This window comes from Eretmochelys imbricata, chromosome 7 (assembly GCF_965152235.1).
Source record: "Eretmochelys imbricata isolate rEreImb1 chromosome 7, rEreImb1.hap1, whole genome shotgun sequence".
Classification (NCBI taxonomy): domain Eukaryota; kingdom Metazoa; phylum Chordata; order Testudines; family Cheloniidae; genus Eretmochelys; species Eretmochelys imbricata.
Genome location: NC_135578.1, coordinates 48,686,433 through 48,756,922, shown reverse-complemented (window position 1 = coordinate 48,756,922; position 70,490 = coordinate 48,686,433). Strand labels below are relative to the sequence as shown.

Below are 70,490 nucleotides of genomic sequence, written 5' to 3'. Positions count from 1 at the left end.
AGCCTCTAGTCTGCCTTGAATCCAGGCATCGCAACGATGGCTTACAGCCACCTTCACTTCCCTTTGCCTGGTCTCCTAGGGGTACATCTCAGAATTAAACCCCAGGCACAGAGTCCATGGGGGATCTGAGGGTAGTTGTGGGGCATGTATGTGGAAACCCAGGCTTCTCTACGCCTAAATGTAGTTGGTCTCATAAACCCAGATTCTGGCTGCTTTACATTGCCCCCCTAACGCAAAGGCACCCTAAACCCCAAGGCAAACCAGCTGAAGCATACTAGTGATTGTGGCCCAAAGCCTCAGGGAGGGGCTGGGAGGGGAGCAGCAGTGGGAATGGAGGGCAGGCCAGGGAGCAGTGCAGAAATGACACTTCCCTGTCGATAACGTATTGCTGATGCTGTTTACCTTGTTTGATCTGAGAAGAAAATGTGGCCACAGCCTTTGCTAGTCTATTTTAGTGTGGTTATCCTGGAAATAAACCCCAAACCCAAAAGGATTGCTGGGGGTTTGTTCAGAGGGATGGCCCACGCTCCTACTGAAGTCAAAGGGAATTCTGTCTGAGTGAAGACCATAGGATTTGTCCCTAGGTTTTTTAATTGAGGCAATGTGGCCTAGTGAACAGAGCACAGACTAGGACTCAGGACAGCTGAGTTCTACTCCCAGCTCCATTGCTGGTGTGCTGAATGACCCTGGGCAAGTCACTGCCCCTCTTTGTGCCTCAGTTTCTCCACCTGTGAAACAGGGATCATGACACTGACCTTTGTAAAGTGCTTTGAGATCTACTGCTGAAAAGTGCCAGGCATCAACTACGGCATATTATAATTTAAAAGGGCACTGAAATGCTTCATCCTCTCCTTTACTCATCATACCCAATAACTTCATGCCAGTGGTATGTTAAACGATACTTCCTTCCCCAAACAACCGCACTAAACCCCCAACTCTGACTCTGTGCAATGTAGCCAGGTTTATGATTTAAAACTCTGCATGATGCATGACACTGGAAACTATTTTAATTCTTCTCTACCATGTTGGGTAGAAGTTTTGGATCAGTACATGGGGACATTGCCAGTTGTCCATTGCTCCCATAGACCCCTCTCCCCCTCCCCAGCAGATCTCTTAGCCCTATGCCTTATCGATGATCTCCGATCAGGCCTTAAGGTTAGGCCTAGGACCCTGGTCTCTGCACTTAGCTGGAAAGAGAACTGCTTTGGCACATGGTCCGTTACAATGATAGCACTTCCAGCTACCAGGAGTTCACTACATCCTCGACGTGGAAAATGTCTTTTGTCAAGAGCAAGCTCAAGTTCCCCATAAACTACAGCCTTGTTTATTCACTGCAGCTGTAAAAAATACCAATTGCGACCGCAAAACCAAATATTGTGCTTTTTAGTCCAAGCAGGTATTAGCGGGAAGGACTGGGCTGACTTCACCCCCAGAACAATCCCAGATTGTATGTTTTCATCACCAGCTCTAAATATTTTGGTCTTCAACTACTTTCTTTCTTTTTTATTTCTTTTTGTCATCCCTTTTCCAAACTGCATTACCTCAAGCACACTGCAATAAGCAAAGTATCACTCAAAGCAGCAGCAGAAGAGGGTAAAGACCTGGGAGTGAGGCTCTGCAAAGAGAAACATGCACACAGTGCTCATACAAAGCGCCCACTAAAAAAGAGGCAGATTGGCCCAGTGGTTAGGGCACTAACGTGAGCATTGGAAGACCTGGGCTCAGTTCCCTACTCTACCACAGACTTCTTGGGTGACCTCAGGCAAGTCACTTAGGTGTGTCTGCACTTCAATTAAAGACCCCTGGCTAGCACATGCCAACTGACTCACATGGCTCACTGTTTAATTGCAGTGAAGAGGCTTGGGCTGCAGCCTACGCTCTAGGACCCTGCATGATGGGCGAGACCCAGCAATTGAACAGACCCTCTTAACCCAAGGCAGCTGGCACGGGACCAGTAGCAGATGTTTAAGTGCGATATAGACACACTTTCAGGGTATGTGTCTAGTGCAATCCTGGGATGTGACTGTAGCTCCTGTAGAGACATCCAAACAAGCTTTAATCTAGCTCGCTCGGGTACCGGAGCAGGCAGGGCAGCATGGGTTAGCCACCTCGGTCATTCCCCAGGGTTCTGGGCCTGACAGCAGTGCTGCCAGACCTTCACTGCTTCAGGATCCGAGCACGCTAGATTAAAGCCAACTTGGGTATGTCTCCATGAGCTTCAGTCACACATTGAGTTTACAGTGGAGACACCACCTTAGTCTCTCCATGCCTCAGTTTCCCCATCTGTGAACTGGTAATAATGAACTTGACTTCCTTTTACAGCAACTGAGAGATCTACTGACAAAGAGCGCAATGTAAGAGCTGGGTGTTAGCTATTGTTATCTGTCCAATAGGGCTAACAGCACAGCCCTACATCATGGCTGGCATGAGGGGAAATATTTTAAAGATGGAGAGGCGCTGAGATGCTACAGTAGTTGGATCAGAAGACAGAAAACAATGGCTCAGGGCGTGTTGCACCACTCAGGTTTTGGCTGAGCGTATTTACAGCAATTAAAAATAGCTAGGGTTGGTTCAGGATGGCAATGCACCAAGTCTGATTCCTCACCCCAGAAGAAGGGGTTTCTCTCAATAGTTCCAACTATTTTTGCCTTCAGGCAAAGCTGGTTTTGTTCCCTGACTGGACATTCAACACCAGAGGACCGACAAGTCCACTAGAACCAAGCGGGGTTCTGAATGTTGAATGCGCCCAGCGAAGGCGCTCCAGATGAAGTGCTAGCCACAGAGGACTCCACTCCCCATGGTGCTTGAGTTCCGCCAGGGTGCAGTGGTACGGGGTGTTGACAAGCACTGGTTGCAGCTCCCTGGTTCGCAGCTGGGCATCCCCTGGACCTCGTGCCAGTAGACATCTGGTGTGATGGAGCCTGTGACAGGGTGCTAAGCAGGAAACTGCTCAGCCAACCCTCTGTCACTCCAGCTCCAATTAAGGGAGGTGAATTGGAGCTGGGTAGATCACTTGGCCCTGATTGGGAAAGCTGGAACAGCTGCTGCCTCATCAGGCTGGGGCTGGATAAAAGTCCCAGGGGAAGGAAGCCAGGGGAGGAGCTGGACAGGCTGTAAGCTGCACTAGGGGGAAGGCAGTGAGGGGGAGCAGTGAGAGATACCTTGTCCCCTCTCTCCTGCTGGTGGACTGTAAGAAGGGGACTATGTGTATGGTGTAGAGGTGGTGGGAACACAACCTGTAAATAAAAGCACCAGGTGAGCATTGCACCAAGGTCTCTGTGTGACTTTCTCAGCCCAGTGGGAGCTAGGAGGGCCCTACAGAGGCCCTGTTACAAGCTGTTTTGCCACACCCTCTCTCTCTCTCTGCCACACAGATAAACTGTCTCCCTCGGGTGGGGGTTCTGGCACACAACCTGCCTCAGCCAATGCCCATTCCCCCTCCATAGTGGGAAATTGCCACTGTGTGCCACGTAACTTGGTGGACTAGAGACGTTCAGTGAAGAACAACGAATAGGTCCAAGGGAAGCAAGATCCAATTGTGGACAAGCTGCAAACCCAAAGAGAAGCAAACGTGCCAGTTAATTCAATCCTTATGAATTATTCCCTCTGCTCTAATTTGAAGCCACCATGCCCTGCCCCTGGCTCGCAGCCAGTGCCTTTGGCTACTAGGTTCCAGTGCTCCAGCTCCTGCTGGCTCATTCCTGGACCTAAAGGCCATTTCTTAGGAGCCGAGTCCTGTTCAGAAATGCTGCCTTCTGAAAGGCCTTGGAGCAATTGCTCCACTGTGTCAGTGAGTAAAACTCCTCTCCCTGAGCACGTACCAAGAGATAACCCATAAATCAGATTGGGACAGGCTAGCTGTGGAGGTATGCACAGTCCATTTGTTATCTGCATGCAGCCCAGCCTTCCTGGCAGCCTTAGCCCTTCTCCTTCCCCCATAGCATCCACTTCCTCTCTCCCCCTCTCCTTTCCCTTTTACACACCAGCTGCATTCAGCTTACTGGGCCTTGAGGCAACTGCAAGGCAGTGGAAACTGCACCCTCTTGCACACTCAGCAGAGCCTGGGGTGACCAGATGTCCTAATATTATCGGGACCATCCCAATATTAGGGGCTTTGTCTTATATATGCAACTATTCCTCCCTCTTCCCCCCCACCCCACAAAAAAAAAGGATCCCTATTTTACACAGTTGCTGTCTGGTCACCCTAGCAGAGGAATTCTTTCCCCCACCCTGCAAGAGAGAAGACAGTTGTTAGCTTTCCACCAGCAGGAGCATTATGGGTCAGAATCAGGGAATTCTCTAGTCTCACAGGCAAACTGGCCAGTAGGTGTTGTAATACCTGGCACCTGACTTTCCCCAATCAATCTTTCTCCGGCTAGAGGCCTTAGACTTGTACTCCAGCAGAAACCAACAAATCCGGGGGCCGAATCAAACCCATCTCATAACAGGGGCATCTCGTAGCAGGAGCTTTTAAATAAGTGTACATTTACGTGCTTTGCTGAATGTGGGGTCTTATTTATTGGTGTGGATTTTCTTTTAAAAAAACTAGGAAATTCACCCACAAAAACTTAGTTAAACAGCAGTTTCGGTTGCCCATCAACGCGAGCTCTCAAAAAATATATAAAAACCAACAATTCCCAAGGGCCTGCCAGTCTTTCCCCACTTATGCTCACCCCCCCGCCACTCACAGCACCTTCACTTTCCCCTAACATTTGCCATAATATGTGCAAGTGTAAAAAAATAAAGTCTAATATCCTGTGTGCTATTCGTAGGAGAGGCTAGAACACTGACACGCACGGTCTGAGATTCTGTGTTGTGCCAGGTGCAGCACAGAACTTGCAGCCCCTGTGGAAGGGGATTAAGGGTTTGCTCTCTTGTGCTCCTGGGCTGCTCCAGCATAACCTGGCGGCCTGCCGAAGTTACAGCAACCTGGCCCGAGCTGCCTCTAGGTCACAGCGCTGACAGGAATCTCTGCATCCCTGCTCCCAAAATGGCCCTCCTGCCCCCAGCATGGCCCCCTACTCCAGCGCATGCGAGGAGGTCCTCTGAAAGCAACCCAACTTTCTCAATAACTGCACCAGAGTCGTCCTCCCATAGCTGGAGCCAGGACTTTCAGAGTGCCTTGACACTGCTCCAGTCCTTTCACTGGCATAAAGGGGCCAGAGAAGGGACAAGGATCTTGCTCACTCTGTTAGTCATTTAAAAGAAAAGAAAAAGAAAGTTACTTACTACAGCACTGAGATTCTATATTTAAAAATAAAAGATGTGTGGACTGAATAAACTTCAAAAACCACTGGAGGATCAATGCATTTCAGCACAGAGAGATGGCGTAGACTGTAAGGCGTCTTTTTGGGCTGTGTTTGTGCACCACCTAACACAATGGGCTCCTGGACCGTGACCGGGGCTCATAGGTACTACTGCGATGCAAATAAAGCAGTCACTAGTTCCAGTCCTCTGTGTGAAATAGTCTCCTCCTGTGCTGATAAATCATACTAGGAAAACTTGCAGAAATCTGACGTATCTTCTAGTCTGCTTGGGTCTATGGGGTTTTGTTTTTCAAAAAATCTTCACTACACATGTACTAAACCCCCTCCAGCCCTTCCTCTGGCCTTTGTCTCTTTCCCCGGCCAGGAGGCCACCTGATCTCTTTGTTCTCCAACACCTTCAGCTCACACCCTGCAGGGGAGGGGCCCAGGCCATCAGTTGCCAAGAGACAGGGTGTCTCTGTGCAGACAGATCACACTGGCCCTCTGCTCTGCAACAATCACACACCCTTATCCCAGCCCCTAGATACTTAAGAAAGGCATAGGGGAAACTGAGGGGAAACAGAGACACCCACACAGCATTCAGAGAAAACGTTAAGAACATTCCCACTTCATCACCGGAAGCACCTGGTAGGGCTCAGGGCTTAAGCAGGAGTGGGGCTCAAGCCCCGGGCCCTGGCAGGCACATCCTGGCTCTTGCACTTCTGAAGATTGTTGTATGCAGCTCGGGGTGCTAGAGCAGGGGTGGGCAAACTTTTTGGCCCTAGAGCCACATCGGGTACAGAAATTGTATGGAGGGCCAAGTAGGGAAGGCTAGGGGAGGCTATGTCTCCCAAAACAGCGAGGCATGGCCTGGCCCCCACCTCCATTCCAGCCCGCCGGAACTCCCACCTCCATCCAACCCCCCCTGCTCCCCACCCCAACTGCCCCCTGGGACTCCTGCATCCTATCCAAATACCCCTGCTCTCTGCCCCCTGACCATCCCCCGGGGATGCCCGTCCCCTATCCAATCTTCCCTGCTCCCCACCCCCTGACCACCCCTCTGGGCACCCCCCACCCCCATCCAACCCTCCCTGCTCTCCCCACCCCATGTTTCTTGTGGGGTGGGGGAAAGAGGGGCTCAGTCCTTTCCCTGTGCATTTCCCCTGCTCATTTGGCTGCTCTCCCTGGCAGTTGAACAGGGCTCACTCCCTCTCTGGGGTTGGCTGCTGGGGATAGAGGCCAAGCATGCTGGGGGTGGAGGGGAGCCTTGGCTTGCTCTGCCCCTGTCCCGGGCAGCAGGACCCAGGCCCCTTGACCACCCCCCCACAGCCGCCCCAGCTCCTCGCCTTCCCCCCACCCTGATCTCCCCCTGACCAAGGTGTCCTGGAGCTGAGCCATGCTGCCCAGGTGCTGGGGGAACTGTGACTGCAAGGGAGGGAGGGGAGTAGAAGGTGAGGGGCCAGGGTCTAGCCTCCGCCCCGCTTACCGCACTGCTGGGGAGTTGGGCTGGCTCCTCTTCAAGCCTGTCCTGACCCCACTCCTTGGCAGGAGCTCAGGGGCCAGAGGGAAGGGTCCTGTGGGCCGGATGTGGCCTGCGGGCCGTAGTTTGCCCCCCTAGACTGTGCTAGAGTATCAGAGAGAAGTTTCCTGAAGGCTCTCTCCCCCTGAGTACGCTTGGGAGCTGAGCAGAACGGTCCCTGAGATTGCAGCTCTAGGCCCCCATGGGGCGAGGCAGCAGAGCAGAGCATCCCTCTTTCCTGTGCTCCCAATGTCCCCCAGCTGTACAGCATGGAGGAGAAATCCTCCTGAGTCCTAACCTGAATGCAGAGGGGACCAAGAGCCAGAGCCAGACCCAGTGGGAGAAGACTAATACAAAGCAACAGGGTGGAGTGGGAGACTGGAGAGGGAGGAAATGGGGGCTGGGAGTTGGGGGAAGCTATAACCCTAACTGCTGTTGGATCAGACACGAGAGCCAGACACATTGACATGACTGAAAGAATACTGTGGGAGTTCCTGGCTATGACGCTGGCAGTCCGGTGCCAGCTCAGACAATGTGCCCCTTTTTCTCCCTTGACCTCTGTTAAACAGAGAGCCTGGCCTGGCTCACCTGTGTGCTGGCACTGTTAACATAGGCAGTAGGTTTATAAGAACATGTTTAGACTCTGTGAAAGGCTTGTAAATTGCTGAGTGCATTAATCTTGCCTATGACATCTGCACCCATGTTATAAAGGTTATACTAAGGCCATGTCTACACTGCCACTCATGTCAGCAAAACTTCTGTCACTCAGGAGTGTGAAAAAAACCACCCCTCTGAGCAACATAGTGGCAGTGTGCACAGCACTATGTTGGCGGGAGAGCTTCTCCCACTATCAGAGCTATGGCCGCTCATTGAGCTGGTTTTATTATGTAGACTGGAGAGCTCTCTCCCAATCAGCATAGGGTGGCTACGAGTGCTCTTAGAGCGGTGTGGCTGCATCAGGACAGCTGTGCTCCTGTAAGCTCACCGTTGTAGACACAGCCTAAGTGTTGGCATGGTCCATGTCTTTCGTTGTGCAGGCCAGCAAGCAGGAAAGAAACACTGGCTGGTGTAAATAGTGGCTTCCAGCAGAAGGTGTCAAGTACAGCCTGTAACGATGCTGCCTTTGGCGGGACACAACTGAGAGTACCAATTCAGGACAAATTGCTTAGAGCAAGGCAGTTACAGCCCATGGCTGGGTTTCCTTTACTATTAAGGCACATCAAACCAGCCAAACAGAGAGGACTTTGGTCTCACCCCACTGGCTAACCATAAGTCATACAAGCAATTCCCTCAGACACTCCAGTTTCCCTGATTCACCACCAGTGCCACTCGTTATGGGAACGAATGGTGATGAAAACCAATCCCCAGTAAAAGAAAAAAAGTTCTCCCAATCCCAAAGGACCAAGCCCCAGATCCAGGTCAATATACCAGTCAGATCTTACCCACAAATCACGCTGTTGCCAGTCCTTTAGAATCTAAAATCTAAAGGTTTATTCATAAAACAAAGAAATATAGATGAGAGCTAGAACTGGTTAAATGGAATCAATTACATTCAGTAATGGCAAAGTTCTTGGTTCAGGCTTGTAGCAGTGATGGAATAAACTGCAGGTTCAAACCAAGTCTCTGGAGTACATCCACAGCTTGGATGGGTCATTCAGTCCTTTGTTCAGAGCTTCAGTTTGTAGCAAAGTTCCTCCAGAGGTAAGAAGCAGGGCTGAAGACAAAATGGAGGGGTTTCCAGGGCCTTTTATATCCTCTGCCATGTGGAAGGACATCCCTTTGTTCTTACTGTGGAAAATCACAGCAGCAAGATGGCATTTGGAGTCACATGGGCAAATCACATGTCCATGCATAACTCCGTTCTTTACAAGGAGAACAGCCATTGCTCACATGCTACCTTGAACATTCCCAGGAAGACTTCTCATGTGGATTGGAGTCTCCCAAGGTCCATTGTCAATTAAGTGTTTCTTGATTGGGCACTTGATCTGAAGAGTCTCTTCACAATAAACTGGCCAAATGCTTCTCTGGTGCTACTTAAAATCAAACACATTGAGATACAAGTACATAGTCAATATTCATAACTTCAAATACAAAAATGATACACACATACAGACAACATAATTATAATCAGCAAATTACAACGTTTTCATAGATACCTTATTGGACCTCCTTTGTACAACATTTGGTGCAACTACAGGACCTTGGTTGCAAAAATGATCTATAGGGTCACAGTTCATGTTAATAATGTCACACTGCCCATCAGGGAGAGCTATTTAAACCAAATGAGCCATTGTTCCCTGTCACCATGCCTCCATGGGTCACAGCTGAGAATACCAAATTCAGGATAAACTGCTGAGAAATAGGCCAGACACACCCCAAAACTGGTGGTTATTCTCCCATAGGATATATCAAACTAGCAACAAAAGTAAACTTCTGTTTACCACACTGGCTAACAAGAATTCAGAAAAGCAGCCTCCTTAGGTATTCCAGTCCTGGATTCAAAACCCAGACACTAGACTTAAAGATGAGTGGTTCTTTAAAACCAATTTCATCAAACAAAAGGGTTCTTCTGATGCCAAAGGACCAGCCGCATACCTAGGTCAATATATAACTCAGATCTTACCCAGTAATCAGGCTGTTGCCAATCCTTTAGTATCTAAAATCTAAAGGTTTATTTATAAAAAGAAAGGTGAGAGTTAAAGTTGGTTAAATGAATCAAATACATACAACAATTGTGAAGTTCTTGGATCAGGCTTGTAGCAGTGACAGAATAAACTCCTGGCTTAAGTCTCTGGTTGTTTCCAAATCATTAGAAGGTCCTCAGTCCTTTGGTTAGAATGCTCTCATTAGTATAAATTAGTATAAATTCACAGTCCAGAGGTCTGAGCAGGAAAGAGGCCAAATGGAGGGGTTTCCAAGGCCTTTTATAGCTTCTGCCATTGTTCTCACAGTGGAAAATTACAGGTGACAAGATGGTGTTTGGGGTCACATGGGCAAGTCACATGTCCATGCATAATTTCGCTTAGGCATAGCAGAAGCCATTATCCATACTCCAGTAAGAATGTTCACAGGAAAGTCCATTAAGTGTGGATAGGCATCTTCCATGGTCCATTATGAGTTAAGTGTTCTTTGATGGGCCAGTCAACTTGAATTGTCCCTTCAAGGTGTGGGCTAAATACCTTGTTGGTGTTTCACAGGAGCAAACATTTGAAGCACAGGTACATAGTTCATATTCATAATTTCAGATACAAAAATGATTCATGCACACAAATAGCCTAATCATATTCAGCAAATCATAACCTTTCCATAGACACCTTACTTGACATACTTTATACAAGATTTGTTGCTATTATATAATAGTGGTAGCAACACTAATCTACACGGTCTTATTTTAATCAGATAATGTCACATTCCATCAAAGGATAAAGATGGCCATTGGTTTCTTACCCATCCTCAGCAAGAGATATGTGGCAAAACTCATGGCTCAACGGTTGGGAACTCTGTGAAGATGATAAAATCACTCAATAAAAGACTAATTTATCTCTATGTTGTTTGAACTCGGAAGAGCAAAGATTTCGAAGCCTAAAGAAGAGATCCCCAAGCCATGAGGCTTGGGTTAGCCCTAAAGGACAGATACAGCTTCCTTAGTATATAAGCTTCTATTACCTTTCAGAACCTAAGGCTGTAACTCATGTGTGTGTGCGCTTACCTGCTTTAGCCTTGTGAATAACTCCTTTCTTAGCCAATGAATTATTAGTCAATGTATTATAGGATTGGCTACAGGCGTGGTCTTTGGTGTAGGGTCTAAAATGCCACTGACCTGCTGTAAGTGAGTGGGAGTGACCTGAATATTGTTGTGATTTTTGGTGTAAGAGACTATCTGTCATAAAGGCAGGATCACCCGGGTGGCAGGATAGACCGGAGTGCCCAAGGGGACTGGCTGTGACTCCATGGGAAACCTGTTGTAGTGCCTGAGGAGTTTACACTGGTTATTTGGTTGGTGAAATCTAAGGTCTGGTCTATACTACAAGGTTAGGTCGAATTTAGTCGTTACGTCAATTTTATAAGCAACGCGACTACACAACCAACCCTGCTCTGCTGACCTAAAGGGTTCTGTAAATCCACTGCTGTAATCCTCCCCGATGAGGGGAGTGGCGCTAGAATCAACCTTCCTGGATCGAATTTGGGGTAAGTGAGACAAAGCGCTGTCCAATTCGATGGTATTGGCCGCCAGGAGCTACCCCAGAGTACCCCAATGTGACAGCTCTGGACAGCACTTTCAACTCCGATGCACTAGCCAGGTACACAGGAAAAGCCCTGGGAACTTTTGAATTTCATTTCCTGTTTGTTCAGTGTGGTGAGCTCAGCAGCACAGTCCCAGAATTTGTGGGGGAGGGATAGCTCAGTGGTTTGTTTGAGCATTGGCCTGCTAAAACCCAGGGTTGTGAGTTCAATCCTTGAGGGGGCCATTTTCGGATCTGGGGCAAAAATTGGGGATTGGTCCTGCTTTAAGCAGGGGGTTGGACTAGATGACCTCCTGAGGTCCCTTCCAACCCTAATAGTCTATGATTCTATGAAAGAAGCTCCAGCATGCAGTGAACGGGAGACACTGTATCTGAATGCTGTATGGGGGGAAGAATCTGTGCAGGCAGAACTCCAAACCAGCAGAAGAAATGCTAATATATATGCCAAAATCACACAGGGCATGGTGGAGAGAGGCTACACCAGGGACACACAGCAATGCCGCGTGAAAGTCAAGGAGCTCAGGCAAGCCTACCAAAAGACAAAGGAGGAAAACAGTTGCTCCGGGTAAGAGCCCCATACATGCCACTTCTATGATCAGCTGCATGGCATTCTAGTGGGGGACCCTACCAGTACCACACCACTGTCCGTGGACACCTGCAAGGGGGGAGTCTCATGCAACACGGAGGAGGATTTTGTCGATGAGGAAGAGAAGGAAGAGGAGAATGCGAAGCAGGCAAGCGGAGAATCCATTCTCCCCAGTAGCCAGGACCTTTTCATCACCCTGGAGCCAATACCCTCCCAAGGCAGGTTCCCGGACCCTGAAGGCAGAGAAGACACCTCTGGTGAGTACACATTTGTAACTACTCTACAGGGGTTAAAAGCAAATGTGTTGAATGTTTGATTTGCCGTGAAGAATTGGGATGCATTCGCGGCCAGTACAGCTACTGGAAAAATCTGTTTATGTGTTTGGGGATGGAGCGGGAATCCTCCAGGGACATCTCCATGAAGCTCTCCCGGAGGTACGCTGAAAGCCTTTGCAGAAGGTTTCTGGGGAGGGCTGCCTTATTTCGTCCTCCACGGTAGGACACTTTACCACTCCAAGCCAGTAGCAAGTAGTCTGGAATCATTGCACCACAAAGCATGGCAGCGAATGGTCCTGGGTTTTGGTCACATTCATGCAACATTTGGTCTCTATCTTTCTGTGTCAGCCTCAGGAGAATGATATCTTTCATGGTCACCTGGTTGAAACGGGAATTTTTGTAAGGGAACAGTAAAGGACCCCCTTCATGCTGGGTTGTTTGCGCTTGGCTAAGAGGAATCATCCCAGTAAATAGCCACATGGTGTGGGGAGGGGTGTGCTGTACATCTACCCCAAAACCACAGCACCTCCTTTTAAATGGCAAACCCAACCAGCATTGCTTGCTATGGGAAAGGAGGGCGCTGCAGTTTGAAAGCATTCCCACATGATATGAAGGCAGAAGAAGCCAACCTTGCATACCCTTTGGCTTACCATGGCTGCCTGAAAACTGAATTCTGTTGCCCAGCCACGTGTGATGTGTCACCATACTGGCAGGCGCTCAATATAAAAGGCAAAATGTGATCTTGTACCTAAACCACATGTGCTGTCTGCTATGAATTGCTTGGTTCACTGTGAAAGAATCTCCCTTTTGTTTTCAGAAACGTATCTTCTTAAATTGTACTCTCCCTTTTTAGCTCCCCTGCAGGTGCAAATGTTTCTATGCTTCCCGTATCAATTCCATCCCTGAAGTTATCGCAGATTAGAAGGCGAAAAAAAAATGCACTCGCGATGACATGTTTTCCAAGCTCATGCAGTCCTCCCGCACTGATAGAGCACAGCTGAATGTATGGCGGTATTCGGTGGCAGAGGCCAGGAAAGCATACAGTGAGCATGATCAAAACATGCAGGAGGCGATGCTGAGGCTAATGGGGGAGCAAACGGACATGATCAGGCCTCTGGTGGAGCTGCAGGAAAGACAACTAGAGCACAGACCCCCGCTGCATCCATTGTATAACTGCCTGCCCTCCTTGCCAAGTTCCATATCCTCCTCACCCAGATGCCCAAGAACGCAGCGGGGAGGCTCCGGGCATCCAGCCACTCAACTCCAGAGGATGACCCAAGCAACAGAAGGCTGTCATTCAAACAGCTTTGATTTGTAGTGTGGCTACAATAAGCAATGTGGCCTTGTCCTTCCCTCCTCCCCCATCCGGGCTACCTTGTTAGTGACCTCACTTTTTTTTCTTTTTTTTTAAAATAAAGAATGAATGAATGGATTCAAAACAATAGGGATTTTATTTCTTTTGCCAGCTGTGGTCGAAGAGGGGAGGGGGACTGGGTTACAGGGAAGTACATTCAACAAAGGGGGAGGTTTTGCATCAAGAACAAACACACAACTGTCACACCGTAGCCTGGTCAGTCATGAAACTGTTTTTCAAAGCCTCTCTGATGTGCAGCGCACCTAGCTGTGCTCTTCTAATCACCCTGGTATCTGGCTGTTCAAAACTGGCTGCCAGGTGATTTGCTTCAACCTCCCACCCCGCCATAAACGTCTCCCCCTTACTCTCACAGATATTATGGAGCACACAATAACAATGGGAATATTGGTTGCACTGAGGTCTAACCTACTCAGCAAACAGCGCCAACGCCTTTTTAAAAGTCCAAAGGCACATTCTACCACCATTCTGCACTTGCTCAGCCTATAGTTGAACTGCTCCTTACTACTGTCCAGGCTTCCTGTGTACGGCTTCATGATCCATGGGAGCAAGACTAGGTCCCCCAGGATAACTATTGGCATTTCAACATCCCCAATGGTAATTTTCTGGTCTGAGAAGAAAGTCCCTTCTTTCGGAATTCTGAAAGATGTGAGCGTCATGCACCTTTCCTGACCATCCCACACTGATGTCGGTGCAATGTGCCTTGTGATCCACCAGTGCTTGCAGCACCATTGAGAAGTACCCATTGTGGTTTATGTACTGTTTGGTAAAGTGGTCCGGTGTCAAGATAGGGATATGCGTTCAGCCTATTGCCCCACCACAGTCAGGGAACCCCATTGCAGCAAAGCCATCTACTATGACCTGCACATTTCCCAGACTCACTACCCTTGTTAGCAGAAGATTATTGATTGCCTTGGCTACTTGGATCACAGCAGCCCATACTGTAGATTTGCCCTCCGAATTGACTCCCAACTGACCGGTAGCTGTCAGGCATTGCAAGCTTCCACAGGGCTATTGCCACTCACATCTCAGCTGTCAGGGCAGGTCTCATCTTGGTATTCCTGTGCTTCAGGGAGGGGGAAAGCAACTCACAAAGTTCCATGAAAGTGGCCTTATGCATGCAAAAGTTTCACAGCCACTGGGAATCATCCCATACCTGCAACACTATGTGGTCCCACGAGTCTGTGCTTGTTTCCCAGGCCCAGAATCGGTGTTCCACTGTATCAACCTGCCTCACTGCCGCCATGATGTCCCAATTGCCACATCCCGTGCTTTCAGGAATGTCTGTGTCAATGTCCTTCTCACAATCATCTTCGTGCTGGCGGCTCCTAGCCAGGCTCTGCACATACTGCAGGATAATGCGCGAGCTGTTTACAATGCTCGCAACAGCAGTGTGCAGCAGAGTGGGCTCCATGCTTGTCATGCTATGGAGTCTGCATGGATAACCCAGGAAAAAAGGTGTGAAATGATTGTTTGCCATTGCTTTCAAGGAGGGAGGGAGGGGAGACTAACGACATGTACCCAAAACCACCCGCAACAATGTTTTTTCCCCATCAGGCATTGGGAGCTTAACCCAGAACTCCAATGGGCAGCAGAGACTGTGGGATAGCTACCCACAGTGCACCACTCCATAAGTCGATGCTAGCCACGGTATTGGGGATGCACTCCGCTGACCTACTGCACTTAGTGGGGGGACACACAATTGACTGTATAAAATCTCTTTCTAAAGATCGACTTCCATAAAATTGTAGTGTAGACATGCCCTAAGTGTAGAACACACAACCAGTTTGGTGTTTGTGCCCTGGTTCCTAACAGCTTGCCCTGAGGCTGGCACCCATGGTCAGGGTGTCCAGACAGCCTGACACTGGTCTGTAACCAATGCTTTTCTCTTGGGAGAGGGAAGAATGCTCTGCTATGATCATGTGGGTCCATTCCCCCTTGCCCAGCCCTGGGGGCGGGATCTGTGGGGAATCCCCTTCCCCCAGCAGGGCCTGTTCTTGGCCTCATGGAGAGCTGAAGGAAACCAGGCTCTCCTTATCCTTGGGTCTCTTTCCCCTGTGGAGCCAGCCCTCGGGGCCAGGACAGCGTGCAGAGCCTCCCTGGCTGCCCATGCATCTAGAGGCCTCAGGGACCTGGAGATTGCTTCCAGGAGCCATGCGGAGCCAGTGCAGGCAGGGAGGTCTGCTTCAGCCCTGGGCCCCCGCTGCGTTGCCAACCGGACTTTGAATGGGCCGACTGGAGCCACCAGGGTCCCTTTTCGACCAGACATTCCAGTCGAAAACTGGACACCTGGCAACCCTAGATCTGAGAGGTCAGGCCTCAGGGCTGCTTGTTGCTATAGGCCACCTCTGCATTTTAATAAGAGCTCTTCTCTAGTGCTTTTTCATCCATAGCTCTCAAAGCACTTCACAAGGAGGTCATTCTCATTACCCCCATTTTACAGATGGGGGAACTGTGGCAGGGGCAGTGACTTGGCCAAGATCACCCCGCGGGCCAGAGCCATCACTATAACGCAGGTCTCCTGAATCCCAGCCCGGTGCTCTATCTGCCACACCACTAATCATTAGCGCAACCCCGGGTCCTTGTCTGCTGAGGTTATTCTAGTTGAGGGACAGTCCTGCAGCCTCGGTTCCAATAAAAACCCTGTGATGCCAGGGGCATTGGAACAATCTGTGTAGTGGTGGGGCTGGGAGCCATAGAACCAAATTGGAAACCCTGTGTCTGATGGAAACCAATTCAAGCCAGCAGGTGCTGCCACATCCCCAGCACCCCTAGTTCCAGCCCCCCTGTGTGATGTCTGCCCACTCAGGCTATTTCCTCCCCTGCTTCCTCTGTTCCCAAGGTGCCGCCGCTTCCCTGCCCCTTCTGCATCAGCTGCCTCCTTGCTGATCATCAGGGCAGTGCAGTGCCATGCCTGGCCGTGGAGTGCCGCAGCAGCAGACGTTCCCTGCCCATGGATCAGCAGGACACAGATTCTCAACCCGGCAGCCAAGTCACTGTGGGAGGGGAGTAAATGGGACCGGGATGGGGCGAAGATAAAGGGGGACACAAAACATTTCAGGCCACGAGACCCAGTTCAGCAGAGTTCTGAAGCACGTGCTTAACTTTAAGCTTGGATTTCACTGGAACTTGCTTAATTTGAAGCATGTGCTTAAGAGCTCTAAGGAATCAGGGCCTGAAGTAAAGGTGTCCTGTGCCTGCTGTTGCATTCAGGATACTGCACATCTGTTACTCCCTCACTTTCACCAGCCGGAGGCACTGCCCCCAATGCTCACTAGTCATTGGCCAGGGGCTAATGACTGATACAGTGTCCTGGGGCAGCATCCAAAATGCTCAATACACCAGACCCAGACTTTCTAACTCCTTGGGATATGTTCTGCTCAGAGCCTTGTCCGCTCTTGCCTAAGGTCCGGATGTGGATGGAGAATACCTGGAGGAATCATTTTGAAATCACTCGTGCATTTCTCTCCCAGGGGATAGGGAATTACATAGCAGTGACCTGTGACCTCGTCCCTCAGCCACCTAGGCTGTCCGCTAAAGACACTGGGCCTCACTCTGTTCAGGGGGAGCTTGATTGTAGTTTTCCGTGGAAGCAGGGTCAAACTGACCTGGGTTTCAAGGCAAGGGAAATTTCAGCCCTGGCCCCTAAAGAAAGACACAGCAAGGAGTTTTATGCATTGCTGTCCTTCAGAGAGCTCCATCTTGGCCTGGCTGAAGTCAGTGGCAAAACTCCCACTGAGGTAGATCACACACACCCACTTTCTGAACCCAGATCAGGACATTGCCTGCCAATCGCATCAGGAGATTGATAAAAGGCCCCTCCTTCCCAAGTGTGGAGCAACCCTGCCAGTTTGCACTGTCTGTATGCCAGTTTCACTTGCCTTTGCTGTATAGACCCAGAACCACATTCCAGCCTGTCCTTGTCGCACCATCATCCCTGCAACATCGGAGCGCCTTCCAGACATGCCCGGAGCCATGGATACTCACATCTGTCACCCGTCTTTGAGCTGCATGAAGAGCAGCTCCCTGCCCTGGGCAGGGCACAATCCCGGTTTGCGGCACCTCCCCGTTGGCGTAAACTAAGAGCAGTTGAATCCAGTCAGTCAGTATCAATAGGGCTGAAAGGGCTGGCAGGGTCCCAGCAGAAGAAATAAGTGACACATTAAAACCAATATCATAAATCTGAGGTCATCGATCATGCTGGAGGACAGGTTCCCACAGGGGAGAGGAGAAGTGATCCAACTCCCAGCCCCTGACATCCAAGGGAAACAGGGAAAGGGGGTAGGGTGGGAATGCCATTCCTGCACCCAAGGGCCCCCTCCCCTCAGCAACCTGTGGTTGGGCTCCAGCTCCCACTGCCATACCCAGGTGCAGAGCCTCATACAAGGCATCCCTGAGTGGGATAGCTATGCTACAGCTGGCAGGGACTGTCTGTCCCTTCTGTATCTCCCTGTGCTCCAGCCTGGAGTCAGCAGATACCTAGGGATTGTCTACATAAGCACAGCCAGGAAAATTAACCTGAGGCCTGGTCTACACTAAAAAGTTAGCTCAACCCAGCTACATTGCTCATGGATGCGAAAAATCCACATCCTTAAGAGGTGTAGTTAAGCCAACCTAACCCCTGGTGTAGACAGCGGTAGGTCCACAGAAGAATTCTTCCACCAACCTAGCTACTGCCCCTTGAGGAAGTGGATTAACACCACCAACAGGAGCAGTCCTCCTGTTGGCATAGCTGCACTGCTTTTGCGTTTCAATGTAGACAAGCCTTGAACTAACTAAATAGGTGAATTTGAAGCAGATTAGTCAAACTGCATTAAACCCTTGTGTGAACACCTTCATTTAGAATTAAAGTGGCCTTAATTCGGTTTAGTTTAATTCACTTTGAAAGTGAATTGAAATAAACTGAATTAAGGCTATTATAATTCTGAATTACAGCAGCCACACAGGAATTTAATGCAGTTTAACAAATCTACTTCAAATTCACCCATTTAGCCCTGGTCTACACTAGGAGTTGAGGTCGAATTTAGCAGCATTAAATCGATTTAACCCTGCACCCATCCACACAATGAAGCTCTTTTTTTCCGACTTAAAAGGCTCTTAAAATTGATTTCTTTACTCCACCCCAGACAAGGGGATTAGCACTGAAATCGGCCTTGCCGGGTCGAATTTGGGGTAGTGTGGACACAATTTGACTGTATTGGCCTCCGGGAACTATCCCAGAATGCTCCATTGTGACCACTCTGGACAGCACTCTCAACTCAGATGCACTGGCCAGGTAGACAGGAAAAGGTCCACGAACTTTTGAATTTCAATTTTCTGTTTGGCCAGCGTGGCAAGCTGCAGGTGAGTGCAGAGCCCATCAGCAGAGGTGACCATGCAGAGCTCATCAGCAGAGGTGACCATGATGTAGTCCCAGAATCGCAAAAGAGCTCCAGCATGGACCGAACAGGAGGTACGGGATCTGATCGCTGTATGGGGAGAGGAATCTGTGCTATCAGAACTCTGTTCCAGTTTTCGAAATGCCAAAACATTTGTCAAAATCTCCCAGGGCATGAAGGACAGAGGCCATAACAGTGACCCGAAGCAGTGCCGCATGAAACTTAAGGAGCTGAGGCAAGCCTACCAGAAAACCAGAGATGCAAACGGCTGCTCCGGGTCAGAGCCCCAAACATGCCGCTTCTATGATGAGCTGTATGCCATTTTAGGGGGTTCAGCCACCACTACCCCAACCGTGTACTTTGACTCCATCAATGGAGAGGGAGGCAACACGGAAGCAGGTTTTGGGGACGAGGAAGATGAAGAGGAGGAGGTTGTAGGTAGTTCATAGCAAGCAAGCAGAGAAACCGGTTTTCCCAACAGCCAGGAACTGTTTCTCACCCTGGACCTGGAGCCAGTACCCGCCGAACCCACCCAAGGCTGCCTCCCGGACCTGCTAGGCAGAGAAGGGACCTCTGGTGAGTATACCTTTTAAAATACTATACATGGTTTAAAAGCAAGCGCGTTTAATGATTAATTTGCCCTGGCATTTGCAGCCAGTACAGCTACTGGAAAAGTCTGTTAACGTGTCTGGGGCTGGAGTGGAAGTCCTCCAGGGACATCTCCATAAAGCTCTCCTGGATGTACTCCCAAAGGCTTTGCAAAAGGTTTCTGGGGAGGGCAGCCTTATTCCGTCCACCATGGTAGGACACTTTACCATGCCAGGCCAGTAGCATGTAGTCAGGAATCATTGCAGAACAAAGCATTGCAGTGTATGTTTGCTAGCGTTCAAACAACATCCATTCTTTATCTCTCTGTGTTATCCTCAGGAGAGTGATATCATTCATAGTCACCTAGTTGAAATAGGGTGCTTTTCTTAAGCAGACGTTCAGAGGTGGCCGTTCCTGCTGGGTTGTTTGCCTGTCGCTGAACAGAAATGTTCCCTGCTGTTAGCCATGGAGAGGGGGGAGGGGTTAGCCACATGGTGACGGGAGGCAAAATGCGACCTTGTAATGAAAGCACATGTGCTATGTATGTAATGTTAACAGTAAGGTTTACCATGAAAGAGAGTGTACCCATTGTTCTATAAAATGTGTCTTTTTAAATACCACTGTCCCTTTTTTTTCCTCCACCAGCTGCACGTGTTTCAAGGATCACAGGATCTTCTCCTTCCCAGAGGCTAGCGAAGATTAGAAGGCGAAAAAAACCACACTCACGATGAAATGTTCTCTGAGCTTATGCTGTCCTCCCACACTGACAGAGCACAGACGAATGCATGGAGGCAGACAATGTCAGACTGCAGGAAAGCACAAAATGACCGGGAGGAGAGGTGGCGGGCTGAAGAGAGTAAGTGGCGGGCTGAAGAGAGGGCTGAAGCTGAAAGGTGGTGGCAGCGTGATGAGAGGAGGCAGGATTCAATGTTGAGGCTGCTGGAGGATCAAACTAATATGCTCCAGTGTATGGTTGAGCTGCAGGAAAAGCAGCTGGAGCACAGACCGCCGCTACAGCCCCTGTGTAACCAACTGCCCTCCTCCCCAAGTTCCATAGCCTCCTCACCCAGATGCCCAAGAACGCGGTGGGGGGGCCTCTGGTCACCCAGCTACTCCACCCCAGAGGATTGCCCAAGCAACAGAAGGCTGGCATTCAATAAGTTTTAAAGTTTTAAAGTGCTGTGTGGCCTTGTCCTTCCCTCCTCCACCACCCCACCAGGTGCTTCCCTCCTCCACCAACCTTCCCAGGCTACCTTGGCAGTTATCCCCCTATTTGTGTGATGGATTAATAAAGAATGCAGGAATGTGAAACAACAATGACTTTATTGCCTCTGCAAGCGGTGACCGAAGAGGAGAGGGGAGGGTGGTTAGCTTACAGGGAAGTAGAGTGAACCAAGCGGGGGGGGTGGAGTTTCATCAAGGAGAAACAAACAGAACTTTCACACCATAGCCTGGCCAGTCATGAAACTGGTTTTTAAAGCTTCTCTGATGCGCACCGTACCCTCCTGTGCTCTTCTAACCGCCCTGGTGTCTGGCTGTGTGTAACCAGCGGCCAGGCGATTTGCCTCAACCTCCCACGCTGCCATAAACATCTCCCCCTTGCTCTCACAGATATTGTGGAAGCACACAGCAAGCATACTGAATATTGGTTTCGCTGAGGTCTAAGCGAGTCAGTAAACTGCGCCAGCACACTTTTAAACATCAAAATGCACATTCTACCACCATTCTGCACTTGCTCAGCCTGTAGTTGAACAGCTCCTGACTACTGTCCAGGCTGCCTGTGTATGGCTTCATGAGCCATGGCATTAAGGGGTAGGCTGGGTCCCCAAGGATAACTATAGGCATTTCAACATCCGCAACCGTTATTTTATGGTCTGGGAAGAAAGTCCCTTCCTGCAGCTTTTGAAACAGACCAGAGTTCCTGAAGATGCGAGCGTCATGTACCTTTCCCGGCCATCCTACGTTGATGTTGGTGAAACGTCCCTTGTGATCCACCTGTGCTTGCAGCAATATTGAAAAGTACCCCTTGCGGTTTATGTACTCGCCAGCTTGGTGCTCTGGTGCCAAGATAGGGATATGGGTTCCGTCTATGGCCCCACCACAGTTAGGGAATCCCATTGCAGCAAAGCCATCCACTATGACCTGCACATTTCCCAGACTCACTACCCTTGATATCAGCAGATCTTTGATTGAGTTGGCTACTTGCATCACAGCAGCCTCCACAGTAGATTTGCCCACTCCAGATTGATTCCCGACTGACCAGTAGCTGTCTGGCGTTGCAAGCTTCCACAGGGCTATTGCCATTCGCTTCTCAACTGTGAGGGCTGCTTTCATCTTAGTATTCTGGTGCTTCAGGGCAGGGGAAAGCAAGTCACAAAGTTCCGTGAAAGTGCCCTTATGCATGCAAAAGTTTCGCAGCCACTGGGAATTGTCCCAGACCTGCAACACTATATGGTCCCACCAGTCTGTGCTTGTTTCCCGGGCCCAGAATCGGCATTCCACCGCATGAATCTGCCCCATTAGCACCACGATGCCCACAATGCCAGGGCCCGTGCTTTGAGAGAAGTTTGTGTCCATGTCCTCATCACTCTCATCACCATGCTGACATCGCCTACTCGCCCGGTTTCGCTTTGGCAGGTTCTGGTGCTGCATATACTGCTGGATAATGTGTGTCGTGTTTAATGTGCTCCTAATTGCCAAAGTGATCTGAGCGGGCTCCATGCTTGCTGTGGTATGGTGTCTGCACAGAAAAAAGGCACGGAACGATTGTCTGCCATTGCTCTGATGGAGGGAGGGGCGACTGACGACATGGCTTACAGGGTTGGCTTACACGGAATTAAAATCAACAAAGGGGGTGGCTTTACCTCAAGGAGAAACAAAAACAACTGTCACACAGAATGGCCCCCTCAAGGATTGAACTCAAAACCCTAGGTTTAGCAGGCCAATGCTCAACCCACTGAGCTATCCCTCCCCCAACTATTCCAGGCAGGACTGAATCTCCATTAAACTTTTCAAGGTGCCCCGGACAGACATCACCAAAACAATTGTCGGCCGTTGATTTCACAGAGGGAGGGAGGGGGAGCAAATGAATACAAAACAAATCTGGTCTATTTCTTGTTTTGATCCACTCCAGCTATCTTTTACATCTTTGGCTGGCAGCAGACGGTGCAGTAGGACTGCTAGCCATCCTCATCTCCTGCCTGCTTGGCAGAAGACGGTGCAATACGACTGCCGGCAGGACTAAAGAGAATGGCCTGGTCGAGTCACTCCTATTTTAGTCCCTGCGCCCATGTCTGCCCAAGCGCTCCTGACTGACCTTACCGAGGCGGCCAGGAGCACCTCAGACATGACGATGATGGTTATCAGGCCTATTGCACTGACTGCTGCCACAAGGCAATGAGCTACTGCTGTGTAGCAATGCAGTACCGCGTCTGCCAGCACCCAGAAGACGTACGGTGACAGTGAGCTGAGCGGGCTCCATGCTTGCTGTGGTATGGTGTCTGTACAGGTAACTCAGGAAAAAAGGCACGAAACGATTGTCTGCTATTGCTTTCACGGAGAAAGGGAGGGAGGGAGGGCCTGACTACATGTCAGAACTCTCAACAATGTTTTTGCCCCATCAGGCATTGGGATCTCAACCCAGAATTCCAATGGGCAGTGGAGACTGCGGGAACTGTGGGATAGCTACCCACAGTGCAACGCTCCGGAAGTCGACACTAGCCTCGGTACTGTGGAAGCACTCCACCGAGTTAATGCACTTAATGCACTTAGAGAATTTTGTGTGGGGAAACACACAATCGACTATATAAAAAAGATTTCTAAAAAACCGACTTCTATAAATTCGACCTAATTTCGTAGTGTAGACATACCTTTAGTTAATTCGGATTAATTTTCCTGGATGTCCCCGATTAGGGTGACGAGACAGCAAGTGTGAAAAATTGGGACGGGAGGTGGGGGGTAATTGGAGCCTATATAAGAAAAAGCCCCAAATATCGGGACTGTCCCTATAAAATCGGGACATCTGGTCACCCTAGTCCCCGTGAGACATGCTGCTAGTGGTGACAACAGGCTGAACAAGCTGGGGACAGAAGCGTGGCAAAGAAGCACAGGCGTCCAGCAGGCCCATAAAGAATCCCCCAAGATCTGTCTTCCCAGCCGTCCATTCCCGTACAGATCCACCTCTCAGTCCAGCCAGCCCCTCACACTCCCCTCAATCCATCCCTACAGCTAACAAAGTGGAAAGCAGCAGCACAGCTGATACAGAATACACACAGAGGCAAACGCTTCCTGAATAAAGAGCCACATCAGGGCTGGTCTAGGGTTACCTGGCCCTGCCTCAGAGCAGGGGGATGGACTTGACAGCCACTCGAGGTCCCTTCCAGTCCAACATTGCTAGGAGTCTATGCCCTTAACCTCAGCCCCTGAGGCAATGAAAGAGCTGCCCACTGGGCCATACTGATGTTTGTCATCATGCAACTCCACTGATTTCATTACACTGGATCTGGCCTGTTGTGAGTGATGGAGAATCAAGGCTTTGGAGGGCATGTGGTACCTCCAGGCTGGGGAGGAAGCAGACGGAGAGCTCCTTCCCTGGGTGCCCAGTCCCTATCACATTCCCTGAGAAGTTATCACTTTATGAGACCATCACCATCTCCATCAGAGCAGGGGGTGGGGCTGCTCACTCAGGGTCTGATCCACAGGCCACTGCACTCAACGGAAAGTTTCCCAGAGCTAGAGCCACACAGGGACCTAGGCCCGGCCACACGTAGCGCTGCAATGCTCAACTGCTGCCCAGAGCACTCCTCCATCCCATGCTGGGTGCCAGGGTCACCAGATGTTGTACAAAGAGAGTCAGGTGCCGAAGGAAGGGCTTCCCAGAAGCCAGCTAGGAATGAAGTGTCAAGGTGAGACTCGAAGGGAACGCCCAGCTCATGACTCCGCCGGGAGGATATAAGGAGGATCCTTTTCCTTCTGGTCCATCCCCAAGGCACAGGTAGGACTAGTTAGCAAACCCTCTAGCTGGGCATCAGCTACCCTAATGGGTCTCTTCACTGAGATCTCAGCAGCCCAAGGCTTTCTTCCCATATGGCTAGTTCTGATGGTGGCCCAGGGGAGTCAAGAGTCGTGGGGGTTGGGGTATTGAAGGAAGCTCCCCCATCTCTGATCCCTCTGGCTCCTGCATGTCCCCTCTTCCTCATGGCCAGTCTGAATGTTGGCCCAGCCCCGGTCAGGGGCTCCAGATCCGTAATGGGGTCTGGAGCTGTGTGCAGCTCAAACTAGGACTAAGGGCTTCCTCCTTATTGGTGAGTTCAGGCTCTCTGCTGCCACCCTAACGAGGCAGAGAGACTTGTCCCCACGCCCCGGTGCCAGGGATTTATTGAGGACAGAGAGCAGTGGCGCTGATGCTGATGGACTGCGTGTGCCAGGCTAGGAGGGGGCAGCAGAAGGGAAGTCTCCAGGGAAGCACACACAGTAGGAAGCATGTAGGGGAGGGGTACAGTGCCTTGGGGTATGTGTCTGGAAGGTGGGTTTAGTCCAGGGGTGGGGTACAGCACTGGGGGTGCTCCGGAATGGCACACAGGGTAGGGCGTGCCCTGGCACAGCCCTCGGGCCATGGAGGTGCTCTGAAGCAATGCCCAGGGTATGGGATGCCCCCAGTCACTCCTAGGGCAGGGCTGCAGGCGGTAGGTAACCCTGGTTCATCTCCCTGCTGGCATCATTCCCCGGGGATCACTCCCTCTTTTCCTGGAATTGCTCCTTCTGCAGCTTGTTCGCTGCTGTCCTTGCAGCAGGCTCAGCCTGGCCGCTCAGTGATGGTTACACAGCCCCCAATCCCCACCCCTGCGGCACTGGTGAGGAGACAGACAGGAAGGCCCCAGTGCACCGGGCCTTACACCCTGAGCATCCTCACTTCACATGTGGGCCGGAGACACTGCCTGGAGACCTGCCGAATCCCTGCGCCCCATCTCTTCAGGGCCATGGCGGTGCCGCAGAATTGTGGGGACACAGGATCACCACAGCCACTGCGCCTCCTGCTCTGAAACCCCACCCGCCCCCCCAAGCTGGCCCAGAGTCAGTGGGAAGTTATTAGTGCAGACACCAGAACAGGCAGAGAAGAACCACCCCAGGAGGCAGCAGGGTGGGGGAGGGAAGGGGCAAGACAAAAAAATCACAGCCTGAGTCAGCCCAGGTTCAAGGGGCCAGGAGACAAAGAAAGAGCGTGTGGTACAAACAGCCAGCCTGAGCAGAGTCATGCCCCCATGTGAGCCAAAACCTCACACCAGCTTGTAACCGGGGGAAACCCTGCTGGGAGGACTGGAAGGGCACAACCCGGTTACCCACGCGGGGAAAGATGGAGACACCTGGTAAGTTTAGCAAGCATGGAGACCAGTTGATTGTTCGCTGTTTGATTATATGTTTTCTCTGTGATGCCTGTATCCTAAATAAACTATCCTGTGCGCAGGGAAAGCTGCGGAGTCACTAGTCAACCCAGTGCTTAATTTGTGCAAAGGTTGAGCCAGCACCTCCGGGCCCGGCAGTTCAGAGCCCTGGCGCCCTTGGGCCAGGCAGTTCAGAGCCCCGGCATCTCCAGGCCTGGCGGTTAGGAACCCCGGCATCCCCGGGACCAGCGCATCTGTTATGAAAGGAAAAAAAACCAGCTTGAGCCCTGGCCCTCTCTCATTACAAATCAAGCACAGATAAACTCTTCATAACTGCAGGTATGGACTCATGTCAAGAACCCAGGGACTTAATGATTTTTTTTTTTTTGGCTCGGGGTCAAACTGAACACTGTGATTCATTTGAAATAAACATTTTTCCTCCTGGGCATTTTTTCCCCCCTCAGCGAAAAATGAAAAAATAAAAAGCCATTTGGGTCAAATCTACACAGCATTTCCACTTGTGGGGCTGGTTCTGAAACAAAGCATCGAGACTTTTTTTTTTTTTTTGGACACTTAAATGAAGTTTTGACATTTTTGGAGAAAAAAAATAGTTTCCTGTTTTTTTTATTTGGCCAAAAGGATTAGCTGAATTCAACCTGAATTCACACATAGTTTGTATCACGGACTCACAGGTCTTGCCCACTCTTGGCCCTGTACGGTCCCTGGTGGGAACCCCCTTCAGTGTGACAGCCCTTCTCGGGGGTCCACTCTCTCTCGGGGGTTAAGTCCCGCTGCCTCCTGGAACTGCACCTCTCTGAGCCTTAGCATGCCTGTCTCTAGCTGTTCACCCCGCTCAGGGAGTCCACTTCCTCTGGACCCCCAGAGCCTCCACTCCCAGAGGGAATAATGCAACCCTGATCTCTAGACCAGAGCAACTCTCAGTCAGCGTAAAACAGGAGGGTTTATTGAGCGTCTGAACACTGCATAGGAAACTCTCTGGGCCCTCAGGCCTGGCTGCCCTCAACACAGCACATCTCAGTCTCCCCTGCATCCAGGTGGGCTCTGCCTGCTCTCTCTCTCTCCAGTCCCAAGACCCTGCGCTTTCCAGCTGGGCATCTGAGAGCAAGGGCTCCATCAGCTCCTCCCCTGTCCTTTGCCTTCCGTTCCAGGTAAACAGGTTGCTGGGGCCCTCTCTCTTCTGTCCTTTGTTCCCCTCTGGCTGGAAGTGGTTGGTCAGGTCACCAGGGTCCTCTCTCCTCAGTTGTTTATCCTCCCCCTGGCCAGACTGCCAAGCTGGGGTGAGCCTCTTAGTCACTAGGTCACCAGTTGTTAGGGTTCCCCATCTCCAGGCCGTTGTCCGTCCAGGGGTCCCGGCCACTAGGCGAGGTCACACCTGGGCCTTTGCAACAACAAACCCTCTCCCACCACCTTGTTAAACATGCAGCACACAGGAAACTGAGGCACACACACAAGCTATTCATATAAAACACTACAAAAATCCCAACTTCGTCACAATTTGTTCTCTGAAGAGCTGCATTTTGTAGGGAATTGAGTAATAGACTGAAAATGGCTGGCCAGCTCTTCTATGGTCCGACCTGCTGGAATAGTCGGCGAGTCTCAGGGTGACTGCAATCCAGACAGGTGATGGCTGGGGGTCTGCGACCTAAAGCAGCCTTGAGCTCTGACTCTGCTCAACGGGCTCACCAGCTCACTCAGTCTGATCTCTCACAGGCCAGCACCCCACCCAGCACCCACATGTTAAACCAAGCAACCAGAACAAGCCCAAACTCTAGACGATTCTGTGCTACAGGCAGGGAACAGGAGGAATGCCCCACTGCTCACCCCCAATATCCCCAGGGGATTGCCTGGGGGGCTGGGATGACCTGGCCATCCCAGAAAAGGGGGGGGGGGCGGTAGGAAGCCAGAGAAAAAGGCAGTTCTTATCAATCAGTATTTCAAGTCCCCCCCCACGTACCCCCTTTTAGTCTCTTTCCCCTTAAGCTCTCCATACTGCACATGCAGTCTTTACGCAGAGGCCCTGGTCTATGCCCAACCCCCTCTACGTTCAGTACCTTCTTCTCCGGCACGGCACGGCACTGCTCCCCCTGCCCTGATCTGGGGCTGTTTCCTGCAGCACCCCATAACACCTCTCCGCCTGGGTCTAGGACTGACTTATATAGGTCCCAGGCTCCTCCCACTCACAGCAACCTCTGCAGGGCCTGGGCGTGAAAACGTCAGAGCCCAGTGTCCTCGGGGAGCACATACTGCCCTGCTGCTCCAGCCCAAGGGAGGGCGGGGGCTTTGGAGCTTGGGGTGCTACCTGTAGCCCCCATGTGCTTTGCACCCCAGTGCCCACTAGATCCGAGCTGCAGGGGTTGCCCTTTTCTGGGGCGTCCTGAGCGGAGGGCACGAGAGGCTCAGGAGCACTGAGTGGTGGACCCTGGCGCAGTTCCAGTCCTGCTAGGGGCATTAAATGGCATCTAGTCAAACATTTCAGACAGGGAGTCACAGCGGGCCCGATCCTGCCTACCTGCCCCCTCCCCACCCAGCCACCTTCTCCCAAGGCACTGCTTGGCCCTGCACGGCATCTCTGGGCAATAACCCCTGGGCGCAGTCCTCTGGGCGGGCAGGGCGATGGGGCCACCCAGTGGCCAGCTGGGGGAATCCCAAAGCCTGTTACTGCACAGTGACTGCTGGGCAGCCTACACAGCCTGGGAACCCGCAGCCATCAGCCCTGCCTAGGGCTCCTCGGGCCGTCCCCCTCCCCGCACAGACCAGCCACTGCTACGTGCTGCTTGGGGGCTGCTGGGCCTGCTGGGCCCCCTCCCGCACCTTGGGGGGGCTATGTGGGACCCGAGCTGGTCGCTGTGGCAGTGGACCAATGCCCAGGCAGGCTGAATGCCAGGGAGGTGCAGGCCATGCTGACCTCTCGGCGCCACGAAGGAGTTGCTGATAGACATCGTAGGAATGCCCTCACTCCTCTGCATGCCATGGAAGTCCAATCCCTTGGTAGAGGGGGCAGGAGCCTTGCTCCTGGCCCTGGGGGGGTCGAATCCAGAGTGGGCGCTGAATTCTGCTGCATGCTCCCAGCTCTGCTCAGAATCAGCAAAGAGGGTGGGGAGGGGGGTTCACTTCATGCCAGTGCATGTTTGGAGGTGCTTTGCTGCAGAGACTGGTGGGGAGGATGTCCCCCCGCCCGCCACACTGCGGTACTAGGGGGCACTGTGCTGCAGGGAGTGCTATGATTGACTCAGTGGGGGGTGCTCTCCCCTCTGAGTTGCTACTGATCCCAGCGCGGTACTATGGGGTGCTGCAGGGAATGAGGGGGTGACTCAGCAGAGGGCTTGCACCCCCACAGGGTGTGTGTGTGTGTGTGTGTGTAGACAGCCCAGCCCCTGCAGCAGTCCCCCACCCCTCAAAGACTGCAGCATAGGGACCCACTTGCACCTGGCCAGACTGGCTAGCCTGGGGCCATGGCTCCTTTTCCTCTTCTAGAGGGGCACAAGAAGAGGCAGAGGGGGCACTGACACGCTCTCCCACCCCCGGGCCCACCTGGGCAGTCTCAGCCGTGGTGTTGTGCGTTGCCCAGCCCCAGCTGCCCACGTTGCCTGGTTGTGCTGGGATTCTGCAGTGGGGGTGGGGTGGGGTGGGGGGACGGAGAAGGGCATGGCCGCCAGACGGAAGGCAGTCCCCCTCCGCAGCGTCTACCTCTCTCTCTCTGCTGGCAACCGGGCGTTTGGCTGTGAGGGAGGGAGCTGGGCCCTGGCTGAGGCCAGGTGGTGACCCAGGCCCCGAGCTCAGCAGCAGTGTACTGTGGCTTCCAGCAGTGAGCTGCATGCAGTACAGTCCTGGCCACAAGGTGGCGCCAAACACCCGCTAGACTAGGGGTGGGCAAACTTTTTGGCCTGAGGGCCACATCGGAGTTCGGAAACTGTATGGAGGGCTTCCCCAACCAGCCTGGCTCCTGCCCCCTATATGCTCCCTTCCACTTCCCGCCCCCGACTACCCCCCTCAGAACCCTCCACCCATCCAACCCCCCCTGCTCCTTGTCCCCTGACTGCCCCCTCCCAGGACCCCCACCCCTAACTGCCCCCCGGGACCCCACCCCCTATCTAACCGCCCCTGCTCCCTGTCCCCTGACTGCCCCCCCGGGACCTCCTGCCCCTTATCCAACCTACCCGCTCCCCGCTCCCTTACCATGCCGCTCAGAGTGCTGGTGGCACAGCAAGCAGAGGCTGCAGTGGAGTGGGGACAGCAGGGAAGGGGCCAGGGACTAGCCTCCCCGGCCGGAAGCTCAAGAGCTGGGCAGGATGGTCCCATGGACCGAATGTGGCCCGCGGGCCGTAGTTTGCCCACCTCTGCCCTAGACCTGAACTTCTTCTGGCTGGGTAACAGATGGGACCCCCCCCCCCCGGCTGGCATCTTAGGTGTTTTTTCCTTCCTCTGCAGCATGGGACATGGATACCTGCTGGGGTTCACCTGGGCAAGGCTCACCTAAGCCATTCCCTCAGGCACTGAAGGCCTCTCGGTCCCGCCTGGTCCCAGCGGGCTCCCGAGGCCTGGCATGCTTTGGGCTGGCTAGAGTCACTGGGCTCAGGACGGGGTAGCGGGGTGGAAGCCAATGGCCGGCAGCAGATGGATGCTCAGGCTGGAGGAGGGAATGGTCCCCTAGGCTCTCTGAGCCCTCTGCACTAGCCTGCCCCGTTCAGCTGCCTGGCAAGCCCCTGCCCCAGGTCTTGCCCAGCCAGGCCTTTCCATCCCGCCCATGGGGAGACCGGCTCGGCTCTGGGGCTCCTGCCCCTGCCTATCTCTGCCTCTCGGGGCATTGCTTGGTCTCTAAATCAGCTTATCTGCAGGGCGAGCCCCAGCCTCACATCCATCACCTGCCAGCCTGGTAACGGGCAGGGGTTGAGTCCAGCGCCCTTAAAGGGCCAGTTACCCTGTGACAGGCCCTGGTGTGAGGGGACAATTGATATGGCAGCAGGATCAGGCCCCCATCCAGCCACTGGTTTCACCCTCTTCGCCAGCCCCCATCTCCCCTGCTTCGCTGCCCTCACAACCCACAGCAGTGCCACCCAGCCACCTGCCTGTGAGCAAAGCACCAGACGAAGGCCAGGGGATGACTTGCCATGCAGCTAACCTCATGGCACACCGTGCAGGCCTAGGAGCTGCCCTCTACCTGAGACTCCCTGTTCCCATCCTGCCATTGCCAGGCTGTTGGCGTGCTGCCAGGGGTCGGGGGGGGGCACTTCCCCTCAACCCTGCAGCCCCATGTCTCCTGTGTGGTCAGAGCCTGGCCCAAGAAATAGCTGGTTGCTGCGACACAGTCCTGACTGCTCTCTGTGCTGCTGGGCTTGCCCAGAGCCCCCTCGGCCAGCGGGGAGATGAGCACGCCATCTGCCAAACTGTCCAGCTGGGGCAGCATGGACCAGTGGGCAAAGTAGAGCATCGGGGCTTGGGAGACCTGGCTTCTACGCCTGCTTCTGCCACTGGGCTGCTGGGTGCGTCTCCCCCACAACATGTCTAGTTAAGTTCTGCAGGGCCAGGGCTGGCTCTTACCTGCTGCCCAACACCCCTAGCATGGGCCTGGGGCAGTGACCCGGAGAGAAGAGGTGACACCCCCCCATTCCCTGCTGCCCAGCGCCCCTAGCACAGGCCTGGGGCAGTGACCCTGAGCAAAGAGGTGACAGCCCCCGCCCCAATTCCCTGCTGCCCAGAGGCCCTAGCATGTGGCTGGGGCAGTGACCCTGAGGTGATCCTCCCCCGTTCCCTGCTGCGCAGTTGCCCCTAGCACTATGCAAGAGCCCCAACTCATCCGCACACTGGCTCCTGGAGCGCTGTGGGGTGGTCTCCGATCCGAAGCCTGGCCTAATCCTGGCGTGTTTCTTTCATGATGCTGGACAAAACAGCAGCCCCACGTTTTTTTGTCTGGAGCAGAGTTACCTCAAATCGGGGCTGTGTGTGAAGCTCACTGAACGGCAGCATCGCTGGAGCTTGCCTGACTGTGCTCTCCATTGCCTCGGGTCCACCCACACGGTGACAGCAAACGAGCGCTGATGGGGCCGGGCCCAGGCAGCAATTGCCCTGGGCTCCCCAAGCAGAGGAGGCCTGACCCATCTCCCCGTGCATCAGGGACCTTAGAACAGACACTTGCAGGCTGGGCTGACACTGATGTGTCTCCCCTGTGACCTAGGGACCAACGTCTTCATTGCACTTACTGCACTGTGCAGTCGCTCTGCAGCGATCACAGACTGGGCTTCTGCTGCTGTGCGCCCACTGTACCACAGGGAGCACGTGCCTGCTGCACTGCCAACCCGCTCACATGCGCGCATGGGACACAGGGACTGGCGGAGCACGGCAACCCAGCAGCAGCTGTTTGAGAGGAAAGTGAAAGAAAGCCCCTAGTGGACAATGACCAAACAACCTGCCCATAGGGGCAGTTCCTTCCTGACCTGCCTTAAGTCCTAGTTGGTTTATGCCCTGAAGCATGTGGCTTTAAAACCTTTCTAGATGTTTGAGTCTCTCCATGATAACACTGGGTGTTTTCATTCTCTATATAAATGCCTCATCCTTAAAAAACAACAAGAACGAACAACAGAAAGCTACTTTGCTGGTGGCCAAAGTGATACATTGTAGCAGTGAGTTCCACGTGTTAATTTTGCATGCTGCACCAATAATGATTTCCTTGTGTCCATTTTCAGTCTGCCCAGATGAAAGGCCTACCTTACACTCATCTCAACCCCAGAAGGGGATAAACATAAACTCCTTAGATCTGCTTTTGGCCGCATGGGAAGAGGCTGAGCTCATTGGTCTGTATAGAGGCAGTCACCATGCCATGCAGTAATTCACAAGCGAGTGACTTACAGTGGGGGTGGCTCCCCACTGGTCCGTGTGTGCTGTACGTCCCGTTCTGTGCCTGAGCCACGGGTCTTTAGCATGGGTCTGGCATGTGCACTGCAGTCACGCACGCATGTAGTTCTGCAGGACCTCAGCTCTCTGCACGCTGGGTCCGTCTCATTGGCTCCCAGCGTCAAGAACACACAGATCCAAGGAGGTTTTGCTTTTCCTTTATTGTTATTTAAAAAGGGGGGGTTGTTTCCTTTCCAAATAAAAATCTAATTTAACCATATAATTTAAAACCGACCACTAGCCGTATCACACACTACAGCTACGCGGCTCCTTGGCCAGCGCCTCGCACCCCCTTCACAGGCTGGGAATGCGCTAGGGAAGAAACAGGGCATCGGAGGCCAGGGCTGGTACTGGAGGCTCAGCCCAACCCCTGCAGGAGGGTCCCGAATGCAGAGTGAGACTGAAATCCCCTTTACCCCTTACGCTGGAGCCTGCTGAGCTGCCTCATGGACAGAGCGATGGAGAGGGATGGCCGGACCAACCTGCCACTACCTGGCTAACCTGACCCGGGCCCCGCCACCTCTTAATGGGCAGGCAGGGGCACACGTGCCCTAGCGCAACGACCCACTGAGCACGGCCAAGATGGGAGAAGCAGAGAGCCCTGGTTGTGATTACAAGCCACCCCACACCTCCCTTGCCATGCCAGCAGGGCACAGCAACTTGAGCTCTCCAATACCACAGAGCCCCCAGGGAACCAAGACTGTGGCTCAATCGTGGGAATGGTGCTGGTGCTGAGCCCTTCCTGGGAGGCAAGTAGCACCCACTGATTGCAACGCCTGCCCCTGCCGGGCTGGTGCTCAGCACCTCGCAGGATCGGGCCCTTATAAAGCTGACTTAAAACACCCTTTAGCTTTGCAACTGTCTAGCCCTCCCCACTCTTCACTAGGGCCCTGATCTGATGGAGAGCCTCTACGGGCTACTGGGAGACAGTTTAACACCGGCACAGCGACATCTGGAGACGTCCCCCTAGCCAATGTCGCAGTGGCCACCGGCCTGTGGAATGGCCCAATCTCGTGGTCAGTTCTCTGCGGCGTAGGCAGGTCATCTGGTAGAGTGGTCCCTCTCCACTGACTACGTATATAATCCACTATACAGAGCTACTGAGAGCCACACAGCGCGCCTTAGAAACCCCTACTTTTATATACAGTATTGACACAAAGCTGTCCAGCTTCCTGCACCCCGATACAAAAATACATCTCTGAGTTACTTCATTTGCACTTAGTCAACCCCAAGAAATGGTGCGTTGCTTAATTTTGCTTGCAATCAGAGGGTTGTCAAAAATACCCCTCGCCGTGTGTGTCCCAGCACATCCCCTACCCCCAGCCCACCGAATTCATAGGGTGCCTGTCACGCAGCAGATGGAGCCTGGGAGGCGACCGCTCGTTTTTTGGCGTGCCCTAGAGGTTCCTGGGCATGTGGTGCCCAGAGGAATGATGGGGGCAGGTGGGCGGCTGGGGGGTGCTGCGGGCTGGAGCAGCGGGCTGGCAGGTAGTCAGACAGTGTTAGCACAAGGCTGCAGGGAGGGTTTAGCACAGGGTGGGAATCTGCACCCTGGCCCACTTCCCCAGCGGTGGATGGCAGGGGCAGGGGTGGTGGGAGGGTGGGGAGATGCTCTGCTCACCCCTTGTGGAGGGGACGTGATGGTGCATAATGCACCGGCTTCGGGCCCGATCCTGCGTCCCTGACGTCTGTGGGCATCTTTCCATTGTGCCGGGTGGGTGCTGGGTAGAGGCTGCAGTGCATGGGCAGAGCGCCCTCTACAGGCCTGCCATTGGCCCTGCATTAGTGGGAGAGCAGGGGTTGCACTCGTGGGGTAGAAGGGCCATCCTGCTGGCAGCTGTGGGCCGGGTGCCCTACACGTGCCCGCCCACCCCCTGATAACTGGGGCATGAGGGGGAGGGCACAGAGGGAGGGGCGCTGTTCCTTCCCCAGCCCTCAACTCCCATGTCCTCTGCCATCCGAATACATTAATGCACCCCCAGCATCGCCTTTTTGCACATCAACATAGGCCTGTTCTCCCCATGTCCCCCAGCTCGTGTGGGGCGCTCCCGACCTGCTCTCCAATTGCTCTTTGGCTTACAGGGCAGGTATCTCCCAGGGCACAGGTGCGGGGGGTCGCCCCTAGGACCTCCCTCGGCTCACCGAGGGGCAATTGACACACCCAAACCACCCAGTCATGCTGGGAGCTAGAGCCTGCCTGAAGGCAAGTTTCAGAGTAGCAGCCGTGTTAGTCTGTATTCGCAAAAAGAAAAGGAGTACTTGTGGCACCTTAGAGACTAACAAATTTATTTGAGCATAAGCTTTCGTGAGCTACAGGTCACTTCATCGGATGCATTGAAGGCAATGACGACCCTGGGCTGCAGGGGGCAGCATCATCCCGTAGACCATGACTCATTACCCTGCATAGGTATTTGGTGCCAGTCACCTTGGTGTCTGGGCCCTACGTTGCCGTGGGCTGAGCCACCGGTGTTCTCTGTTTGGGAGATCAAGCCCCACGTTCCTCTGCTGCCCAGGGTGTTCCCTGTCCTTCAGAATGAAACCTGCCAGCACATCACCAGCTCCCCCCATGGGCCCTGCCCCCCCTCGTGTACATGTACAAGACCCCAGTCATTGGCAGGCGGGATGGAACCTGGGACCTCTGGAGCTTAGTGTATGAGCCTCTACTGTGTCAGCTAAAAGCCACGTGCCTCTGAGCTACAGCTGTAGCAGACTCACTAATCTCTAAGTGGTCTCTGTACCACGAGAGGGGACAGAGCACAACACCCAGGAGGCATATGGGTTACATACACACCCACCCTGACCCCTCCTCCCCACTGATCACCCTCATCTGCCCCCAGCCATTAGGGCTGCCTCCCCACAGGACATGAATGGGTCTCGCTCCAGCCCAGGGACCCTCCTCTGCTTGGCCAAACCCAGGAGAGAGCCCTGGCCAGGCCCTGGGGGAGCGGCTGTGCCTTGGTTTGGGACGTCCCTGAGTCACAGCGGCCACGAACAGCCCCCTGTGTCCATGGGTGCCCTGGCCACTGAGGGTGTGACACTGCAGCTGGGCCCGGGGAGGCCTCAGGCAGGAACCCCATGTGCCCCATGGCATCACAACTGCAGGCCTGCACATGGCTGTATACCCAAGAAGGCAGCTGGTTCACCCTGCTGGACCCCCAGCTCTGGCTTCAGGGCTGGGGGAGCCAACTGGGTGGGCAGGACAGCAGGAGAGGCCCTTGGGGAAACACCCCACCCTTGGGGAGGTCTGAAGAGCATTGTCAAAGAAGCCCAGGCACCTGGGGGAGTCCAGAAAAACCTGCCTCAGTTCTCCTAGCTGAACCCCAGCCTCCAGAAACTCCTCTCAGAGGGGTGCCCATTCTGGAGCCCCACCTGGGTTCCCTGCCAGCCAACACAGACACAACGCTGCTGCCTTCACCCCTCCATGAGTGACCCTCACATACCCAGGCAGCCTGCCCCCTTAGGCCAGGATCGAGGGCGAACACAGGCCCAGCCCCTCACTAGCTGGGTGGTGAGCTGTGACTCTGCATGGGTTTTTCCTCTAACTACAATCTAGGCACCTCTACCAGCTCACTTTCCAGTCCAGCCCAGCAACAGCCAGTATAACCAGGACCCTGCTGCCGGGACTACTCAGGTTCACACAGGAAAAGTTCAGAGTGACACGGCCTCTCCCTCTGGGGAAATCAAAGCCATCACGTGGTTCCCACGGCGTTAGGGCTAGCGCGGTCAAACTCTCACTAGCAGCTAGGCCAGGAAGCCCCCTCACTGCCTGGGGACCCCCACCCACAGCTAGCTAGGGAGCTCTGCAGGTCTCCCCACTCCAAGGCACCAAGAACAGCCCCTGCTGTGGGTCTGGGAGGAGGCCACATCCAGGGTGGCTTCTTCTGCCCATGTCCTGCCCCTCAGCCAGCCAGACCCTGAGGAAGAGGGACCCATGACCATAGCATGTGGAGAGGGCTGGGAGCCATCTTTGGTTTGGGCTGAAGTCTGATGGGACCACAGGTCAGAGAGGTGGAGAAGACCTGTCCAAAGGGGGGGCAGAAGATATTAAACAGGTGCACGCTGCCGGCGCCCCCAAGTTTGGCTTCACCCCAGCGAACTGGCCGGGTGGGAGGACAAAAGGAGAGGCCCATGGTGAACTGATTCTCCTCATGCCCACCACAAGCAGTAACGAGGGGGCATCCCAAATTGAAGACAGCAGCCAACCAAACACGATTTCACTGGACCCTCCCAGCTCTGACACGGTCTGCATGGGATGGGCACCCTATGGAAATCACTAACCGCAAGGTCAGTAACACAATAACAACAGTATGTGTGTACGCGCGCGCGTGTGTGTGTGTATGTGTGTGTGTACACATATACAATATAAATTAATGTAGGTTCTCCTAAACTATTTCCATTAGCAGCAAATCAATTTTTAGGGATTGTTTAGTTTCTATACAGGCTCAATGGCAGGGCCACAATTCCCAGCACACACTGCCAACTCTCAGTGGGGCACCCTCTGCCAGCCAGTGGGGAAGGCCCTCCTGAGAAGGGGGCACGGTTGGGCCATGTCTCTCAGTGCTGTGGGGCAGGGAGCTGATCCAGGCAGCGGGCAAGGCCCCCTTTGTGATAGCAGATGGGGGGGGCATACCAGGGCTGGCATTGGACCCTCCACCCACACGGGCCAAGGTGAGATATGCCAAGGCCCTGCTCCCTCCAGTGCAGGGTGTCCCTGCCCCTCAGTTCACCCCAAATGCCACCCTCCTTGGCAGGTGTGAGATCATGGCTGCGGGCTTAGCACAACTCTGCCGCTGCCTCACAGAGCGTGGGACCCCCACCACTCAACAGGAAAAGGGGCTTCGGAAGGGCGTGTTTGGCCCTGTGTCCCGGCAGGGAAAAAGAAACTGAGGCACAGGACGGGACAGCACTACACCCTGCCCCATTTCGTTTCTTTTTCGCTGCCAAGCTGCTCCCTGACAGGACATGCCCTCTGTCTGCGTCACTTCCCACTTGGCAGCACTCGCTTCCTGTTTCCTGCCCCCCTGGAACAATCCTCTGACTGCCTCGCTGGCACCGCCATCGGGGGGCTTCTGGCTGCTCCATATGTGCATGGAGCGGCTCCGTCTCGCAGCCAGCCCCCAGTGAGGTAGGGAAGTAGCAGCCCCATTTTACAGATGGGAAAACTGAGGCAAGCTCACCTAGCCGGACAAGGGCAGAGCTGGGAATAGAGCCCACTCCCATGCTACAACCATTAGACCTGCTTCTCCTCCTTCTGGCACTTGAAGCTCCCCGGCCGGACTGGCCCAGCCCAGCCAGGCCCACGGATTGCTCGCCCCCCCATGCTACATTCATTGGCTGCGAAGGGCTGGCTCGCCTGCGCTGGGAAAATCCCAGTAGTGCCACAGGGCTGCGGGTGCATCCCTGGTTTGGCAGTGGTGAGGTCCGGGTCGCTGGACAGTACTAGCAGCAGGACAGGGGCAGGGGAGCATGGCTCAGTCAGCCCCATCTCCCAGGGTGTGGGGCGGGGGCAGGAGGGTGCCTCCTGTTGCCCTCTTAGTGGCTGCCCCCGCTCTTGCCGCCACCCATCGCCCAGTCGCTGATGATGAAGCTGAGACTCATGACCATGAAGAGCACGCCAAGGCCCGCGAAGCCGGCAGCCTGCAAGGGAGGAGACAGGGGGCAGGAGACATCAGCCCCAGGGCGGGCTCGGCCCACCGGGCACAGGTCCAGACATCTGACCCCGCCCACTCCACCCCTCAGACACAGAACTCCACCCCCAACCTCACCTACCCAGAGCCCCTCAGACACAGCTCAACCCTCAACCTTGCCCACCTCTGCCCCTCAGACACAGAGCTCTGACCTCAACCCAGCCCACCTCTGCCCCTCTGACACACAGCTCCACCCCCAACCTCACCCACCCGCTCTCCCCAGACACACAGCTCCGCCCCAACGTCACCCACCCGCGCTCCCCAGACACACAGCTCCGCCCCAACGTCACCCACCCGCGCTCCCCAGACACACAGCTCCGCCCCAACATCACCCACCCGCTCTCCCCAGACACATAGCTCCGCCCCAACCTCACCCACCCGCTCTCCCCAGACACACAGCTCCGCCCCAACCTCACCCACCCGCTCTCCCCAGACACACAGCTCCGCCCCCAAGCACACCCACCCACTCTTCCCAGACACACAGCTCCACCCCCAACCTCACCCACCCGCTCTCCCCAGACACACAGCTCCGCCCCAACGTCACCCACCCGCGCTCCCCAGACACACAGCTCCGCCCCAACGTCACCCACCCGCGCTCCCCAGACACACAGCTCCGCCCCAACGTCACCCACCCGCACTCCCCAGACACACAGCTCCGCCCCAACGTCACCCACCCGCTCTCCCCAGACACATAGCTCCGCCCCAACCTCACCCACCCGCTCTCCCCAGACACACAGCTCCGCCCCAACCTCACCCACCCGCTCTCCCCAGACACACAGCTCCACCCCAACATCACCCACCCGCGCTCCCCAGACACACAGCTCCGCCCCAACATCACCCACCCGCACTCCCCAGACACACAGCTCCGCCCCCAAGCACACCCACCCACTCTTCCCAGACACACAGCTCCGCCCCCAAGCTCACCCACCTGTGCTTCCCAGACACACAGCTCCGCCCCAACCTCACCCACCCGCTCTCCCCAGACACACAGCTCCGCCCCAACCTCACCCACCCGCTCTCTCCAGACACACAGCTCCGCCCCAACATCACCCACCCGCTCTCCCCAGACACACAGCTCCGCCCCAACCTCACCCACCCGCTCTCCCCAGACACACAGCTCCGCCCCCAAGCTCACCCACCTGTGCTTCCCAGACACACAGCTCCATCCCCAACCTCACCCACCCGCTCTCCCCAGACACACAGCTCCGCCCCAACCTCACCCACCCACTCTTCCCAGACACACAGCTCTGCCCCTAAACTCACCCACCCGCTCTCTCCAGACACACAGCTCCACCCCAACCTCACCCACCCGCTCTCTCCAGACACACAGCTCCGCCCCAACATCACCCACCCGCTCTCCCCAGACACACAGCTCCGCCCCAACCTCACCCACCCGCTCTCCCCAGACACACAGCTCCGCCCCCAAGCTCACCCACCTGTGCTTCCCAGACACACAGCTCCATCCCCAAGCTCACCCACCCGCTCTCCCCAGACACACAGCTCCGCCCCAACCTCACCCACCCACTCTTCCCAGACACATAGCTCTGCCCCTAAACTCACCCACCCGCTCTCTCCAGACACACAGCTCCACCCCAACCTCACCCACCCGCTCTCCCCAGACACACAGCTCCGCCCCAACCTCACCCACCCACTCTTCCCAGACACACAGCTCTGCCCCTAAACTCACCCACCCGCTCTCTCCAGACACACAGCTCCACCCAACCTCACCCACCCGCTCTCCCCAGACACACAGCTCCGCCCCAACGTCACCCACCCGCGCTCCCCAGACACACAGCTCCGCCCCAACCTCACCCACCCGCTCTCTCCAGACACACAGCTCCGCCCCCAAGCTCACCCACCGGCTCTCCGCAGACACACAGCTCCACCCCCAACCTCACCCACCCACTCTCCCCAGACACACAGCTCCGCCCCCAAGTTCACCCACCCGCTCTCCCCAGACACACAGCTCCACCCCCAACCTCAGCCACCCGTGCCCCTCAGACACACAGCTCCGCCCCCAACCTCACCCACCCGTGCCCCTCAGACACACAGCTCCGCCCCCAACCCTGCTCACCTGGCTCCCCAGACACACAGCTCTGACCTCAACCCCACCCGACTGTGCCCCTCAGAAACACAACTCCGCCCCAACCATTACCCCTCAGATGCACAGCTCCACCCTCGACACCACCCACCTGCATCCCCAACACACAGCTCCACCCCTGACATCGCCCCCTGTAACCTTCAGACACACAGCTCTGCACCTGACCACACCCACCCATGCCCCTCAGACACACAGCTCATCCCCTCCCCCCGGCCCAAACTTAATTGTTATAACTATCTCCCTTTCTTCTGCAGGCCCTTTCCTCCCGAGGTCCAGTGGTTAGAGCCGGGGTTAGGCGCCAGGATTCCTAGGTTCTAGGCCCAGCTCTGGGAGGGAGTGTGGCTTAGTGGTGGTGGTGTGGCTGAGATTCAGGACTCCTGTGTTCTATCCAATGGTCCCTCTATGTTTTTTACGTCCATGTGTGGAATGAATGTTGTTATGTGCATATTTGGAGGTGATGTGTGGCGGGTTGGGGCAGAGGGGTTCAGAGTGTGGGAGGGGGCTCAGCGCTGGGGCAGGGGGTTGGATGCAGGGGGTGAGGGCTCTGGCTGGGGGTGCAGGCTCTGGGGTGGGGCTGGGGATGAGGGGTTTGGGATGGGGCTCAGAGTTGGGGCAGAGGGTTGGTATGTGTGGGGGCATGAGGGCTCCGGCTGGGGGTGCGGGCTCTGGGATGGGGCTGGGGATGAGGGGGTTGGGGTGCAGGCTGCCCTGGGGAGAGAGGACTCGACTCCCCCCAGCCCTCTCTTGCCACAGCAGTCCGGGGCCAGATGAGAGGTGCCTCTCCCCGCTGCGTGCCTGCGTGGCCCTTAATAGCCTGATGCACAGCTGTGCAGCTTAGAGGGAACTTAGGTTCTATCCCTGGCTGTGGGAGGGGAGTGGGGTCTAGTGGTTAGTGGTGATGGTCTCAGATTCAGGACTCGTGGGTTGTATCCTCATGACATCTGAGGAGCCTCCCATGCTATAAATGCGCCTCCTTGCTTCTAAAGTGAGAGCCAACCCTCTGCAAAGTGCAAGGGATTTGTGGTTCCCCCTAAAATTGTGCCCCCCCCATACACACAGAGGGGAGGACTCTGGAAATTAAGGCCATTGTTTTCAGAATATTGATAGCTATTAATGTTAGGTGACTGATTTGAAACACACTGGCAGGGAGGCATGACCTCAGCTGTGCCGATTGCCCTGCTGGTCCTATCGCCTCTCAGTGGGGGGGTCAGCACCAAGCTCCCCTGAGAGTTGGGCGGGAGGCCTCTGGAGGGGGCCCCAAAAGCAGAGTCAATGCTTGCCCAGGGCCACCCTCTGCATAGAATCCTAGAATATCAGGGCTGGAAGGGACCTCAGGAGGTCATCTAGTCCAACCCCCTGCTCAAAGCAGGACCAATCCCCAACTAAATCATCCCCATGCAGTGCCCATTAGCGGCACGATTCCCCCCAACAGTCAGCTTGGCTGAAGAGGATGTACCAGGATCTTGGGGGTGGACTTCGGGGGCTCCTTGTCCTTGGGTACGATGCGAATGTAGAAGATGGCCGGGAAGATGAAGATGAGGCAGGGGGCTGACGTGGCACCTGGAGAACATCAGGAGAGAATGGGTACTGAGGCGCGGGGGAGCAGCCAGCAGCTCCCAGCCCCCCACAACCACCTGACCCCAAGCCAAGCCCCACACCTGGCTAGATCCAAACCTCCCCCCTCTATTGGCATCCTTGGAAACAGTGGGACTAGCCACCCTGGCACAATCCCCAGGTGCCAGCCTTGCCCCGTGGCCAGCCAGAGATCCCAGGAACAGATCTAATGAGGAGTCCAAAGAAGTGGGTTTTTTACCCATGAAAGCTTATGCCCAAATAAATCTGTTAGTTTTTAAGGTGCCACCGGACTCCTCATCGGTTTTGTGGATACAGACTAACACGGCTACCCCCGATACTAGGAACAGATCTGGCATGATGAGTGCAGAGGCAGAACAGGAATTAAAAAAACACCCAAACTGCAAACAAAGAGAAGCCCCCAGGCTTCAGCCTTGAGCCCTGGGCTTTGAGCTAACACAGTGGACAAGCCGGGACTCCAGAGTCCAGGGACAAGAGAGAGCAGCTGGTGCCGCATTTAAATCCTGTGGTTACAATGATCAGAGGGGAGCAGCAAAGGGAGGGGGGCCTTTTGTCTGTCTGGGCCACTCCTGAGAGGAGTTAGGGGAGCTCAGTTGAAGCAGGGACCAATGCTGTACTGATAGTACTGTGGGGCAGAGATCGTGGGCTGAGCAGGGAATGGAGCAGACAGCCCCATGCTGGGAGGGGACACTGAAGCACAGAGAGGGGATATGACCTAGCTGAGGTTGCCCAGATAGCTAGGCCAGCCCTAACCAGTAGGCAATGCTGCCTCCCCTGTAGCAGGCTGTGGAGACTGAACTCCCTCACCACTGGGGTCCGATCCCAGAACTGCTACTGACTCACTCTGTGGCCTTAGGCAAAGGACGCTCAGTGCCTCAGTTTCCCCACCGGCACTCCTTCCCTTGCGTGGCCGAGCCGTGTTTGTACAGGTCCCTCCAGCCCAGGGCTGAGGCAGGCCAGCAGGGGGCAGTGTGCATGGGAGACTACCCTTCTGCTGGGGAGGAGCAGTGGATTTCACGGGCCGGGGGGGCTGGGAATCTGGTACAACAGACCAGACACTATTTCCCAGCCTACAGGGTGCCAGTGTGGGGAGTGCTGGGCTCCCTGCAGTGCCGGGCTCCCTGCAGCGCCGTGGGGGTGGCTCAGGCAGGAAGCGCCAGGACTCACCAATCAGGCCGAAGATGCCGAGGATGGAGGGGGCAAAGATGACCAGCAGGTTGATAGTGCTCAGCAGGACCACAGCGATCGCCGTGTGACGGACCCAACTGAAGTCCTTGCCTTGGAAGAGCATCTGCTGGATGGCGCGGCGCACCTAGTGGGGAGAGGGTCAGATTGCATTCCCAGCGTTGGGCCCACAGCCAGTTCCCTTTCCGGAGCCCAGTCTGCTCTGGGCCCACCACACCCGCCATGGACTCCCTGTAGTATGGTGCCCATCACCATGGCCTCTGGGCCCCACTTGCCCCACACTCGCGAGGGCCAACCTGTAGTATGGTGCCCATCACTGTGGTCCCTGGGCCCCTCTCGCCCCAGTCCCTGGCTGGCCCCCATAACTCCCTTCCTGCAGTTTGTATAAATGTCCATTTCCTGCTGCTGTCGTGTCCCTCCCGTGCTCACCGCGGCCCATGCAGGGCCAGACCCAGCCAGAGAAACCCCAGGCCCGACAAGGACCACGCGGTGCCAGGGCTCCACACTGGGCTGCCCTCAGTTGCCAAGACCCATCCAGCCTCTGCTGGCACTACCCACAAGCGGCCAGCCTGTGCCAACTGAAGCCGTGCAGGGGCCTGAGACCATGGCGCCAGTGTTCCCCAGTGTGGGGCACTGCACAGGGAGCCAGAACCTCTGATGGTGGGGGAAAGGCCCTGTCCCCTCACCCACCCCTGCGGCTGGCGAGTGGCATCACCTACCGGGAATAGGACGATGGGCACGGTCAGCGTCACGGCGGTCAGCACTGCCACACGCACGCACAGAATCAGCACGTCGAAGGGGTCCACGTAGCTGTAGGTGTGCAGCAGCTCCGACTCCACCCGGCCTGCAGGACACAACCTGTTTCAGTCTCACCCAGGGCGACACCCACTCATCCCGCTGGCCCACGGGGAGACTTGTCCCATGGGGAAACCAGCCAACATGGCTCAGCAATGGCCTGAAGAGGCATTGGGTTGGTGCGTGACAGCGGCACCGGTCAGCCCTAGAGACTTGGAGCCCAGCAACATGACTTCGCTGAGTGGATTGCACTGGAGGGGCCCCGCCACAGCTGGGTCTGGAGGTACTTGGGCAGGAGAAGGCTGCCCCATACCATGAGCCCCATGGCTCCTGCCATGGCTGGGTCTGGTGGTACCTGGGCGGGAGAGGGCAGCCCCATAGCCGTGAGTCCCATGGCTCCTGCCATGGCTGGGTCTGGGAGAACCTTGGCAGGAGAGGGCTTCCCCGTTGCATGAGCCACATGGCTCCCAGGCAGCCAATGGAGCGAGTAACCCAGTTCTGGCAGGTGCCGGCTGGGTCCCTCTGGGGCTAGTGATGGGGCAGGGGAGCGGGGATCGTCTCACCGGGGGGGTGGGGTGGTGGTGGGCACTCACCGTAGAATGTGAGGTAGCCAAAGAGGGCAGCCAGGAAGTACATGACATACATGACGGCGATGGAGATGTTCGAGATGCCCTGCATCTTCTTCTTGGAGGGGCTGCGGGATGCCCAGAGCAGGCAGGGTTAGACTCGCCGGCTGCCAGCAGCCGCCACCCGCGTGGGCTGGGCTCACCCTGCTCCGGCCGCGGAGCCAAGCTCTCAGTCCTGAGGCCTTTCCAGGCTGCTAAGCTGGGTCCCTCTTGCTTGGTACTGGCGAGGGAGAGGCACGTTTCTGGGGCAAACCCCGTGGTGCCAGCTGGTGCCTGGCAGCACAGAACGGATGGGCCCCAGCAGGCTTGGCTGGGGAGCAGCACCCCATCGCCCTCCCTACCCCTGGAGTACCAAGCATCAGAGGGCTCCTTGCAGGCTGTGTCCTGTGGGCATCTCAGCTGTCCGAGTAGCCACCCTCATTGAAAGCAGGGCTCTCCGGTGCCAGGAGAGGGTGCCGGCCTGACACAGAGACAGGACGGGAGGCAGGAGCTACTCCCACTACTGGCCCTGCTGTAGAAAGGGGCAGGCGAATGGTGGGTGGTCCCTGCCCCACGTGGGCCTGTCAGCCATGAGGCCGGCAAGGTGAGGGCGTGAGCTGCAGAGCTGGCATGGATCAAGGGTCCCCAGAACGTCTGGGAGTGCCCCCAAGTGGCCCCGTGCCTGGGCTCCAGGTGCCACAAGTCAGAGGGCCGGTCGCTCTGGGCAATGAGGCAGGGGTGGCACCAGAACCCGCTGGAGCAGAACCCAGATCTGGGAGTCCCAGGGCAGCAATGGGGCCCCTGGCTGGGGTAAATGGTCCAGCCACAAGGGGTGGGGGCCCATCTGGCCATGGATCCTTGCCACGTTGACATATACCTGGAGTCGCCCCTTTGCCTACCATGGAGCTACCCTGGGTTCAGGGGCTGAGCGACACTAGCTCAGGCTCCTCTAGGGAGCAATGGGGCAGGGTCCCGGGGCCGCCTCCTTCTCTGCCTTTGTCCCACCACATCCCAGCCCCCCAGGACTCACTCCTTCAGCTCCGTGTAGATGGGCAGCACCTCGGGGTGGCACACGAAGGCAAACGCCATGATGGGGATGGTGTAGGCTGTCTGCAGGAGACACCAAGGGTCAGCGGGGCAGGGCTGATGGATAATGGTGCAGGGCACCGGCTACAAAGAGCTACCCAGAGCACCCCAGATGCCCAGCGCCCCTGGCCTGGGTCCCTGCAGCTGGGCATGACCCAGTGGTGGGATGAATGGGGAGGATGGGAGTGGAGTGGCCAAGAGGGCCCAGGGGAGGGTGCCGGGCCCACAACCTCCAGTGCAGAACTGCTGGCTCCCACCAGTTGAGTTTGGGTCCCACCAAGCCCCAGCTCCTGGAGGAACATGAGCCAGGGAGAAGCTCGGTGCGCATTTTAAATAAAGAGCATCCCTGGGTCCAGAGGAAAAGTGGCCCAAGCACAACCCGATGGCACAGGCGTCCCGAGGTGAAGGGAAAAGCCAGGGGATTTTGTGAAGTCTCATGGCTTGGGAGCCAGTCCTGCCATTTTGGGGGCTTGAGGCATGGTTAGTGGTCCTTGGGCTTGGTCAGATGGCAGCAGGGTCAGTGGCAGGGCTGGGGCATGGCCATAGCATTCCTGGGACACACCCGCACCCAGAGCAGGGCTCCAACGGGATCCTGGCTGGCCTGCGGTGTGACCTGGTGCAGGTGGTACCTGGGAGTTGAGTGTGAAGAGGCTGGCAGAGCAGGCGGCCCCGGCAGCAGCTGGCTGGAGGACCGGGTAGCCATTCTGATAGTCGCTGGTGCTGCCCTGGGCGTTGCTGAGGTTGCGTGTGCCATTGCCATCCTGCTCAGGGAGAGGGCAGGGGATCTGGAACTTCTTGTAGATGACCTGGGCAGGGATGGGGCGGAAAACCTGGTCAGGGCCCGGCCCTGCCAGTGTCGCCCACGGCCCCACAGTGGCTCAGCCCCAGCTCTGAACCTGGGAGGAAAGGCTGCGAAGGAGACGGGTGCTGCCCAAGCATGAGGGGGAAATCATGGGGCAGGGGAGAGCGGCCCATCCCCCTGCATCACTGACTGACCCAGCCAGGCCTTCCTGGTCCAACCCTCAGGGTCCTTTTCTGCCCTGCCGGAAACCCCTGCTCCCGCCTTGAACTGGGGGCACCGGTCTCAGATTGTGGGCACTGGAGCCAAACCCACCTGCCTGCGAGACGAGCAACAGAAACCCCACAAACTCTTTGTAACCGCTCGGCCCTTCCAGGGCCTGACGTCACAGCAGGGTTTGGTGATGGGCAGAGAATTCTCATATCTGGCGCGTTGTGTGTGCCTCTCCGTGTGCCTTTGTGCACAGGCATGGGTGTGTGTGCCTTTGTGCGCAGGCATGGGTGTGTGTGCCTTTGTGCGCAGGCATGGGTGTGTGTGCCTTTGTGCGCGGGCATGAACCTCTCCGTGTGTTCTGCTGTCCCTGAAAGCTCAGCGCTCTCTGGCAGCCGCTCGCCCACCCCTCCACCCGGGCCTAGGCTTCTTCAACCAGAAATAAACCAGTCCCTTGCCAGGCCAGGGTCCCTGTCTGGGGCCACGAGCAGCCATGACAAGCCCAGCAGGTCCCACCCCTTCTCCGCAGCCCAGAGCAGAGACCTAGAGTCCCCAGCTGGTGTCTGGAGCCCTGGGCAGCCGCGGGAGCGAGCGCTGAGCCACCAGGCCCCGTCCTACCCCTGCTGGAGTCACTAGCAACCCCCAGCACAGGGCCAACGGGAACAGAGGGTTCTGGGCTCCCAGCCCTGGGCTCCCCCAGCTTTGCTTGTCCTCCTCACTCCCGACCCGCAGCCCCCTCCTACCCCAGGCCAGGGCCCCTCCAAAGTGGAGTTTGCAGTGTTTCAGCTATTGCAGAATGGAGCCATTTGGCCGCTAGAAAAGGCACATTTCACCTGGGAGCTACGCCAGCTTTAAACCCAGCTCCCCAGAGCTGGCAGGCCGCGCAGCTGCCCCAGGGACCCTGGTGAGGGGAGAGCAGCTGCTCTCTGCCCACGTGTAGCCGCAGCCGGCCCCCCCCCACACCACCAGGCAGAGACGTGACACTCAGCGCCCGCAGGACAGGTGTGCAGCTCCTCATGCCAGGGCTGAGATCACACCAGGCTCCTCATGCACTGAGCCCCCTATCTCCCACCTCAGCCCGCAGAGCCCATCACTCAGAGTCAGGCCCTTCGTGTGGCCCCTGTGCTCCCGATCCCTCCCCAGCAGCAGCAGCATCCCGAGCTCCGGCCAGGCCACCCAGGATGAGGAGCAAGGTGTGAGCCAGCCTGAATGGCTCAGGAAACGGGCCCCCCCCCTGTCAGTCAGGGCCAGTCCCCACATCCCAGGTCCTTGTGCAGAGGGATAACCCCGTGGGGGGGGGGCAATCGTGGGGCTTCCCCCCGAACCTCCAGGGAGTCCCAGGGAGCTGGAATCCGGAGCAGCTCAGTGGCCGCATGAGACACGCAGGGGAAGCTCCAGCCATGCCCAGGTCAGGGCGTGTGCCCCTCGGGAGAGCAGGCGCCGCTGCTCCTGCAGCACGGCAGGGGCTAGGAACGTCCGGCCTGCTGGCCCTTCTCGGGGGAACTGGTGCTCCCCAGGGCCCTGGCAGACTCACCGAGATGAGGAAGAAGACCATGCAGCTGAGGGAGAACCCGCTGGCGTAGCCCAGGTAGCCTGGGGAGAGAGGAGAGCAGGGGGTGGGCGCGAGCAGAGCCGGGTGTGTCCCAGCTCATCATCCTTGGCCCTCATGGGGTTGGCACCAAGAGGTCTGGGGCGCGGAGCCTCAGGGCTCAGTCTGCTTCGGGAGGGATGGGCAGAGATCCAGCCATGGGCACCAGCTACCCCACTTACCAGCCATGGGCATCAGACTCATCCCGGGCTGCTGCCTCCAGTCCCCTAGCTGGACTCTGCCCTTGGCCCAGACGCATATGGGGATGGGGCTCCAAGGGGTGAGGCGCATGGTGTATGTGTGGGGTGGGGGCATGAGCCCTGGTGGGGCAAGGGGCAGCATGGAGGGCGGTGGCACAGATACGTGGCGCCCACCCAACCTCAGCGAGAGACAGACCCCACTGGCCCCCTTGTCGCTTCCCTCCTCCAGTCACAGGCTGGTCCTGCCCTCCAAACACTTCCCCTCCCTGCTATCTCCCTTCCTTCCCCCCTAAGATTCGCTTCCCCGCTTCCTGACCCGCCCTCAGCCCGAAGCAGCCTGGCTCCCAGCCCTCGCTGCATCCCAGCTCTGATCCCAGCTCCCCTCAACTCCCCACCCGCTCGCCCCACATGGCATTTGCCTGTCCCGCTGTGCCAGGGGTGGGTGGGGATGTGCTGCCCATCCGTCCATGCAGCAGAGCTGGGGGTGGGGCGGGCACCTACAATGCACGACGGGCCCCTCTCTCGGGTACCCCGCACCCCAGCCCCCCCACGCCTTTCCCCACAGCTGCCAGCCCCGACCTGGCCCCGAGCAGGTGACTCACCAAGCTGCTTCATCAGGGCCAGGGGCAGGATGATGGTGATGGAGATGAGAATCACCAGGTAGTTCCCGTTCAGGTACCAGTCCCTGCAAGACAAGAGGCTGGGTCAGGCCCTGCAGCGCCGGGGGCCCTGGGGCTGACACCGGCACCTCGGTCAATACCCACCCCCAGCCTGGGCTAGCAACCCCCCTGCCTCAGTGGAAGGACCAGCCGGGACTGATTCTGGATGCCCGACCCCGCCGTGCCGTGCCAACCCCCACCCCAGCTGGCTCCTTCTCTGTGCCCATCAGCTGGCCCCTCCCCTGCACCAGCTGGGGGGCCTGCTGCAGCCCTGCTGCCTGGAGAGTCTCCCTCTGCCCCTCTCCTCCCACCCACTCACTCTAAGAGTGCAACTCATGGGTCCCAAGTCTCCCCAAGAGGCCCTGGCATCAGCAGAGCCCATGTGGGGGGCAGTTATGGGTTAACCCTGCCTGCTCCTGAGCATCCCCCACAATGGGCACATGGGGTGGGCAGCTAACGCATGTGTTAAGCAATTTAATATCCAGGAACGGGAAAACTGAGCAAGTCAATGTGGTGTAAGGTCCCCCCAGCTCTGCCAGTGCCACTCAGTCCCAACCTGCAGCCCCCTGCTATCCCATCTCCCTGCCCTCTGGAAGGAGTGCTGGGCTGCCCGCCGGAACTGCAATGCCCCTGGCTGCCTGCCTCTGCCCAGACACATGGCCACACCCTGCGTGGCCCCCTGGGAGTACTCTGCCTCAAGCCACATCTGCCTCCCCCACCCCGCTCGGATGTGGCCAGAGCCCGGCTGGGCCAGAGACAGAGCTCATTCTGTGCAGGGAACACTGGGACCTTTAACGTGCCCTGGCGCTCAGCCTGGCCGCACTGAGCCAGCTCTGCGGAGACTGTGCCAGTGACCACTGTGGCTCCGGGCATCCACCTGGCCTGGACCAGATGACCTGTCCTGCGGCTCCCCCTTGCTCACCCCCATGGGCAGCTAATCCGCACCCCGATGGGGCTCCAGGCTCCTCCGTGGGACCTGACTGTCTCTGGCTCGGGGTCCTCCAGCTCAGGACGGTCCCTGGGAATTGGGTCAGGGCCCCACTGGGGAAGCCAGAAGAAGATCCCTAGGAATGTGTGGGGAATGAGCAACCTCCTGTTGTCCTCGCCCATGGCTTCTCCCACGGGCTGAAAACTAGGCCTGAGGCCTGTGGTGATGGGCACCCATGCTGGGGGGGACTGTAGTGCAGTGCTGGGTCCACTTGCAGGGCTAGCGATGGTTGTGGGGACAGCGTTGCCATGGGAACGGTTTGTAGCGCCCACCGTGGGTAGTTTGACTCATGGGCCTGGATCTCATCTCTCCTCTCCCTCGGTGCACCAGGAGACGTGCCACTCATGCCCCACCCCAGGCTCAGAGCAGAATCCAGCATTTCGTCACTGCAGTGAGCCCAGCTCACAGTGCCAGGCACTGATACCATTCACATCAAATAGTGGGGAGTTCCCCAGCCAGTGATCCCTGGCTAGAACCCCCAGGTCCATTCCTTCCCTGAGCAAGCAGCACTGTGATGCTGGGATTTGTGCTAATGCGGGACGGTGGGGCATGGTCCTTGGGCGCACGTGGAGCTGTTTGGAATGGAGTCTGAGCATTGACTAGTGCCAGGATCGGGCCTGCAAGTGGCTGCCAGGCCCAACAGCGCGCTCGCTATGCTGTGCCTGTGTAAGAATCTAGACCCAAACACCCAGAGTTCAGGGCCTGGGCGGCTCCGGTTCGGCCGGTCTCCACTTAACTTCCAGGGGAGAGATGGGCTCAGGGTGCCAGGAGTGACCCATCCTTTGGCCTCGTGGGTGCCGGGCATGGAGTGCCTCTGCCGGCCTGTGGGAAGCCGGATGAACCGATAGAGGCACCGGGAGACAGGCTCTGGCACCCGGCATGGATGTTGGAGTGGTAGTGACACGCCCAGCGACCTCGCCAGCTGCAACGTTAACCCCTTGGTGCCCGGAAGTGCCAGCTGCCCCGGCCCGGTGCCACATGGAGAGTCACACCCCGGGGAAGGCGTGTGCCCAGCAGGGGGCTGGCTCTGCCCACAGGAAGAGGAAGCAGGGATTGGACATTCCCACTGGTTTAATCCGACACCAAAGGCTTATTCAGCTCTGGCATCAAGCTAAAATAGAAGTTACTAAATACGGCTAAATCCCTGTGACAGGCTGGAGGCCAGATCTGCCCAGCCGCCACAGGACGTGAGACACAGCTGAGCCTGGGGGAAGCCGGAGATCAGACAGGGGGCAGAGGCCTAGAGGAGAGAGGCACAGGCAGGAAGTAGGGAGAGAGGAAATGCACCGAAGAAGGAGTGTGAGAGACAGAGCCAGGCTAGCAGGGCAGAGAGAAGGGAGCTGCGAGCGTGACAGGAGGGCGCAGACACAGCCTGGTACAAACCAATCACCAGGAGGCTCAGGTGTCCTCTGGGTGAAAGTCCCAAGCTGGGATCCCCTGGGCAAGCTGGTTTTGCAGAGGGGTGTCATGCCGTGCCTCAGTTTCTCCAACTGGGAAAGGGGGCTAATAGCGCTGGCCTGCCTCACGGTGGGGAGGAGATCAGCCCGGGGAGGCAGAAGGGCAGGGCCGGGGGCAGGAGACGGACCAACGGATAAGAGGAGGCGGCTGGAGTCACATGGAACATTCTCCCTCAGAGGTCGTGTGTCAGATTTAGCGCAGATCACGGGGCAGATCAGCTTTCGCTCCATCTGACCCCTAAAGTGCACCAGTCCCCAGACAAGCACCACCCGGGAGCAGGGCTAGCAGGGGCTGCGGGTCGGGAGTGAGGGGCACCCAGAGCTGTGGGGAGAGCCCAGGACTGGGATAGCAGGAGTCATGCTGTGTCCTGGGCTGGCTGTTTCCCCATGCAAAAGCCCCTCTCTGGCTCCCGTGAAGTGGGGCTGGGTCCGGCCCAGCTGGGGTTGGCTGCAAGAGGTGACTAGCATCTGCAACTCAACCCCCCCACGCTGCGGTCTTCCCCTCAGCAGTGTCCCTTCCCTGCACCCCCAGCTGGCTCAAGCCGCTGGCCTCGGGTCACTCCTGCCCCTGCCGGGCCCCTTCTCACCACCTGAGCTCTCCGAGGGGCCCTCAGGACGTCCCTTCTACCGCTGGCTGGGGCACTGAACCTGGCCCTGGGAACGAGGGGTGGGTACTGGGCCCAGCCCTGCTAGGGATCCCCTTCTATTTGGAGCCAGGGAGCAGGGGCTGGCAGAGGCACTTGATGCCCCCCCGGGCCATGTGGTGCCTGGGCTCTCTGCACTGGGGAGACGCCCTGGTTGGGGATCCCTGGATGGGGGGCTTGGATGCTGCGGATTTGGCTGCCCCTTCCCCCTCCTCCCACTGGGCCCATCCCCCTTCCACCCACTGGGGCTGGGGGGCTTATGGTCACCCACACTGGGCCCCGCTCCCCTCTCGAGCTCTCCGAGGGGCCTCTGGACATGACATTGACCCCCGGTGCTGGCTGGAGCATGGCCAACGTGTGGCCACACACGGGGCCCAGCTGTTTTGGGCACCAGCATCTGGCCAGGGGTCTGTGGCCGGCCGGGGGAGAGGGGAGACAGGCACGCAGGGACTCACGTGCTCTTCTCCTCCAGGTTGAGGAAGGTCTGGATCACCAGCGGCACCTCGGACTTCACAATGTACAGGTAGCTGGACATGGCTGTAGAGAGCAGAGGGGCCGCAGGGCAGCCCCAGCATGGCCACATTACTGGTGCCCAGCAGACGTCGCCCTCCCAGCTGCAACCCTGCCAGGCACTCCCCACAGCTACCCCAGTGGGGAAGCCTAGGTGACCCCCTAGCTGGGCCTGGGGGTGCCAGATGGTGCCCTGGCTGGGTGAGCGCCCGTGGGTGCCCCAGCTAGGTGAGCCCACTGTGGGTGCCCCAGGGTGCCAGCTGTGGCTCCAAGCTGTATGGGACAGGGAATCTGCCCATTCCCCTCCTACCTCCAATGTTCTGCAGCGTGATAGCGGTGGCCGCGGCCAGCTTCCCTGGCGTGCCGAAGGCCCTGTAGCCCAGCTGCTCATACGCACGTATCCCTGCAGGGGGGATGATCAGAGAGTGAGAGCAGCCACAGGGGCCACGCACCAGGGCAACACCAGCAGGGAGCAGTACCCAGGAATGCCAGCCCCAGCATGGTGCCCTCAGCCCTGGGCTAGCAGTGGGGTGGGGGCAGGGAGCTCTGCCAGCCCCGAGACACAACCCCTCCCCCCCAGAGCACCCCAGGTTTCCCGGCCCTGACACATGACCCCTCCCCCAGCTTCACTACACGACCTCTCCCCCCTCGGCATCCAGGTACACTCAGCCTCAAGATATGAACCGTCCCCCTCATAGTACCCCAGGCCACCCAGTCCTGCGACACGACCCCTCCCCTGAATGGAGCCCCCATAGCTGCTGCACTAGGGGACTGGAAGACGACTGCATCCCCCGCACGATGCTCTAGCCCCTTGGCCCCCGAGGCTGAGAGCTGAGCACCCCCATCTGGTGCATTGGCCCCTGGCCCCCAGGGCGTAATCTCGCCCGACGCACAGCCCCATTGACGTGGGCTGCAGTGACAGGGTGCTGGGACTTGCTGCGGGACAATCCGTCTGCAACCTCCAGGCTTAAAGCAAAACCCCACAAGTGGGGCAAACACCTGCCCGCACTGCCCCCGCCTGGCACCTAGCACACAGGGAGCATACGGCAGTGCGGTTACCTGGCCATGCAAAGGCCATTCCCCTCCGGCTGCAGGCGGTCAGTCAGCCTCAGTCCACCCTGGGCTGGGGGTGCAAAGTGACAAGTGTGGGGATTGGGAACCTGGCACAAATGGGAAAGCTGGGCCTGGAGATGACCCCCCCAACCTCCCTGGCTGGGGTCTTACCCACAATCCCAGAGGACTTCAGCAGCAGGTGGATGGAGTAGCTGGACAGCAAGGCCACTGTGGTCAGGAGGAAGCTGGAATGAGACGGCAGATGAGTGAGCCGAGAACAGAGCCCTAGGAGGTTGCATCGGGGTGGGAGCTACTGGGACGGAAAGCTCAGGGCTGGCAGGCCAGAGCCCCAGGGGTCACAGGCGCTGACGTACCGCGTGGCCCGGGAGTGTCTCTGAGGGCCAGATTCTCCAAGGAGTGGAGTCCTGGCACTCCCATTACCTTTGGACCCCAGCCCCTCTGTGCCCCTGTTTACCCTTCTGGAGCAGAGATTGTGAGCGTGTTACTGATACAGGGGAACTGGGAGGATTCACCAGCCAAAGGGCCCTGCTGGCCCCCGGGGAAAACCCACTGGGTTCAGTGCAGGCTCCACCCGGCCCCTCTCTCCGCCCCACGGCAGGGCTCCAGCTGCACCGCAACCTATGTGATCCGCGTCTCGGGGTCCCACCTGCTTGTGGTGCTGGGCGGAGAGCGGAGGAGCTGCTGCCTGTCAGTGGTTCCTGGAGCCTGCAGCTGCCGTGGCATAATGGGGGGTGGGGGCTTAGAAAACCCATTAACCTTGTGGAACCCAGCCAAGAGTTAAGGGCTGGGTGTTTGTTAGGAGCGGTCTCTCCCCAGTCAATGAAACACACCTCTAGCTCATCCCACGGGCCCCCGCTCTCCTGATGCCCGTCCTGGGGTGTATCTGGAGGCCAGAGGGCAGTGGGTGCTGTTGCACCCCCGCCTGCCACTGGCTGCCAGTCACTTCTGAAGCCAGTCTGTGGCCTTGGGCCACACCTTCCCAGCAAGGAGCAGAGTGAGCCCCAGCCAACCCAAAGGCCAAATCTCCATCTGTGAGCCCTGGGGTCAGCTGGGCTCCTCGAGGCGATGCAGAGCCCAGGGGAGGGGAGGAGGGTGAAACGTGGAGAGGATAGGCGAAGCGTCCTGGATCATAGAATCATAGAATCTCAGGGTTGGAAGGGACCTCAGGAGGTCATCTAGTCCAACCCCCTGCTCAAAGCAGGACCAATCCCCAATTTTTGCCCCAGATCCCAAATGGCCCCCTCAAGGATTGAACTCACAACCCTAGGTTTAGCAGGCCAATGCTCAAACCACTGAGCTATCCCTCCCTCCGCATCCCTATCCCTCCCCCCGGATCGTGGCGGAGGGAGAGTGTCCAGCTGCTGGGCAAACTTCCAGAGCGAGCCCAGAGCCGAGCTGGCTTTAGGAAACATCTCCAACCTCTTTGAAAAGGCCCTTCCACCATAGGAGCTACACTCACAGCTTTGCTCCACAATAAACCCCAGCCAGCCACCTAGCCAAACACTCACCCAGCCAAACAACCAACTGACTACCCATCCAGCCAACCAATCAATCATTCACCCACTCAAAGAAACAGCCACCCAACCAAACAACCACCCAGCCGCTCACTCACCCAGCCAATCAACCACCCACCTACCCAAACAAACACCCACCCACCTACTCAACCAACAGCTCACCCACTCACACAGTTCCTCAAACAACCAATCAGCCACCCACCTAGAAAAACAACAATTAAAATCAGCCTGAAACAAATCAACTAAGACAACCCCATTGCAGTGAATTCATAACAATCTAACCTCCCCCAATCAAGCCTACAGCCCACCCACGAGCAGAGCTCTGACCCCGTCAGGGGTACAGGGAAGGCACCCAGGCACTCTGATGCTTGGCGGCAGAAGATAGACATGACTGTCTGGGGGCGCTCCGGGGTTTGGGACGGCCTGGGGGCCCTGTTCCTCGGCACTGTTCTTGGAGATGTCATTACCCCCAGAGCTATTTACATGTTCGCAGGCATGTGGCCTGCCCAGCCCCTCTCCTCCTGTTTATGGTCATTTCAAATCGCAGCCTGCCGTGTTTGCTTTGGAAGGGCCTTTGGTTCCCTCTGGCCAGCCAGGGACCTGGAGCTTTTCCAGAGGAGCCGGAGGGGGCCATGGATCCCCCACTGCCACAGAGCCATTGCTGGACACAGCTGTTCTGGAATGAGATTGGAGCCACGGGGAGGTTAGGACGCCCCAAGCTGGATGGATCCACGCCCAAAGAATCCTGCTGTCCTATCCACAGGAGGACTTGCCCAGCTCTCGGGACAGCTGTGTCACCTGGGTGCACTGGACAAAAGGGCCCCAAACCATCCACACCTGCACCAGGACGAGGGCATCGTGATGCCCTGGAACCCCCGAGATCACCCTGGACAAAGTGTCACTTTGCCATGTCATGCCACACGGCGTCAGCCTCCCCTTGGGGCTCTGCATACTTGGTGGTGGGAGAGCGGCGAGGACCAGGGCTGGCTCTGGCTTCCAAAGTGAGATCGTTCAGGCCGCGGGGACTGAGCAAAGCCCCTAGGCTGTAATTGGCTGGAACCCGCTGAGCAGAGGATGTCGCAGAGGTGATGCAGAAGGCTGGCTCTGGCTCTGCCTTGTGTCGTAGGAGTTCGATGGTGTCCCACGTGCCTGGGGGCTGCTGGCAGCTGTGTCTGAGAATGGAGCCAGCAAACCAGCCTCCGGCCAGGGCGCACTGAAAACAAGGCGCCGTCTGATGCGCCGATGCCTGAGAGAGCTGCTCCCCGCGCGGAAGGAAGAGCCAGAGTGGACCGCTCATCTGCATTCCAGACCCAGGACACCAGGCAGCTCTCACCTGGTCTGGCCCCAAAGCACAGGACAGGTTGAGTTTAAAACAGGAGACAGTGGGCAGAGGGACAGGACACCAGGGTCCTATTCCTGGTTCTGACCTATTGTGTGATGGCAGGCGAGTCACCCACCCCTGTCTGCCTCGGTTTCCCTGTCTGCAGCATGGACACGCTGACACGTGTAACAGGAACCAGGGCAGCCTGGTAGTGGGATGGGGCATTTCAACTGCAGCCAGACATCATAGGACTGGGGCCCAAAATACAGCTCTGGGTTTTTGGTTCTGATTGACCCTCCACAGCCACAGCATCTGAGACCCTCATGCTCTGTTGGGTATTCAGCCTCGCAGCCTCCCTGCCTGGAGTAGGGCAGTGCCATTGCCCCCACCACCCCGTACAAATGGGGAAACCAAGGCACAGCACCTGAGTGACTCACATACAATGTCATAAGTCGATCCTCCTGACCACCTTTTCACAGCTTCTCACCCAGCCTGGTGTGTGGCTCCAAGAACAGGATCGGGTCCTGGCTAATTAATGCCCTTTTACTTTCCGCTCAGCTCCATTGTCATTAGTCCCGCTAGGTAACAAGGCGCCTGCCAGCGTTGCTTGCATTTGAATGGGCTTTTCCCCAGCTGTCTCTTAGGGAAGAAGATTTTCTTTTCTCTCCTGCTACCCCCAGAATCTCAGGGCGAGTTCACAGCTGGGGGGAACCAGGCAGTGCGGATCAGTGCCATCAGCTGGAGGTTCATCTCTGGATTTGTTTGTCCTGGTTTTACTCAGGTGTAAAAACACTTTCCTATCAGTAAAGGGAACCCCCGCCCCCCCCCCCCCCCGGCTCTCCAACATCCACCTGAGTTCTGCTGTGATGCGGAGAGCTGAGGGCACGTGTCTTGCCATGTTGCGTAGCTAATCAGCAACCCGGACACGGCCTCAGTCGTTTCACAGCACAGATCACCACCAGGGAGTCCTGAATGCTGGTTTTGTTAAAGTGTGGTGGCTAGAAAACTCATGGGGCTAGAAACAGGTTTGTGTCTTGCATACATACCCCAGGATAAATCAGGCGTGACCCCTCTGAAGCCAGCAGAAATGGGCTGCGGGGTCAGGCAAGTTGCCCCCATGTGTTTTAGGAGATGGATTTTCCCCACTGTAGCAGCCTGGAACTTGTGAATGGGAACCAGGAAGTGAAACCGAGCGCGCAAATTCTATTCTTTTGGCTGAGCGGGATGCAAACAGTCATGGATCCACTCCAACCCCCTGCAGCTCCTTTCTATAGTGGCCCAATCAGGGCTAAGACCCCGCTGCGCCAGGCACTGTACAAGCACATGCAGGCATGGTCCTCACCCCAAAGAGAAAGCCATGAGCATTAACTTCATGTAAAGTGAGGCACATGGAGGGAAAGTGACTCACCGAAGGTCATTGGTGCAGCTGGGATCAGAACCCAGGTGTCTAGGCTCCCAGCTCAAGGCTCAATCCACTAGGCTGCACCATTACTGGATAAAAGCAACTGGGAACAGGTGCGGATCAGTGCACGTAGCAAAGATTTTGGGTCTATTCCCAGCTCTCGCATCAACTGGCTGGGCCACTGTAGTTGAGTCTCTGGCCTGCTCTGTGCCTCAGTTTCCCCATATCTCAAGGGGAGATTATGGCACTGCACCACTCCCCAGAGCTTGTGGGATGAGCCTGCTGGAAAACTTCCATCAAAACATTTTTCCTTGGGGGAAATACCGTTTTGATAAACTGACATTTCCTGCGAAATTATAGCGGTTTGGATGAAATTTCACTTAGAAAAAAACTGGTTAAAAAAAAAACAGTTAAAAAGCTCTGAATGGGACTGTTGATTTTTCATTGTGAAACACCGCTTTGTTTGGAACTATACTTCATTTTCTAGCAAAACTAGAACGAACCCCATTTCTCAAAGGTTGCAATGGAGATTGGAACATTTTGATGGTGTGACGAAGTGGGACTGTTCTTAATATTTCCTCTGAATAGTGTGGGGGTGCATCTGTTTCCCTATGCAGTTCTTAAGTATCTAGGTGATGGGGTAAGGGTGTATGATCACTGCAGAGCCCTAGAGGGCAGGTGTGTGCAGGGGTCTGGACACAGAGAATCGCCAACACCCTGTTTCCTGGCAACTGATGGCCTGGGCCCTTCCCCCCTGCAAGGTGAGAGCTAAAGGGTTGGAGAACAAAGGGATCAGGTGACCTCCTGGCCCAGGAAAGGAACAAAGCCCAGAGGAGGAGGAGCTGGAGGGGGGTTTCAGTTTGCCGCTGGCTGGGACATGGAGTGAAGTGCAGACGTGGTTGTCTGGCTCACTGCCCCCCAAAATGGACCCAGCTGAGGGGTCCTGTTCTCTGCACCTACAAGCTCTGTGTTAGACCATGTTCCTGTCGTCTAATAAACCTCTGTTTTACTCGCTGGCTGAGAGTCTGACTGCGAAGTTAGGGTGCAGGACCCTCCGGGTTCCCCAGGAGCCTGCCTGGGCGGACTCGCTGTGGGAAGCGCACGGAGGGGCAGAGGATGCTGAGTGCTCGGAGGTCAGACCCAGGAAGGTGGAAGCCGTGTGAGCTGTGTGTCCTGAAGACAGGCTGTTCACAGAAAGGAGACTTCCCCAGAGTCCTGCCTGGCTTCGTAGGGAGCAGTTCCAGAGCATCGCCCGGGGACTCCGTGACAGATGGCCCCCGAACCAGGGTTTCCAGAATTTCATTTCTTGGAAAATTTCCAGTGGTTTTGGAATCTCCCCTGAAATTTTGCTTGTTTTCACGGGTGGAGGAATCCGGGGGCCGACCAACTCTGCTGTGCTGCATGCACTGAGGCACATGCGGAAGAGGAGGGCGAAGCAGGACTTGTCTCCCAAGGCACCTCCGAAGGTTTCGTGAGCAACGGCGCATCTGTGGTTGTTCTAAGCGCAAACCCAGGAGGCTTTGGTGGGGGCTCAGGCTGGGGGCTCTGGGAAGGGCCAACCGCTGTGGAGCTGGGCCTCACCCGAGTCCTACCTGAGCGTGTGAGTAAGCAGAGGAATTGTCCCAGGAGTAGGTGCCTGCTGGGCTCTGGAGGGGGCTGTCCTCAGGGCTGAGTTGGTTCAAGGCTCAGCCACCCAGCCAGGGCGTTCAGGACTGTGGTTTGGTGTGTCCGCACTAACGCACCCCAGCACCGGAGCCCATGAAAGCAGCCGACCTCGGGTGTCATCCCGCCTGCAAAGGAACTCCCTCCACAGCGCCAACCCCACAGACAGGACAGGAGAGCTTGCTGCAGACCAGATACCATCGTGACAGGCACATGATAGCTAGCTAGATGGTACCCTTCCCCCACTGCCCATATCCATCCGGCCCAGCCAGTGGTCCCCACCCAGCCATGCCCAGCCAGTGCCCCCCACCACCCATACGCATCCTGCCCAATCGGTGCCCCCCAGGTCTCCATCCCCACAGAGCCACCCAGGGGGGGCAAGTGGGGCAATTTGCCCCGGGCCCCGGGCCCCGCAGTGGCCCCCTCAAGAGTTTTCAGGGGCCCCCACGAGAGTTTTCGGTGGCGGGTCCTTCAGTGCCGCTGAACACACCCGGAGTGAAGGACCCACCACCGCTTCTTCTACTCCGGGTCTTTGACAGCAATTCGGCCGTGGGGGGTCCTTCCACTCCATGTCTGCCCTGAAGACCCGGAGCAGAAGGACCCCCGCCACCGAAGATCCCAGACCGCCTGAATCCTCTGGGCGGCCCTGCATCCCCATCACCCCCAGCCATTTGTTCCCATCCTGCCCAGCTGGCACTCACTTCCACTCTTCTCCTCCCCCTGTACTGGAGCCTGGCACTGGCCACAAGGCAGATGATGCTGCGTCTATGCGGAGGGCACGGGATGGGCAGGGCGCTGCTTTCAGGGACACGTGACCAAGATGAGCACCAGCTCCTCGTGACCCACAGACACCACCCCCGCCGGAAGCTGGCGGGGTGGTGAGCCCAGGTCACCCCGTTGCCTGGCGCACAGTGGCCCAGTGCCCGGCTGGTTGGGTGGCCTCGTTGCTATTTGTTCCCAGTGCCATCCAAGGCGAGCAGCAGCGCTAATCTCTCCGGTCACACAGTCCGGAGTTTTATTACCATGCCAGGAGCTGAGCTAGGCAGGCCTTCCTCCTCTGCCTGGCACGTGACCCTGTGGGTGACAGCTGCCCCGGGGCCGGCATCGGGGGATCCTTCTGAGGGGCCTCACAGAGCGACGTCAGCTGTTGAAAGGCTTCTGGGGCCCACTGGCCACTGGCCACTGGGTTGCGGGGGGCTGGGACACTGGGGGCAGGTGGTGCTTGGAGGCACCGAGCAGTGGAAGGATGTGGATTGGCTGTGGACGATCTGGGGTCAGTGGGCAGCTGTGGCACAGACTTTGTGGCGAGGGGTCTCAGTTCCCCATCCGCACAACGGAGCTAAGGCCCTTGTCCATTTAGGTGGCCTGCTCCTTGGGGCCAATGCCGGTTCTGGCTATCGGTGTGTACAGCGCGTGGCGCAAGGGGGTTGGGTCTCAGGGAGTGCCCTGCAGCCCCGCGGGATGGCAGGAGGCGCCCTGGAAAGCTGCCCTCCGGGGTCATTTCCCCTCCCTGGATGCAGGGACCTCCCGCCTCTCTCGGTCAATGGAAAATCGGCTTCTTGGAAACCCGGCCTTGGCTGCCCTCGCTGCTTTGTTTGAATAGTTGTGAGCAGTGCCACAACAAGCAACGACCTGGGGGAAAGTCCACAGCTGCCGGCGGCCCCGCTGCTCCCACCAGTGGGGAATGGGAGGGCGGATCCACCAGCTCCTCATTAAGGCCGCAGCCTAACAAGGAAGTGGGAAGCAGAGGATGTCAGGCAGTAGCCCCCTTCACCCACCTCTGCCAGCCGCCAAGCAGCTCCTCAGCCCCACAGAGAACCAGGCGGCTGCTGATCGGGCGACCTGTGCAGCTGGGACAGCTGGGCAGAGCAGCCAGCAGAGCTACACAGCCCTTAGCGGCTATCTGGGCACCCCAGAGTGCTGGGCCGGCCCTCTGGTTGCTCCTCTCTCAGCGCTGGGGGGAGACTCCCTTGTGGCCCAGAGTCTCCAGCATGATTCCTCTGCTCACCAGCACCATCGCTCGGCTTCGGCCTCTACCAGCTGCTCTTCACCCATGAGCTGGTCTCGCCCGGGCCATCCTGGGGGCTCTGGCGAGGTCAGATGTGGTGTAGGATGGGTCAAGCTGGGGGTTGCTGCATATCACTGGCCCTTGGCGGATCTATGTGGGAGAGGGGAATTGGGGCCTGCCGGGGGTGGGGGGGCGAGAGCTGGTGGTGGAGCAGACAGCGTGCTGAGTTATGCCGTGCCAAGGGGTGTCAAATGCAGCTCCTAAGGCAGAGACATGTCTGGCCCCTGCCGAGTTTGTCTCCAGGGGGAATCCCCTGTGTCTGGCTGATTGCTCCGGGGCAGCCAGAGCCATTGTGCCAGCAGGATCACTGGCGGCATTGGGATCCCAGCTGGGCCCAGCCACCCACGGGCCCTCTGCCCATCCCTGCTCCTGTCAGCCAGCGCGGCCACAAGCTGCGGGACAGCTCAGGCAGGGTCGGCCCCCCAACAGCAAGTGTAACACCCGCAGCGTGCGAACGCTGAGTGGGCGCATGCCCCTCACACGCCTCTATCTATTCATCCATCCCCACACACCAGCCTCCATCCATCCATCCATCCCCAGACTTCCCCATTCTCATCATTGGGTCTGTACCCACCCACCCACCTGCCCAGGCTCTCACATTGCTAGGAGTTACTGTCCTTTCCCATCTGGACCCACACAGGCCTAACAGCAGATTCAGTCCCCAAGTGTGGGCCAAGGCCCCTCCCCCCCCGGCCCCAGCCGCACCCGACCCCCCAGCGCGAGGCATGTGGAGAGCTTCACTCACAGGAAGAGGAGGATGCCAGTGTTGGCCATGGCGTAGGCTAGCCCCAGAATGCCGCTGCCCATGATGGCGTTGCTGAGGTTGAACACGGACATGCCAAAGGAGGTCTTCCCTTCGAACTGCACAGATGGGACACAGTGGGTCACACGCTGCTGCTGGGCAAAGCCCCCCGTGTCCCCAGCTGGAAATACCCACCTGTCCCCTGTCCCCCAGTACCTGCCACTCACACAGGGCAATGCCTTTGGAGCACCCCAGCTAACCCTCTGGCTGCGGAAATGTGGGGACTGGGCCCATTGGCAGATCCTCTGGGCTACTACCATGTTACTGGTACCAGCGTCTCCATCACTGCCCAGGGTACATTCCTCCTTCCTAAGGGCTGTTATTTCCCTTGTAATCCCTCTTCCGCAATATCCTGCCTCCTTGCCCTAAGCTGCCGCACCCCTCTGGGCAGCAGGCCTTAGGGGTCCCCCTCCGAGAGAGCCCCACTTCCACAGCCTGGCTCTTCAACTCCAGCTGTAGTCGCTCCTGCTCTTAGATCTAGAAGGCCCCGCTGTGATTCTGGCACATCAGGGGCCAGCTCATGCCAAGGCCCCTAGGTGTCGACTGACCCATGACAAGCACACAGCTGGAGCCAGCCTGACTCCCTGGGCGTTAGCCTTATTAACCTTGGTATTAGCGTTATACAAATGAGCTTAGGGGGTTGGACGTGATGGAATGCTGTGTGTCGCTGTGGTCATTAATCTGGTTTATAATACCTTTGTCCCATGCTAGGGGGTAACAGTGAAGTCTTTGCTCTGAAACTGGCAACCACCAGACAGGAGAGAAGCATTAACCAGTGCGAATGGGGTGTGAACGGGAGGTCTCAGCTCCGGCCCAACCAAGGAGGCCCAGTGACACCAGCTGAACCCTTGTGGAGCATCAGAGGAGGAAAGATTTCTGATTGCTGCCTCCTCCCCCAAGAGGAGCCATACTCCTGAATTCCTCCCAGCAGCTGAATTTGCATCTTGAAGCAGAAAGTGGGGAGGGGGAGAGGAATAAAAAACCCTGACAAGGAGGAACTGGATCTTTTATGTTGCTTGGACTCTGAGGGGCAAGGATTACTGGGCATAAGCAAGAGATTCCCAGTGCTTAGCCTGGGTTAGCCGCAAAGGACAGATAGAGCCTGCTTATCAGAGAAGCTTCTATTACTTTGTGAAACATGAGACTGGAATTCATTTGGGTGTGTCTGTGTTTAGCCGCTTTAACCTCCCAAATTGCTCTCCTCTCTCCTTTTCCTAGTCAATACATCTATAGAGCCGTGATACTGCAAGCTCAGCCGTTCAGAAGCCAAATTAGCGAGCAACATGACCCAAAAGAGCTCCAGTCACGTGAATTCCTTGTTTCATTGACTAACACACTATTCTCACAGCACGAACGGCCAACTATTCCGCAGTCGGTTAATAACACAGTACAAGCATCCGGATTGGTTACTAACTTGGATTGGTTAATAATGAAATCACACGGGGCTTTAACATCATGTGCTATGAACAGCCACAGAGCCATGTTAAAGAGCCACTTGCGGCTCCCGAACCTCACTCGGAGTATCACTGCGCTGGAGAGTTTATTACAGGACTGGCTATGAGTGCTGTCTATGGGTGAGATCCAAGGCACAGACGCCAACTTTCTAATGTCCTAGGGGGTGCACCCCCTTGCTCCACCCCTGCCCCCACCCCCACCCTGCCTCTTCCTGCCCCTCCCCTCCCCATCCCCTGCCCTGAGCATGCTCCACCCTCACTCCTCCCCTCTCCCCCATCCCTCCCGTACACCACGGAACAGCTGATTGCAGCGGATGGGAGGCGCTGCAGGGCAGGGGGAGGTGCTGATGGGTAGAGCCCGCTGGTGGGCAGGAGGTGCTGCTGGGGGGCTGCTCAGCACCCACCATTTTTTTTCCGTGGGTGCTCCAGTCGGTGCCTATGGTCTAAGGTGCAATTGACCTGGGCTTAGTGAGGGGCCCCTTGGGACTGGGAGCAACCTGACTATTGCTGTGATCCTTGGCACGAGGGACCCTCTGTCACAAAGGCAGACTTGCCTGGGTGGCAGGATAGACACAAGGGGATGGTTGGTGACTCCAGGGTTAGCCTGTTCTAGTGCCTGAGGAATTCACACTTGGTGAAATCTAAGTGTAGAACTCACAGCCAGTTAGGGTTGGTGCCCTGCTCTTGTGCCCCTGCAGGGCAGCCTGGCACCTGGCTCAATACCTGGGGAGCAGGCCAAGAGGGCAGCCATCAAGTCCATGTAACAAGTCCACTCGCACACCCACAGGGGTCACCAGCACTAAATGCAAGAGCTCTGATCACTTGGGCTAGGGGAACAATTCTATAAGCTGTGAGCAGCAGTAGTAGGCTTTTATCCTCTAGGAGGACCAGCCACCAGAGGGCAAATGGGTCACACACGCTAAACTGGATGTTTATGGTGAAACCAAAGAACCCGGGCGATCTCTCCAGCTCTCTCTGTGACCCAGGGAATGAGCTCAGGGGACAGCCCATGGTGGCAGGGTGCTGGACCTGGATTTCCCGACTCCCACTCCCCTGCCCTGTCCTGCCCCCACTCTGCAGTGAAGGGCAGTGGGTCTGTGCCCTGCCTGAGGGCCAGGTTCTTGGCAAGCAGTGTGAAGAGGTGCCCAGGCTGCAGTCACCCCACCAGCCACTCTCCTGCCCGGACTTACATCCGTGAAGTGGGTCTGCTTCTTGTCAGGGCTCTGGGGCAGGAACTCCTCCATCTCTGCCATGGTGGGCTGGGGCTCTTCAAATCTAGAGCAAGGCAGGGGGGAGAGAAGAGCCATAAACCACCCACCGCAGTGGGGTGCTCCCTCCCCCTGGCACCACCTGGGCTGCCCTTGCCACCTCCCGGGCTACAAGGCAGAACAGGACCATGCCACTCCATCTCCTCCACCTCCCTTGGCTCCCGCTCCAGGGCGCTCCACTGGCCAGGAGGTTCCAGCCTGCCCCTGGGGAGCCTTATCTCTGATGGCACCCTGGGGGGGACTGGATGGTAAAGCAGAGGGTCCCTGAATGACTGGCACGGATCCCTCACCCTCCTCCAGTACCAAAACTCCAAGGGGCTCAAAGTGCTCCAGAAACAGGATCCCCTCCAGGCGGGGTGAGCACCAGGATCCCCTGGGGAAACTGAGGCAGAGAGGGGCTGGGACTTGCTCAGCATCACCCTGCAAGGCAGCAGATCCCAGCTCTCCTGTGTCCAGTCTTAATAGACTACTACTGCTCCTGGCTGCACTGGGGTGTGTGGTCCTGTCATTCTCCTCTTGGAAGCAAATTCTTCCCCAGGTTCAGTCTGGAGCTGGCCCTTTGAGGTCAGACTGCACCATGCTGCTTGGAGCAGGACCTGCCCATGCAGCTTAGCGCTATCCACTCCCCCCCGCGCCCCCCTCCCCCCGTGCCTGCTTGCATCCCCCTGCGCTGTCGCTCAGCCAGGCTCCCCATCAATCCGCCTCACCAGCCACTCAATCCTTCTGGGCTTCTGGCTCTTCTCAGCCCGGCAATGGGGCCTTCTCATATGGAGGTGCCAGAACAGCACGTGGGATCCAAGGGGCTGCTCCACTGAGCCCCTAGACAGGGATCAGCCCCCACCTCACTTTGTTTTCTTGGCTGCCTGTTGCAGAGCCCGGGGGGGGGGGGCATGGGGCAGGAGTGGGGGGCATTGGCAGAGCTGGGATGTGTGTGGGGGAGCCCAGGCTGGGCTAGCAGGGGGCTGCAGGTCGGGAGTGAGAAGCCCTGGCAGAGCTGCGAAGGGGACACTTGCATGGCACCTGCCTTCACTGTGCCTGGACCTGGCGAGGGTTCCTAACCCATCCCCTGCCAAATTCAGGAAGACAGAATGACCCTGTCTCTCAGCTGGCTCTGGGCAGGCAAGCCCCAGCCCTCTGCCCATGCGCTGGAGTTACCTGTCATTCCCCACCAAGGGGATGGCCGAGGCGTTCACAGCGTATTTCCCATTGGGCACCAGCTCCACCAGCTCTGTCTGGATGGGGATCTCCCCGGGGTCCATCTCTGCCAGCAGGTGGGGATGCCGGGCTCACTGGGGCGACGGCACTGGCTGTGGGAAAGAAGAATAGTCAGTCGCTCTAGAGAATGGCGTCTCCCCGTGGGGCTGGGCCAGGCGGCAGAGCACAGACTGGGGCTCAGTGGGGCTGGGAACACAAACAGAATAACATGTGTCTGGGCCACGGGCTTGGAGCTTGACCTGCCCGAAATCCCATCTTGGGATGGCCTCCAGGTCTAAATCAGTCTCCCCCTGGGCACACGGAAATGCCAGTGGGGTCACCCACCAGCCTGCTGCCATCCAGCTGCCCTCCCTTCCCAGCCAGCAGCCACAGAGCCAGGCTAGCCACAGGGTCCCGCATCTGCCCAGGGCTATGGCACAGGGGCCTCCGCATTGACCCTTCCTGGGCCTGCTGCTAAGGGGCCACCAGCTCGAAGCTGACACACCCAGGGGCTTCCCCATGGGTGCTAGAAGGAAATCTCGCTGGGGACTGGTGAGAGCTGACGAGCTGTCTGCCATGTGACGGCTGGCATCTCCCCCCCGCCCCCCACAGATGGGTGTCAGCCGGATCCCTGCAATCGCCCCTCCGCCAGCCTCAAAGGGGCAGAGCCAGCAGCCTCTGGAGGCACCAACCAACAAGCCCATCACTTGGAGACACACTCCCCTCCCCAGGCAGTGCACAGCATGGCACTGTCCCCACCTGTCCTGTGATGGGTACAGCTCTACGGGGACAGCAGGGAGAGAGGACAACCTGCTCGGTACCACAGGTTGGGTCCAGTGGCAGCCGGGTGGAGGGAGGATGCTGCCCTGCTGTGAGAGGCACTCAGAGACGGCCCTAGATGGCCAGTCCCTCGTTCATGCTGTCTCTGTTGGGTCACCCTGATGGGCCCCGCCTGGGCACAGCTGTGAAAAACACCTGGGAGCGGCAGCTCGCCCAGCCCCCAGCTGAGGCCGTAAGACCCGCGCTCTGTGCTGGCTGCCAGGCAAGCTCTGGATAGCCTACAGGGAGCCTCGAGCACTCCAAGCCCAGGCTGCTGCCGGGATGGCATTATTACCACCCACACCTGCGATGCCAGCACCCACCCGGAAGGCCAGCATGTCTATGGAGTGAGCTCAAGCACCGAGCTGGCCCCTTTCCAGCTGCCAGCAGCACCCCTGCCATCACAACGCTGTCTAACCCCTGGAATTCTGTGCCCAGGTCTGGCAGTCCCAGGGGAGAACAGAGTTGGGAAAGGTTCAGAGAAAAGCACCAAGGATGAGCCAGGGTATGGAACAGCTTCCATGTGAGGAGAGGCCGGACAAAGCAGGGCTGTTCAGGTTAGACAAGAGATGACTGACAGGGGATGTGAGAAAGGTTGATGAAATCATGACCAATTAAGAGAAGGTGAGTAGAAAAGCGTTATTCACCCTGTCCCATGATACAAGAACCAAGGGTCGCCCAGTGAAATGAACAAGCAGCATGTTTTACACAACCAAGAGGAAGGACTTCTTCACACAACACACAATTAACCTGCGGAACTCATTGCCAGGGGATGTTGTGATGGTCAAAAGTACAACAGGGTTCAAAAAAGATCTTGGTAAGTCCATGGAAGATAGGTCCATGAGTGGCCATTGGTTAAGATGGCCAAGGATGCCACCCCACACTTGGGGTGACCCTAAACCTCTGACTGCCAGAAGCCAGGAGGGGACCACTCCCCCGGAAGCTCAGAGACATGATACTGTTAAGACGAACCATTCACAGACAAGGTCAGCTCCCACACTGCTGTTTTGGGCAACACAGTATGGGGAGGAGGTGAGCAGCCCTCAGTGGTGAAAGAACAAGTTAAGGACTATTTAGAAAAGATGGACATGCACAAGTCCATGGGTCTAATGCATCCGAGGGTGCTGAGGGAATTGAGTGATGTGATTGCAGAGCCATTGGCCATTATCTTTGAAAACTCATGGGGGACTTTTTCCAATTGTCAGGGAAGGTCCCAGATGATTGGAAAAAGGCAAATATAGTGCCCATCTTTAAAAAAGGGAAGAAGGAGAACCCAGGGAACTACAGACCGGTCAGCTTCACCTCAGTCCCTGGAAAAATCATGGAGCAGGTTCTCAAGGAAACCATTTTGAAGCACTTGGAGGAGAGGAAGGTGATCAGGAACAGTCAACATGGATTCACCAAGGGCAAGTCATGCCTGACCAACCTGATTGCCTTCTACGATGAAATAACTGGCTCTGTGGATATGGGGAAAGTGGTGGATGTGATATACCTTGGCTAGCAAAGCTTTTGATACAGTCTCCCACAATATTCTTGCCAGCAAGTTGAAAAAGTATGGATTGGATGAATGGACTATAAGGTGGATAGAAAGCTGGCTAGATTGTCAGGCTCAACAGGTAGTGATCAACGGCTCGATGTTTAATTGGCAGCTGGTATCAAGCGGAGTGCCCCAGGGGACGGTCCTGGGGCCAGTTTTATTCAACATCTTTATTAATGATCTGTATGATGGGATGAATTGCACCTTCAGCATGTTCCCAGACGACACTAAGCTGTGGGGAGAGATAGATACACTGGAGGGTAGGGATAGGGTCCAGAGTGACCTAGACAAATTGGACGATTGGGCCAAAAGAAATCTGATGAGGTTCGACAAGTGCAGAGTCCTGCACTTAGAATGGAAGAATCCCATACACCGCTACAGGCTGGGGACCGACTGTTCTGCAGAAAAGGACCTGGGGATTACAGTGGACAAGAAGCTGGATATGAGTCAGCAGTGTGCCCTTGTTGCCAAGAAGGCTAACAGCATATTAGGCTGTATTAGTAGGAGCATTGCCAGCAGGTATGGGGAAGTGATTATTCCCCTCCATTCAGCACCGATGAGGCCACATCTGGAGTATTGCGTCCAGTTTTGGGCCCCCTACTACAGAAAGGATGTGGACAAATTGGAGAGAGTCCAGCGGAGAGCAACAAAAATGATTAGGGGACTGGAGCACATGACTTATGAGGAGAGGCTGAGGGAACTGGGCTTGCTTAGTCTGCAGAAAAGAAGAATGAGGGGGGATTTGATAGCAGCCTTCAACTACCTGAAGGGGGGTTCCAAAGAGGATGGAGCTTGGCTGGTCTCAGTGGTAGCTGATGACAGAACAAGGAGCAATGGTCTCAAGTTGCAGTGGGGGAGGTTTAGGTTGGATATTAGGAAAAACTTTTTCACTAGGAGAATGGTGAAGCACTGGAATGGGTTACCTAGGGATGTGGTGAACTGTCCTTCCTTTGAGATTTTTAAGGTCAGGCTTGACAAAGCCCTGGCTGGGATGATTTAGTCGGGGATCGGTCCTGCTTTGAGCAGGGGGTTGGACTAGATGACCTCCTGAGGTCTCTTCCAACCCTAATCTTCTATGATTCTATGATTCTATGATTGATCGGGCCCAGCCTAGCCATGCTTATGGCTCTGCCCTGGCCTCCCCGCTGATCCCATCCTGCCAGCTAGATGGGTGGAAAGCAACGGTTCCAGCACCTTGGCAAAGGGCATGTCGCAGTCCTTTGTCACGACTGGGCTGCTGAAAGATAAAAGCCTACTACAGCTACCACCTAATAGAGCCACCCCTTTATTTCCAGCACGAGCAGCCAGTGCTACGATGGTAAAGTTTCTGGGTGCAAACCCTGGGGGTGACCCATGGGCAGGGTCAGTCTATGGAGCGTGGCTGCCCTTGGAGGTCTCCTGCTGTCATGGGGGCAGTGATTATTAATCAACAAGGACTGTGCTTCCACCAAGCCACACAGTCAGTAGCCCCTTTAGCTATAATAGTTGTGCAAAGGGGCTGCCCCCGGTCAGCGTGCCGTGGAGACTGGGCCTTTAAAAGGCTGAGCGTCTCAGCGCCCCACGTGCACTCTGTCTGGGAAGCTCAGCCCTTAAAGGCCCAGCCCCCGATACCACAGGGTGCACTTGCCCATTGAAAAGTGCCGGGCTGGTTCAGGGGCAACCAGCAGGGCTGAGGTGCATGACAGCACAACGGGCAGGGCAAGGGGGCATCGGATCCAATGGCAGCATGACCAGCACCCCAGCCGAGATGGCAGTTATGTCCAGGGCAGCC

The 70,490-nt window shown here is 56.5% G+C and overlaps 1 protein-coding gene across 1 annotated transcript; it reads right to left on the bottom strand.

The window, feature by feature from the left end:
- Window positions 1-38,029: 38,029 nt before the first annotated feature.
- SLC38A3 (solute carrier family 38 member 3) lies at window positions 38,030-66,428 on the bottom strand. Its single transcript, XM_077821758.1, has 15 exons — window positions 66,325-66,428; window positions 65,092-65,176; window positions 62,391-62,506; window positions 53,829-53,902; window positions 52,915-53,007; window positions 52,550-52,631; window positions 48,949-49,031; window positions 48,093-48,151; window positions 46,179-46,355; window positions 45,494-45,573; window positions 44,452-44,552; window positions 43,783-43,907; window positions 43,046-43,190; window positions 41,742-41,845; window positions 38,030-38,134 (listed from the first exon to the last, which is right to left on the bottom strand). Exons 1-15 carry the CDS (start codon window positions 66,426-66,428, stop codon window positions 38,030-38,032), a joined length of 1,533 nt encoding a protein of 510 aa, XP_077677884.1.
- Between the last annotated feature and the right edge of the window lie 4,062 nt (window positions 66,429-70,490).

Bases quoted from the DNA above. Each gene is read 5' to 3' on its own strand.
- SLC38A3 (XM_077821758.1), bottom strand. From the start codon at position 66,428: ATGGACCCCGGGGAGATCCCCATCCAGACAGAGCTGGTGGAGCTGGTG. The intron at 53,903-62,390 runs GTGAGTGAAGCT...GTCTCATTCCAG, and splicing joins ACTGGCATCCTCCTCTTCCT to CTTCCTCCTGACCACAGTGG. The intron at 52,632-52,914 runs GTAGGAGGGGAA...TGCTCTCTACAG, and splicing joins CACGCTGCAGAACATTGGAG to CCATGTCCAGCTACCTGTAC.